Source organism: Gastrolobium bilobum, unplaced genomic scaffold (assembly GCF_033153095.1).
Source record: "Gastrolobium bilobum isolate Gb01-03AN ecotype WA unplaced genomic scaffold, APGP_CSIRO_Gbil_v1 utg64140, whole genome shotgun sequence".
NCBI lineage: Eukaryota > Viridiplantae > Streptophyta > Magnoliopsida > Fabales > Fabaceae > Gastrolobium > Gastrolobium bilobum.
The window spans coordinates 50,788-122,876 of record NW_026899894.1 but is presented as its reverse complement, the minus strand read 5'-3'; the positions used below and the strand labels follow the sequence as shown (position 1 = coordinate 122,876).

The 72,089-nt window shown below is 33.4% G+C and overlaps 4 protein-coding genes across 4 annotated transcripts; 2 read left to right on the top strand and 2 right to left on the bottom strand.

Annotated features, from left to right (window-relative positions):
• Nucleotides 1–5,475: 5,475 nt before the first annotated feature.
• On the top strand, nucleotides 5,476–7,067 carry LOC133294114 (ribosomal lysine N-methyltransferase 3-like). Its single transcript, XM_061492771.1, has 2 exons — nucleotides 5,476–6,114; nucleotides 6,735–7,067. The coding sequence occupies exons 1-2, from the start codon at nucleotides 5,476–5,478 to the stop codon at nucleotides 6,933–6,935; spliced, it is 840 nt and encodes a 279-aa protein (XP_061348755.1). The 3' UTR covers nucleotides 6,936–7,067.
• Nucleotides 7,068–18,086: 11,019 nt separating this feature from the next.
• Nucleotides 18,087–18,698, top strand: LOC133294113 (zinc-finger homeodomain protein 3-like). Its single transcript, XM_061492770.1, has one exon. The coding sequence runs from the start codon at nucleotides 18,087–18,089 to the stop codon at nucleotides 18,696–18,698; it is 612 nt and encodes a 203-aa protein (XP_061348754.1).
• A 4,748-nt stretch (nucleotides 18,699–23,446) lies between these two features.
• Nucleotides 23,447–27,750, bottom strand: LOC133294111 (peroxidase 47-like). The gene is made up of 4 exons (XM_061492768.1): nucleotides 27,502–27,750; nucleotides 25,309–25,497; nucleotides 25,021–25,183; nucleotides 23,447–23,971 (listed from the first exon to the last, which is right to left on the bottom strand). Exons 1-4 carry the CDS (start codon nucleotides 27,748–27,750, stop codon nucleotides 23,592–23,594), a joined length of 981 nt encoding a protein of 326 aa, XP_061348752.1. The 3' UTR covers nucleotides 23,447–23,591.
• A 13,499-nt stretch (nucleotides 27,751–41,249) lies between these two features.
• On the bottom strand, nucleotides 41,250–45,813 carry LOC133294112 (two-component response regulator ORR24-like). The gene is made up of 5 exons (XM_061492769.1): nucleotides 45,681–45,813; nucleotides 43,300–43,452; nucleotides 42,649–43,050; nucleotides 42,436–42,512; nucleotides 41,250–42,140 (listed from the first exon to the last, which is right to left on the bottom strand). The coding sequence occupies exons 1-5, from the start codon at nucleotides 45,811–45,813 to the stop codon at nucleotides 41,250–41,252; spliced, it is 1,656 nt and encodes a 551-aa protein (XP_061348753.1).
• Between the last annotated feature and the right edge of the window lie 26,276 nt (nucleotides 45,814–72,089).

Genomic DNA, 72,089 nt, shown 5'->3' with positions numbered 1-72,089 from the left:
TTCTCCCAGCTGTTTACACATGAATTCTCTTGGTAATGATTTTGAGAGAGCATCATCCAAGAAGACATCTTTAAGCATGGTACAAACATATGGTCCAATCTCTAAAGAGAAATCTTCTCAGTCCATAGAAGACAAAAAACAAAAAAAACAAAAAAATAAAAAAGAGGATGAAAGATAAGCCTGTTAGGTTGAAAACCCGCAAGGGCTACCTAAGCAAAAGTTAAGGCAATAGAAAAAATAGGATGAAAGATAAGCCTGTTAGGTTGAAAACCCAGAAGGGCTGCCTAAGCAAAATTTAAGGCAAGAGAAAAAAATAAAAGGAAAAATAGACCCGTTAGGTTGAAAACCTACAAGGGCAGCCTAGGCAAAATTTAGGGCAAGTCAAAGGGACGCAATTTGGTAAAAGGAAATTCACACTTGGCTTTCTACCAAAATGTCATTTTGATGACTTATTCATTCAAGAGAAAGTCAACCGGATCAAGAAAAGCAAATACTGGCGCAGCGCCATAATATCATCAAATGAAGAGCCTTTACATATATAATGTCCACTTGTTCATAGGAATCTCTCAAAAAGAGAATAAAGGAATCTAGACTGGGGCAAACACTTAACCCTCCATGATCCTCCATTTGTATCATCATCTACTACCTTTCACGCAAATACCCACATTCTCTTTGAGATCTCAAGTTTTTCAATCATTTTCAACCTTTCAAAGTTATGCATGTTAGTTGAATAATGTTTCAAAGTAAGAGAACATAAGTACAATAACATGATTTAATAATTTGGTGACAATCTCTCAAATTAACAATTTAGGCCAAATGAACTTAATTGGGTTTCAACTTAAGGAAGGCTACAAAAGATTTCTCAATCATTCCTCTTTATCTAGAAGGTTTAACACTCAAGAGCTACAAATGAGCACATGTCTCCAAGTTCAAAAAGGCTCAATGTCTTCCGTCAAGGTTTGAGAACAAATACTTATGAAGGAAACAAGTTAGATATATCCACAAATGAAAGAGTACAAATCAAACACTAATGTGAGAATTGGATGACATGTCAATGAATTTGAGATGGCATGATTTTGACTTTAAACATTTGTTGAAGGATTGAAGTTTTCAAGGAAAACAACATGGTCAAAATATTTCTCATACTCCAGTGAATTTTCACACGAAGGCTTGCCAAAAAGTAAAAAATCTCAAAGTTTGAAAAAATTCTGCATGCATTGTATATGACATCATCTTTGCATATCCTAAAAAGTAAAAAATCTCAAAGTTTGAAAATTTCAAAAAATTTCTGCATGCATCGTATATCACATCATCTGTGCATATCATAAAAAAAATCTCAGTGTGAAAATTTCAGGATTTTCTGCAAGCATTTCATATCATAATAAAAAGCGGATCCACTCTTCCGCGCCTTTATTTTTCTGCAAAGCGGGTCCACTCTTCCGCGGCTTTAGTTTTCTGCAAAAAGCGGGTCAAGTCCGCCACCTTTAAATTTCTGCAAAGCGGGTCAAGTCCGCCACGGGTCAAATCCGCCACCTTTAAATTTTCTGTCAAGCCGGGTTCAAGTCCGCACCTTTAAATTTCTGTCAAGCGGGTCAAGTCCGCCACCTTTAAATTTCTGTCAAAGCCGGGTTCAAGTCCGCACCTTTAAATTTCTGTCAAGCCATTCTGCCGCACCTTTAAATTTCTGTCAAGCCGGGTTCAAGTCCGCACCTTTAAATTCCTGTCAAAACGGGTCAAGTCCGCCACCTTTAAATTTCTGCAAAGCGGGTCAAGTCCGCCACCTTTAAATTTCTGTCAAAGCGGGTCAAGTCCGCCACCTTTAAATTTCTGTCAAAGCGGGTCAAATCCGCCACCTTTAAATTTTTGTCAAAGCGGGTCAAATCTGCCACCTTTAAATTTTCTGTCAAGCCGGGTTCAAGTCCGCACCTTTAAATTTCTGTCAAGCGGGTCAAGTCCGCCACCTTTAAATTTCTGTCAAAGCCGGGTTCAAGTCCGCACCTTTAAATTTCTGTCAAGCCGGGTTCAAGTCCGCACCTTTAATTTTCTGTCAAGCCGGATTCAAGTCCGCACCTTTAAATTTCTGTCAAAGTCGGGTCAAGTCCGCACCTTTAAATTTCTGTCAAAGTCGGGTCAAGTCCGCACCTTTAAATTTCTGTCAAGCCGGGTTCACGTCCGCACCTTTAAATTTCTGTCAAGCCGGGTTCACGTCCGCACCTTTAAATTTCTGTCCAAGCCGGGTCCACTCTCCCGCGCCTTTAAATTTATGCCAAGGCGGGTCCATTCTCCCGCACCTTTAATTTTTCTAACAAGACGGGTCCGCTCTCCCGCGCCTGTAAATTTCTGTTAAGACGAGTCCATTCTGCCGCACCACTTATTTTTAGCTCAATTCAGGTCCATTTTCCCGAACCATTTTATTTTTAAGTTAAATTTAGGCCCCTGCGCCCTCACCGTTTAGCTATTGAGCTCCTACGCTCGTCATTTCTGTCCTTCACTCATTAAAGCTGAGTCCTCTGTCCCACAACTGAGATTAATTTAGCCGTGACGGCTTGTTAATCTTATAATATAATTTTGGGTTATTTTAACTGTGACAGTTTGATAACCCGAAATCAACAGCTTACCTAGAGCATACTTATTTTTCCTATTTAAGTCGGGATCTCAATTCCGCATATATTTACCTTTTAGGCCCCCGCGTCATCAATGTTTACCTTTTGAACTTATACGCGCATCATTGTATATATTTATACCTTAATATCCACACTTCATATGTTTCCCGGACAAAAATGAGAGTTCACGTCTTTACTTATTCTTTAATATGATAATATGAAAATTACAATTCATATTTTCTAATAAAGATAAGTAAAGAGGGGCAGCTGTAATCACTCAATTTTGTCCTTACACATAATAAATAATAAAAAATAAAAATAAATCATGAACCATTCATTTTGGAACATATTTGTTATTATTACTATTTTGTTTTATATTAAAAAATAAAATAAAAGAAAAGTAAAAAAGAAGAATAAAAAATTTAATTAAAATAGGATTCTTAATGAAAAAGAAACCTTCAGGGGATGTCGGTTCTCAAAACCATATACCCATCACTCATTATCACATCGTTAATGGATCCCACGTGCTGTCCATGTTGAGCAACGCATAGCTATGCCATTTTTTGAAGAAAGATATCGTAGGGGAAGCATAAAAGCAGAGATAGAGTAGGGTGAGTTGCAGGGTTTATCCAAAAAAAAATATTTTATTGAAGAGCAGAAAAAATTTACACCGCCAAACCCATGGTATAAAAAGGTTTCATACTAAGAGAGTAAAAAAAAAAGAGAGAAAATTCTAGAGGAAAGCTGTGAAAAATTCTCTGAGATAGAAAATAGAAAAGGAGAACAAATACAACGAAGAGAGGGGTTAAGAGGTTCAGAAATTATTTTATTTCTAAAAAGAAGGAGGTGAAACCAATAAGAGATATCAATATGTCATCTTCATCACAGTAAAAGATTCAAGAACCTTCTCCTTTATTTTCCATTCCTGATCACCTATGTTTGCCATTACCACTGCTGACTGAAGCAACCTCCAAGAGTTACACATTTCAATCAAGATGTTACGAGGAGTATCTTGCTCAGTTTCTCTCCACCATAGATTCTAAACTCAAGGTCAGTTTTAATATTTTGGTTAAAAGAAATTTATATGCATTAGTCATTCAATATGTGTATACGTTGCTAAAGAATGCGTGTGCACGTTTCATTTCAAAGGGTTCCTTTTGTGTCTTTGTATTTGCTATTTATTATAATATTAAATGGTGTCATAAGGGCATAAATATTAGAAACAAATGTGGAAAACAAGAAAAAGGTGGTTCAGGAACCACATTCTAAGTTATAAGATATATATGAAATGAATAGCAAATTTCAGCTTTCTTGATCTAGGCACGTACGCCATCATGAGGAATGCTGTCATGTTGCATGTTTTAATATTTAATATTTCATTGTATCTTTTGATTCTTGTTAAAGAGTTGTTTTAATGGATCATCAAACTTAAGCTCCATGGCATGCACACTCACGAAGCAATATGCCATTTGTTTGACTCATTCCAATTTCTTTGCTTTATACTAACAATGGTAACAATACTTTGTCGTGTTATAAAACAATTTGAATATTTTTTTTTTGATAACAAACAATTTGAATATTTTAATAATATAAATTTGCAAACATCATTGTTTTTGGTCCATGTACCTGCGCATTCACAGCGTTGCCTTTTGAAGGTAACATAATAACTTTGTTTTTTTGTTGTTTATTATAACATGTTGCAATTTCTCAAATAATATTTTTTTACATTATACTAACGATGACCTAAAATCCAGTTAGATTTTATCAATAATTCTAAATAAAAATTATCATATTAGATTTACATGGGTAATTTAACCGTGACGGTTTGTTAATCCCATAGATTTTGTTTTGGATCATTTTGGTCGAGACGACTTGGTGATTCAAATTTTATTTAAGTTTATCATAAAATAACATGAAATATATGTTAAAAGGATTAGCTGAGTTGTGACAGCTTGTTAATTCCTTTATTCTTTAGAATCATTTCGACTGTGACAGTCCGATGATTTTAGACCATTTAGTAATAATAAACAAACAAACAAACAAAAAATCAAGGTTTTATTTAAAACTATTTAATTTTGGGTTAATTAAAACATAAGGAATAAAAAATTAGTTTGATATCAATTGAAATGGGAGTCAGCTAAGCCGTGACGGCTTGTTAACCCCACACATTTTATTTTTGACTCATTTTTGCCAAGACGGCTTGGTGATTCAAAATTAAATCAAATTTATCATAAAATTTACGATAACAAAAAATAATAATATGAATATTATTATTCTTCTAAAAAAGGATTAGCTGAGTTGAGATAGCTTGTTAATCCTGCAATTATCATTTCGGATTATTTTAACTGCGACAGTTTGATATTCCGAAACCATCAAATCCAAAATTTTCAAATTAAAACTACTTTCAAAAAAAATAAAATCAATCAACACACAAATATTTTCTACAGAACGACGTAGCTTTGAGTTCCCTATTGTACCGAGGGATACGTCGGAGCGGGACCATCCCGTCAAGCACAAAAATAAAATTTCAAAATTAGTTTTCTTTTCCAACGATCAATTTTATTTAGGGTGAAATAAATATTTAAAATATTATCAATAATTTGCACAATTAATATAAGGTAACCGTTTTTTAACGGACGGTGTAGGGTGCTAATACCTTCCCTACTCGTAATCGACTCCCGAATCCATTTCTTTTGTATTCAAAGACCAGTTGTCTTTAAAAAAGGTTTTTTCCAATGTTTTCCTAAATAAACTTTGGTGGCGACTCCATTGTTTTAACCATTCAATATTCTTTCGCCGTCACGTCGCGATACGGTTGCGACATCCTCCTTTTGGTAGTGAGGATATCTGTATGGTCTAATATTTGGAATGGATGCATCTTCTTTCAGCAAGATTCGATGGTCACAATGCCTCTGAGGTGGTATTCCTGCGGAAAATCGAGGCTTTCACGCCCTCACCCATTAAAGTTGTTAACTTTCTGTCATTGTTAAACAATACCAAGGCAAAACATGAGTGGTTCTTGATTTACCTATTTGCTATACATGCTGCAATTCAAATTTTTTACTTTTTCAGCCAAACAGAGCACGTGTTTGTGTTTTTGCCTCTGAACAACTTGCTCTCTTTGTTTTTTCTGCTTAGGCGTATGAGGGCATTCAAGCGGTGGATGAAGTCTCAGGGATTCGAATGGAGCGATGCATTGGAGTTTGTGGACACCCCAGAAGAGGGAATAGCTGTGAGAGCTTTGTGCCAATTGAAGGAAGGTGATGTTGTGGCCAAGATGCCAAAGGAAGCTTGCCTTACCATCAAGACCAGTGGGGCACGTGAGATCATTGAAGATGCTGGTTTGGATGGTCATTTGGGGTTAGCATTTGCCATCATGTATGAGAGAAGCTTGGGTGGTGACTCCCCCTGGGCTGGGTACCTTCAGCTTTTGCCTCACCAAGAGTGCTTGCCATTGGTTTGGACCCTCAATGAAGTAAACGCCCTTTTGTGTGGTACTGAGCTTCACCAGGTATACCTTATGTTATAGAGCTAAAGTAATCATTAGGGATGGATTAAAGTTGACCATACAGAAATATGACAATGTATGTTCGTGTTTGTTGATTGCTTTTTCGTCTTTGCTCTAGTATACTTGTTTGAAAATGGCTAGAGTATAGTGTTTGTTTCTTGATATAATTTTTACTTTTTAGTCTGTCTTTTAAGTATAGTTTATGAATCCCTTGTTTTTCTTTTGACATATGCATACGAGAATAGCATTGGAACCTTCATAATATGAATGATGTCAAGGAATTTTCCAGTTTACTTTCTGTTCTTTATTTGCTGTGGCTGGGGTTCAATTAATGTATATTAGATTTCACAGTTATGTCCTTTGAAAGGTAGTTTGAACGTTAGAGAAGAATAAGGGTACATATTAATAAGTTTATAATGCTGATTGCTGAGTGGACCCTGCACTTATAAGGGAAGTAAAATGAAAGAATATCTGAGTACTTGTGATCGGCACTGCATTTAAAATTTCCAAGATATTTTTATGACTGTTCTTTTAGTCCTTGGCATCAAACTAGTGTTTTGAAATACAAAACTATGTGCTTTGCCGTTCATGAAAATTTTCTGATCTCTTACAACTGTAGGCAGGCAGTGCAAGAAGAAAAAGCTCTTATGTATGAGGACTGGAAAGAGGATATTCTGCCCCTATTGGATTTGGCACCTTCAAAGCTTAAACCAAAATTCTTTGGTATAGAACAATACTTTGCAGCAAAAAGTCTAATTTCTTCGCGATCGTTCTCGATTGATGATTACCATGGTTTTGGCATGGTTCCCTTGGCAGATCTGTAAGTAAAGCCTCTGGTGATTACCATGGTTTTCTTTACTAGTCTCGGATTACCCCTTTAACTGCTATTTATTATCATTTAACTTTGCCTTACCCTTGTAAATACTCAAATCCATAGATGAATTAAAATCTTTAAGATGGTCATTTTATTCAATTTGACTCCAATACCTCAAATATTCACCAAGACTCTTCAATCTAGTTGGTATTCCAATATCGTATCAGAATACCATTTAGATTCCCCTGCTAGTGAGAAGCAAGCATTCCTGGATAAATGATATGTATGCTGTGCTGTAAGTCAAAGTTGTATTAGTTTGTACGTGTTTCATTTAGTATTTTTGTGGTTCTAATGTACCTGGAGAAAAAACCCTGGTGTTATCAAGTGAAAAACATTTATATGGTTCTCAAAACCATATACCCATCACTCATTATCACATCGTTAATGGATCCCACGTGCTGTCCATGTTGAGCAACGCATAGCTATGCCATTTTTTGAAGAAAGATATCGTAGGGGAAGCATAAAAGCAGAGATAGAGTAGGGTGAGTTGCAGGGTTTATCCAAAAAAAAATATTTTATTGAAGAGCAGAAAAAATTTACACCGCCAAACCCATGGTATAAAAAGGTTTCATACTAAGAGAGTAAAAAAAAAAGAGAGAAAATTCTAGAGGAAAGCTGTGAAAAATTCTCTGAGATAGAAAATAGAAAAGGAGAACAAATACAACGAAGAGAGGGGTTAAGAGGTTCAGAAATTATTTTATTTCTAAAAAGAAGGAGGTGAAACCAATAAGAGATATCAATATGTCATCTTCATCACAGTAAAAGATTCAAGAACCTTCTCCTTTATTTTCCATTCCTGATCACCTATGTTTGCCATTACCACTGCTGACTGAAGCAACCTCCAAGAGTTACACATTTCAATCAAGATGTTACGAGGAGTATCTTGCTCAGTTTCTCTCCACCATAGATTCTAAACTCAAGGTCAGTTTTAATATTTTGGTTAAAAGAAATTTATATGCATTAGTCATTCAATATGTGTATACGTTGCTAAAGAATGCGTGTGCACGTTTCATTTCAAAGGGTTCCTTTTGTGTCTTTGTATTTGCTATTTATTATAATATTAAATGGTGTCATAAGGGCATAAATATTAGAAACAAATGTGGAAAACAAGAAAAAGGTGGTTCAGGAACCACATTCTAAGTTATAAGATATATATGAAATGAATAGCAAATTTCAGCTTTCTTGATCTAGGCACGTACGCCATCATGAGGAATGCTGTCATGTTGCATGTTTTAATATTTAATATTTCATTGTATCTTTTGATTCTTGTTAAAGAGTTGTTTTAATGGATCATCAAACTTAAGCTCCATGGCATGCACACTCACGAAGCAATATGCCATTTGTTTGACTCATTCCAATTTCTTTGCTTTATACTAACAATGGTAACAATACTTTGTCGTGTTATAAAACAATTTGAATATTTTTTTTTTGATAACAAACAATTTGAATATTTTAATAATATAAATTTGCAAACATCATTGTTTTTGGTCCATGTACCTGCGCATTCACAGCGTTGCCTTTTGAAGGTAACATAATAACTTTGTTTTTTTGTTGTTTATTATAACATGTTGCAATTTCTCAAATAATATTTTTTTACATTATACTAACGATGACCTAAAATCCAGTTAGATTTTATCAATAATTCTAAATAAAAATTATCATATTAGATTTACATGGGTAATTTAACCGTGACGGTTTGTTAATCCCATAGATTTTGTTTTGGATCATTTTGGTCGAGACGACTTGGTGATTCAAATTTTATTTAAGTTTATCATAAAATAACATGAAATATATGTTAAAAGGATTAGCTGAGTTGTGACAGCTTGTTAATTCCTTTATTCTTTAGAATCATTTCGACTGTGACAGTCCGATGATTTTAGACCATTTAGTAATAATAAACAAACAAACAAACAAAAAATCAAGGTTTTATTTAAAACTATTTAATTTTGGGTTAATTAAAACATAAGGAATAAAAAATTAGTTTGATATCAATTGAAATGGGAGTCAGCTAAGCCGTGACGGCTTGTTAACCCCACACATTTTATTTTTGACTCATTTTTGCCAAGACGGCTTGGTGATTCAAAATTAAATCAAATTTATCATAAAATTTACGATAACAAAAAATAATAATATGAATATTATTATTCTTCTAAAAAAGGATTAGCTGAGTTGAGATAGCTTGTTAATCCTGCAATTATCATTTCGGATTATTTTAATTGCGACAGTTTGATATTCCGAAACCATCAAATCCAAAATTTTCAAATTAAAACTACTTTCAAAAAAAATAAAATCAATCAACACACAAATATTTTCTACAGAACGACGTAGCTTTGAGTTCCCTATTGTACCGAGGGATACGTCGGAGCGGGACCATCCCGTCAAGCACAAAAATAAAATTTCAAAATTAGTTTTCTTTTCCAACGATCAATTTATTTAGGGTGAAATAAATATTTAAAATATTATCAATAATTTGCACAATTAATATAAGGTAACCGTTTTTTAACGGACGGTGTAGGGTGCTAATACCTTCCCTACTCGTAATCGACTCCCGAATCCATTTCTTTTGTATTCAAAGACCAGTTGTCTTTAAAAAAGGTTTTTTCCAATGTTTTCCTAAATAAACTTTGGTGGCGACTCCATTGTTTTAACCATTCAATATTCTTTCGCCGTCACGTCGCGATACGGTTGCGACATCCTCCTTTTGGTAGTGAGGATATCTGTATGGTCTAATATTTGGAATGGATGCATCTTCTTTCAGCAAGATTCGATGGTCACAATGCCTCTGAGGTGGTATTCCTGTGGGAAGCTTGAATACTTCTTGAAATTCTTTTAATAGCTCTTCAATTTCAGGAGGTAGCCCATCTTCACTTTCTTCTTTTTTTGATAACAGATGCAGTTCAACGTAGTAACTCTCTGCTCCTTTTCTTACTGTCTTCCCAAGCTTCTTAAAGGATACCCTCTCTCTGGATAACAAGGGATCCCCCCTCAATTCTCTCGTCTGCCCTTCCCATTGAACCCGTAATAGGGACTGCCTGAAATTACTTGAACCTCCCCAAGTCCTTCCAACCATGAAAACCCCAAAATCACATCTACCCCTCCCAAATTAAACAGAAAAAAATCTTGCACCACTGGCATACCTGAGAAAGTACGCAGCATCCCCTTACATATACCCTGGCTTCGGGCTTTGTGGCCGTCTCCCATTTCCACTGCGTGTCGCACAGCTGGTTCGACCTCCAACTTCAATCCCTCTGCTACTTGGCAAGCTAAAAAATTATGTGAAGCCCCCGTGTCGATTAACACGGTGACCCGTCTTCCCTTGATATCCCCCCATAGCCTCAGTGAGTGGTTTGACGTCAGGCCTACTAAGCTATGCATGCTTAGCTTTAAGTCCTCACCCGCGCCTCTGTCAGTGCCGTCGCACATCGCCTCCAAGACCTCATTCTCTGGCTCCAAATTGCCCATACCAACTAGCATAACATGCAAGCTAGCGTTTTGGCACACGTGGTCAGGAGTATATGGAGCATCACAACGGAAACATAGATTCCTTCTTCGTTTGTCGTTCCATTCCTCTGGTGACAACCTCCGGAAACGTGCACCACGAGCTCCATTTAACAAATTAGGGTTTCCCCCACTCCCCACCGATTCGATCCCTCCCTTTCTTTCACTATTTGCCACCTGGTTTCCACTAAACCCACTACTCCTCGTCTGTTGGGTTGAATTACGTGACCCACTTACGTTCTGCCCATTATTTGCCTCTGGTTTCCTGTTATTGGGCCTATGGTCTGCTTGGTTTGAGGCCCGATTTGTCAAGGCCAGGCGCAAATGCAGCCCACTTCCATGCCCTCCCCCACTGCTGTTTCCTTTCACCGTGACTCCCATCCTTTCTCTCACCGTCTCTTTTTCCTCAATGCGTTGTGCAAGCGTCATCATCTTCCCCAACTCGGTCAGATCATGAAGTCTGATCTCCGCTCGAATATCCTCCCTTAACCCATTCAAAAATGCAGCTCTAATCATCTTCTTATCTGCATGTCTTAGTGGTGTTGATAATAATTCAAATTGTTCACGGTATTCAGCGATGGTTCCTTCTTGATGGAGGCTCATAATTGCTTCATATAGGTTTCCAGAAGATGAGAAATGAAATCTCTCAAGCACTGCTAATCGGAAAACATCCCACGTGATAGTGGGGTTTCGGCTTTCCCACCATTGAAACCAATTTAATGCCCTTCCTTCTAAACAAATGGCGGCCGTCTCCACATGTTCTTCTGTTGGAATATGATTGATCCTGAAATAATGTTCAACTCTGTACAACCACCCATAGGAGTCTTCGCCATTAAAATATGGAAGCTCTACTCTCCGTGCTCGTTCTTCATCTCGGGTATGATTGACCCTGTCTCTTTCCCTTTCTTCTCTATTCAGCTCGGTGTGTGGGCTTCGCTCTCTGTTTCCACTCCTACTCCTTGTCCCTCTATCCTCCATTCTTAATACGTTTACACTATCAACAAGTTCCACTACTGTTGCACTGAGCTGATGAATGGAGTCCTCGATTCCTCCTAGACGTTCGTCTACTCGAATGCTACCTCTTTCCAGATTCTCAATTCGTGATTCCATTCTGGTTAGAACCATATACATTTTTTTTTTTTTAAATTTTTAGGATCAATAGAGCTTTGATACCAATTTGATGGTACCCTGGCAAGCTATCTAAGGATCACTTTTTTCTGAATCATTGTAAAATCGGCAGGAAAGCAGTAATGATAAACAACAGCAAATTTACTGAAATACCTCAGTGACTCTTTTTATATATTCAGATGAACTCATCATTCACCATTATCTAATTACAGAAAAGGAAACCAACATGCTACTCTTCACCATCGTGACAGAGAGACTTATTACACATTGAAGTAACAACTACAGACACTACTACTATCACTGCTACATTGCAGCAATTTACATAACTAATTAACTAGAAAAGATAATAACAGAATGAGGACACCTTCTTGATATTTCTCCAATTCCCCAGCTTCCTCTACAAAACAACGCCCGTTTGCAGAGTAGCCATCTCCCCTCTCCTTGAGCAGATAAAAATCTTCACCCCTTTTTCACGCTCTCACCTCCAATATTTAACTTCATTCACGTTGTTTTTGCTTCCAATTTCCCAAGAGCCATTCAACATATGCCATCTGTCCCATATGTGCATAACTAACTTTGTGCTTCTATCATCCTCCTGGCCCACTCTACTTTTCTGATAGTCATCAGCATTTGGAACTCGTTGCATCAGTACTCTCATATTGGCAGTCCTATCTCGAGCTCGGTCTGCTTGGTTATTTGCTTGGGCTGGGCTTGACACTTCCTCATCTGACTGATGCTCTTCATGTGTTGGGCTGGGCTCTTTTCTATTCTCTTCCTTGTGTACACTTTGGGAAATAGCTTCAGTGGCCCATTAGGCTGCTGGTGAAAACTCAAAGGCCAAAGTTATTCATGATAGTTGGGATGGTGGTTCTATTTTCTTATGCCTCTTTTGGTTTTACTGCAGCCGGTTGATACATGGTATAGCTTCTCTGTTCTGCTGTAGTTCATGTATTCAAATAAAATTAGTGTTGTTATGATCTACTAATTTTTATTGTAAATTTCTCTTTTTTTTGTGATTCATAGTTGGTGACTTGGTACTATTTGTGGGCTCAAATTGACACTGGATAGTGAAGATTGAAATCTGAAACCTAAACCGCTCTGACAAAAAAATTCTGATACTGAATTACTGTCGAAGCATCAAGCCACCAATACAACTACAATCCCAAAAGCTTAAGTGAAAATTTGAAAATAATTTATAAATCTTATACAATAAAAATTCTTTTCGACTAATAAAACCATATATTTTACAATTTATATAAATCTATGGGAATAAAGTTCTACCTACACATATTAGATGATAACTTAATCGTTTAATTAATGCAACTTGTGTTTAACGTTGTTTATGAAGTACCAGCCTAAGCTAGGTGAGCACCCACCGTTAACCCTCCCAAATAGGTCATTTCAAAGAAATTTCACTTATTTGTCCAAAAAAGTAACTTGTTTTATCTGAATTTCATAGTAATTTAAATTTTATTAATTCTTGTCATACCTTGCAATGAAGTCTACCCATATTGATACTTTGTTTGTTATTGTGGCCTATAGCAATATAAAGTGCAATCTTTTTCTCATGGAACTTGATAAGTAGTTTCATTGTAATACAGGCACCTATAATCATTGCGTTTTGCCAAATACAATAATTGTTGATCCCTTATCCTTCAGTATCACATCACCATTGAAGTATTAACTTTGTTTTCAATTTTTATTGCATGCTTTGTTTCGCTGTTGTGGCCCATTGGAACAATTGTGCTTGATGTGAACCGGTTAAACCAAGCCTTTATAACAGGAAGACTATTTTAGAGAAATTATTGGATAGCTAGCAAGTCATAACTTAATTATTTTAGTCTTTAAATTAACAGTTGATATATGTAAGGATATTTAATTTTAACATGAGCCGTACAACATCTTAGTGATTCGTCCCAAAATTTACTATCTTTTCCATTCTTATTTTCTCACTCCATATATTATTATTTTGACATTAAATTAAAAATTGGTATTATTATTTTGATATTAAATCAGTTTAATTAAATTTAAAAATTTAAATAATTGTAATTTGTTTATTGCATTTTTTTGAAATCTTTACGAACTCAAAAATAATTTGTCAAAATAAAAGATGCTGATATATAAATGATTATTTTGATTATGTGACATGTGGGAGTTTTTCCCCCCCGAATAATGTCTATTTAGAAAATATATATATTATGCTGTTTATTGTTTAAAAGAAATATTTAAAAAATATATTTCATTTTTAATCCTTAATAGAAATATTTTTGTAATCAATATTATAACGTATTGAAATTAGAGTGAGAAATAACATAAACATGTTAATGAATAAAATACTTTTTTTTTGGTTGAAAAATAAAATAATTTATTTATAAGTATATATTCAAAACATTTATATATATATTTTAATTAATTAATTGGATCCAAGATATTTTTGATTTTAGAACAACTTTTTTTTTTTTTTTTATAAATAAAAGGCATAAGCCACAAAACAAAAAAAGAACATAAAACAACTTAACTATTGCAACTCAAAGCACGAGGTCTCCCAACAGCTGAGAGATTAGCAAGCAAGAGTAATTAGATGCTAGGAGGAGTTTCTAGTTATATTAGAACAACTTATAATATAATCAAAGGGAAATATTACTCTCCTTTTACATGGGGTAACTTATCTCATTTTCTCTCACTTCGATTTTCGCACCTCACTTTTTTTTTCTTTTTCTTTTTTCTTGTAATTGTGGGACCCACCCAGTTTCTCTCTACAACATAAGATACCCATCTTATGCAAAAAGAGATTAATAAAACCCATAATCAAAATGATGAAAAAACATCATTCTTGTTTGCTGAAAGTACTACAATGGAAGTGCCCAATAATATTTTTAATTATAATTTTTTTATCATCTTTTCGTAATTTTTAAAACATAATTTGTAAAATATGATAACAAATATTCATTATATCTGATGAATTTTTTTGAACGAATAAAGAAAGGAAAAAAATCAATAGTAAAATTGTTGTTATTAACCGTAAATATGACGTTTTAAATTTATAGGAATTCCAAAAGACCATATTAAATAATTGAAAATTATTCACGGTATTGATTATTATTTAAATTGATAAATTTAATATTATTTTATATAAAGTCAAAGGATACATAAAAAATGGAGTGAAATTTATAAGGCGACCCGTAGTCTCCCTTGGATGAATTAATACTGATTATTTTGATAAATAATTTCCACGAAGAATTAATTCAATAATTTTTAAAAAAAAAATTTGGTAAAGAAAAGCCTATATATTAATATTCATTGACTTCTTCTACGTTCAATTAGTGGCAATGCATATGCCCATATCATGAACCCTATAATGGGGTCAGTATCCTATTGTTAGCATTGAATCATTGATAACAATAAAAGAAAAACATAGTTAATGTTGAGTGGTGTTTCTCCTAATTATAAATGTAATACGTTGGACCACTCAGGGCCTTGACAAATCAAAAGCTTTTTATCGCTTCTTTTTTTTTTTTTTTTTTTTTTTTTTTGTAATAAGCTTTTTATCGCTTTTACTGACCTGGAGAACTGCACGTAATTCTAACCACTCTTTACCTTGGCATCACACATCCACACCAAAAAATACCCATTCTATTACTTCCAATGCCAGGTCAAGTTTACAAGATATTTCTCTTTGCAATTAATGAGATTAATTTTATGTACAGATAAAAGAAATTTTATACTTTTATCCAATAGATAGATATAATGGAGAGTCAAAAATTGACATCAATAGTTATAAGGGCTTATTATTAAACTCTAATATTATATATCTCGATCTATACAATTGTAAAAATAACATATCAATGCCAATAAAGCAATTAGTAAATAGTTTGATTTCTTAAACATGTTTGGATTCTATATCTGTCCATGTGTATAGAAAATACTTTATTGAAAGAAGTTTATTAACTTCATATTATCTCCTACCTCAAAAGAATTAATTCCTGTCTCGAAAAGATTAATCTTCAACTGTCAACAAGAAAATACCTTAATCAACCAAAAAAAAAAACATGCACATTGGCTATGATTATTTCAGGTGTTGCATCAATCGGCGGTATAGAGTGGTCTTATTATAGGTTGCCACTTGTGCTTAGGGCTTAATAATTGGTTGCAATAAGCCAATAACATGGTAGATGACAATTCGCAGCTTCTTCTTGCTCAGTGATTATTGTTATTCAAAAGCTATATATTAATTAATAGTAAATATGCAGGACTTAATATAATTATTATAACTACTATTACTGGTTTACTTTTCAAAGGATAAGACACGACTTGAATGATCGAGGCACTCTTTTATGATAATGAATTCTCTGTGCACTTAGGAAGTGTTAGGAGTGAATATACATAATATTGTACTAATTAACCTTATGGTTTATTTCCTCCAAACCTTTTTGGTTATTTTTCCTTTGAAATTAGTTTCGTTTTATAGTCTTAATACGGACATCACCATTTACTTGTAGAAAGTGAAGAATATTAACTTCTTACTTTACTTTTTGAGGATATATAATAATATTAACCCGACTGAGGTCAAACTAAACGGCAATATTTGTTGATGCGCGTAGTTCACAAAAAAGATGTCTTAATATTCTGTGCTATGACCTCTGCCATCATTTGATGTTTGGATAAAACAAAAATAGTACGCTATATATCTACTTTGTGTAAATAAAATGTTGATTTTCTATTTCTATATCTCTGTTATGATTAATTTTTCTTACATCATTTAGCTTTTATTGAATTTTTTTACATTTAACATCCGACGTACGTATTTTCGAGACTCACACACTAAAGTATTGTTTCTTTTACAAATTAAATAGGACCAATATCTTTATTGAAAAAAAACTGAAAGTAGTTTAAAAATAATGTGAAAAAAGTTTATGTTAAAAAATCAAGACTTTTCTATTAAGCTTGTTTGGACATAGAAACTGAAAATGATCTCTACCTTTTTATACTAAATTATACCTTTATAGAACGTTGGTATACCAAAGCAGAGTGGGGACAACAAACCAAATCTAGGACAGTCCAACCCTCTTTAATTAAAGTAATGCACTTGTTGCGAAGCAATGGATCTCCACAAATATTCTCCTTCGGCTTCCTGTTTAATTTTTCTTCTTTTCTTATTTTTGGTTGGTAATCCTTTTATTAATTTAAGCTTAATACTTTTAAAAGGACAACACTTTCTAATTGCCTAAGATTGGCGTCTAACAGTGTATGCTAAGCAAAGCAACAACATGCACTCTCAACTTTTTAATTGTCTCTAATGACATTTGTGCTTTCTTTATTCCGTTGTAATTAAGACCCCCCCCTCCTCTCTATCTCTCTCATACACTTAGTCACTTACAGAGACAAGACAACATATATCTATGAACCGTTAACTTTCTGATCTACTTTTCTAGCAAAAGTAATTAATAAAATAATATTTTGAGAATAATTGTCTTCAAAATGAATTTGTCTTAAAAAATGTAAAACTAGGATATATTCATCATTAGTTTAACACAAAGTACATAATAATTTTAAAATTTATCACAGAATAGGTTGAAGTTTTTTTTTTGGGTGGGTTATTTGGGGTTTTATTAAAAAAAAAATTAATATATTATTACAATTATTAATTACTATATTAATAATTCATGATCAATACTAAGAATTAATTAATCATTAATACAAATTTTATGTATAATGTGTTAATAAGTGCTTAGTATTTATGGATAATTCGCCAGGCAAGAGTTGTGTAAATCCATTAATAAAAATATTATGTGAATAGCTTACCAAAAATAAAATAAAATTATGTGAATTCAATAATTGATTATAAATGATTTACAAAATATTTTAATTATTAATTACAAATCACCAATTACTACAATTAATAATTAGAAATTATGGATTACTAAAATTAAAAGTCAATAATTAAATTAAAAATCATTAATTTATAATATAATTAATGATTAGTAATTTAATTATTGGATTTTAATTTTAGTAATTAGTGAATTGTAGTTATTAATTGTAATAATTAATAATTAGTATTAATTGATAATTAATAATTCACAATTATTATAATTATTGATTCACAATTGTAGTATTAATTGAGTGAATAAATATAAAAGATTTTTTTTCTTTTTGAATACAACAAATATAGCAGATGGGATATTCACATAAAATTTCTTCCAATTCAACGCAAAAGAGTCAATCAGCCAACAAACTCATTTTAGTGGTATATGGTAAACGTCCATTACATACACCTCCTCCTCAATAATATTATATATATATACTATACAATTCCTTTTGTTGCTTCACTTGCAAAATTCACAATCAAGACCTCCTCAATATATATAACATATTTCTTCTCATTTGCTTCAATCTATCTTCCTAATCATAGAATGAAGGTTTTCCTTTGTTCATTCTCTTATCAATAGTCATTCATTTGTAGAAGTTTCTAAAGAACATGGAGTCTAACAATTTTCATGTTGACAAGAAGCCAGAGAAAAAGGTAATAAGATACAAGGAATGTCTCAAGAACCATGCAGCTGCAATTGGTGGCAATGCAACTGATGGGTGTGGTGAGTTCTTGCCTGTTGGTGAAGAAGGAACCCTTGAGGCTCTCAAGTGTTCAGCTTGCATTTGTCACAGAAACTTTCACAGAAAAGAGATAGATTCTGATTCTAATTGCCCTTCTCAGCATTATGTTCTTTCACTGATTCCTGATACTACTACTCAGACAAATCCCATTTTGGCTCATTTATTTCCCAACAAAAGTGGGTCAATTAGTCCTTCTGATCATTCTGATGAGAAGGACTATGAAGATGGGATTAAGAAGGATGAAAATTCAACTGAGAAGGGGAAGAAGAGAATCAGAACCAAGTTCACACAAGAACAGAAGGAGAAGTTGCTGTGTTTTGCAGAAAAGGCAGGGTGGAGGATACAGAAGCTAGATGAATCTGTAGTGCAGAAGTTTTGCAAAGAGATTGGAATCAAGAGAAGAGTCCTCAAAGTGTGGATGCAAAATAACAAGAACACTTTTGCCAAGAGAAATCTCTCTACTAGCTTGCTAGGATGAGGCAATTTCTTTTCTTTAAGTTGTTATTGTTTAAGGTTGGTTTAGTTTTCTCCTTTGTTTTACTAAACTATCTTTCCTATTTTGTTTCGTTTATTTAACTTTCAGAGTATTTGTATATTTTAATATTTTTGGGTCATGTGTCCTTGATCCTTCTTTGTTTAATTTCGTGAGAATGATGTAATGTGGTTTAGTTTGGGTGCAAAAGAGTTGGCTATGTTCACATCAATCTACAGATTTAGTTGTCTTGTGTCAATTTCTTGATTGTTATTAATCGACTGAGGAAAATTTATTTGCTGTACAGCATTCGCTAATGTTGAGATGCAGCATACATGGCTTGTTGAGGAGGGTCTTGCAGAACACGTACATGTTAGAATGGTGACTAAAACCCCTTTCTTTCAAGAAAATATGTAACCATAACCATTGTTGTGAAACCGGCCCCATCTGAAACCTGACGTCAAGCATTGGACTGATCATGCATCGGATTCGGTCAAATTCATTCAAAACTCAGCTAAATTCGGTTAAAACCGGTGACCTGGTCGGGTCATGCATTTATATATATAAAAAAAAATCCAAAAATTAAAATTGTTTCATCTTGTCAGAAAAAAAATATAAAACTTTTTTTAATTTTTTTTGTAATTTTATTTACTAATATACTCTTATACAACAACATCAAATTTTAGCTTCCAAATACTGAAGCAATTTGCGGAACAATAAATTAAGAGACTATGACATATGTTAATGTAAATGAATTTGAAAAATATGAGTTCAATGTCATTGAGAGGAATGCATATGGAAATTCTGAGTTGCAATTTAAATTGACACAGTAATAACGTACATTTTCATTTATTTGTACTTCATGAACTTGTAAAAGTTGTTTGATTGGGTAATTTTTTAGCTTATTTAGTGAATCTTGTTTAACTCATTTTAGATATGAGAATATACATAGTGAATCTTGTTTAACTCATTTTAGATATGAAATATATATATGAAAAAAATATTTCTCATTTTAAATGACATAAAGTTATGTCATTTTAAGAGAGAGATAGATACATAATAATAATTTTTATTTAAAATTTAAATTTAAAAAAAAATCAACCACTTTCTCTCTCATGATTTTCATTTCTTGTGTCTATCTCTCTCCTAAAATGACATAACTTGTGTCATTTTAAATGACAAACATCAAACCCATATATATACATACACAGGTCAATCGATCTAATCAATGATCCAGAGATACCCGAGATACCTGAGTTGGTACCCGGGTCGGGTTCAATAACACTGCTCAGAACAGAATAGAAGGGAGCATTATTTTCTGTTATTTATTCCTTAATATAAGTTTTGATTGAAGACTGTAGAATATGAATTTTCTAACGTTGAAATAACAGGGGACAACCAACTATGATGCACGGACACGGGACACGGGACACAACACGGACACGGGACACAACACGACACGACGACACGTTAATTCTAAAAAATGTCATATTTCGACACGTTGGGACATATTTTGATATTAAATAAATTTTTTAATATATATAATATAATTTATATTTAATACATATAAGAGTCCATAATAAGTCATATAACCAATCAAATATTTAAATTTCATAACATAAATATAAATATAAATAATTTTTCGTATTTTGTTAATTTCTCGTGTCAAATTTTATAACAGAAAAAAATTAATTTATAAATTATTTCTCTTATATTTAGCTAACAAAATAAAATTAGAATTTTAAAAAAAAAACGTGTCCGAGCGTTGATCGCGTGTCAGAAAAAGTTGACTGCGTGTCAGAAAAATGTGTCAGAACGTGTCAGAGAGTTGACTGCGTGTCCTCAAATATTGACCCCATGTCGGATGTGTGTCCGAGCATGTCCGTGTCGGACACGTGTCCGACACGCAAATTTTCCAATTTGGAGCGTGTCCGTGCTTTCCGGAGAGCCAGTGTTATATAATTCATACCTCGTATTTGTTGTTATATCAAATTATATAGCTCTTTAAGGGACATGTTATATTTATAAATTTTTTTGTTTATAAATTCTTACAAACTACACTATGGTCTCCCGCGAAAACACTGGTTACACGATGTTCTCCCGAAAAAACATAGTGTAATTTGTAAAAATTTTCAAAAAAAATTTGTAAACGGATCCATCCCCTTCTTTAAAATAGAATAGTTTAAGTATTGTTATTTTGTTTCAAAGGTTGCAAAGGCCAAAGGGTTTATTTTACCAAAAAACTTGAGTAGCAGACTAGAACTGATAAAAATAAAATAATAGATGGTACTGGGAAGGTGAGTAGTCTTTATGCGTTTGGATAGTTTTATTTTATTTTATTTTAGAAAAGATATTTTTTTTTAAAAATTCTTTTGAGTAATTTTATACATCTCGATAATAATTTTTTAAAAAGAATATTTTTTTTTTAAAAAATTTGAAATATTACTTATTTATAAAAATCAGGATTCCTTATTTAAAAAAAAAAAACAGAAGTTAACCTCAATCCCACTCGATCCACCCCACTAATCCACTATCAATAGTTATAACTATTATCACATATCCTTTTTAATAATTATATATATTAAAATTATCCCGTATAATTTTGGTATATAATTTTTTTATTTTGGTAAACATTTTTGCATATAATTTGAAAAAAGGCTGTACTGTCCTCTTAATTCCTCATCTCTTATATATTAGATTTTTTTTTATATAAATTATCTAAACCTCTCAATACTATATCAATATTAGTTACTTTATATATTAAATTTCAAAAAATAGAAAGAAAAAAAACTTTGCATAAACAAAAACTAGATAGTGAATTTGTGAAATTTACTCAATTATTTTTAGAAAAAAAGATGTACTCATGTTTAGGATCGTTTCTCTTACGGTCCCCGAACATGTTGCTCCTTCCTAAAAATAGAAAACAAAAGGGATTAAATGAGAAATATAAGAAAAGGGAAGGGTTTAAGGGTACCTTTTTTTATCAAAAAAGGAAAAGGACCACAAACAAATTTGATAGTCTCGGACTATTTTAAAAATTTCCCATGTTTAGATACGTAAACAACCACGTGTCATATATTGACACATAGGCGGCAACATCTGTATTTAATATTAAAAATGGAGAGAGAATCATTCCGTGAAGAGATTAAAAGCTTTAATAGTGATTAAGTTCTATCTCGGAATTAATTTCATAATTGATTGAAAGAGTTAAAATTTATGAGAATACTGAGAAAAAAATTTAAATTTTTTTGCATCTAGTTCTCTCTCTTTGGAAAAATATTTGTCATTTTAAGAATACAACTTTGTGTCATTTTTAATTAAACTACGTCGTTTTAATGTGTATTGAAGAGAGAAAATATAAAAAGTCACCAAATACATATCAAAACGACATAATTTTATTAAAAATGGCACAAAATTGTGTATTTTAAAAGGGAAAAGTATTTCTCCAGTCACCGGAGATAAAATTATCTCCAGTGAGGTCAGAACGACGTCGTTTTGTGTTATAAGATTAAAATTTTTTAAAGACAAAGACTAATATAACTCCGAAATATATTATAATTACAAAAAATCTTGATTTCCGTCCCAAAACGACGTCGTTTTGAGCTCACTAGAGATAATTTTATCTCTGGTGACTAGAGAAATCTTTTACTCATTTTAAAATGACAAATAATTTTATCTTTTTTTCCTCTCTTTTTTATGAATTATCTAGGTGTGGGGCTTCCAGTATAACAATTTTAAAATTTTATTGTGTTTAGAAGAGAGAAAAGGTAACAATTGTTTCTTTTATTTAATTTTTTGGTGTTTAAAATCATTAATTTAAATCTAATTGAATAGCGAAAAAAAATTAAAATAATAGGCAATATAACTGTCCCCTACAGTAAAAACGTAGATAAATATTGTACCAAAAAAAACGTAGATAAATAGTGTCCTCGTTGAAGGTTTCGGCTGCCAATAGATAGGGATAAAAGTGGTTTTATTTATGAAACTGCGCAACAATAAGGTCATACAATACTTAGGTTTTAGTTACATTTCATTGATTCGTAGTTCAAGGTGTGATGAAAAAATTGCTAGATCTTGCTGAGTGGAAAAACAATATTGGTCGGGCGCACGCGCAGAAAGAAATTAACTTTTGTAATTTGATGAGCCCTATAATAGAATGCAGATCTCCACCGGTAAGATTAATGTTAAGCTTAGAGCTTAGGATACCAATTGTAAAAAGAGGGATTAAAATACAATTAGGTTTTAATTATGATTATCTTAGGTACTAATTGATGTTTCCATGATCATTGTATGGCGTAGAAAAGCACACAGCAATTGATACCTAGCTAGTATGTTCATTATTATAATAAAAGGGTGACTGGTGGATTTTATTGGCGGCTAATCTTGGTTTCTTCCTTTATTTTCGGCATACGATGATATGATTAATGTTACCAATTACTCGCTGATTATTAAAACAGATTATAATAAGATTCTCATCAATGCAATTATATATAAGGACAACCAAATTATTTGGTTAAGTCAAAGCCCAAATCTCTTTCAAAGTCTTAAATGTTATAAATTTTCAAGCCCAATAATGTGAAAAGGCCAACAATGACAACTCTTGTCTGTTATTCCCTATGTCCATTTACATCTTTATTGTCATCAACATCAATTGTATTATTGTATTTTATCAATGTGAACATCAGAATAAAATCTTAAATGTAACACCTAGATAACACAGAAATATAGAGTAGATATATTGATATTGTACTGTAAATATAAATACACCCGACGAAAACAATTTAAAGCAAACCATACACATTAATTTATATAATATGCATATAATGTACGTTTAAACTATAACGGCAAGCTTTGAGAGTTTGCCATAAAAGATAAAACAATAACAAGCCCGCAATTCATTCAGTTTATTTTGCGGCAATTTTCTCGTACTTCACCCTTGGAATCTTCTTTGACATCAAGAAGGCCCATCTTCACCATTGCTTGTTGGAAATCAAAGAAGAACATGGCTTGGTTGAATGCATAAGCATTCACAGTGTTCCTGGTTTTGGGGCTAGTGTACAGTGTTTGGTCTGAAGTAAGAACCCCATTCTTCCTCATCAAAGCATTGAAATAAAGGTTATCAAAATCGTTCCTCGTGGCATCGAATGGCTGCTCTGCGTTGTCGCCAGAACTGCATGTTTTGGACAGTGTCTTGCCAAAATCTGTATCCAAAGTTGGATCAACTTGGCTCAATCGGTTCTTGAAAGAAGCACACCTTGCCACTCCTAGTGTATGAGCCCCTGCATATATAATCCAAGTGCCCAACATCATATTTGTACACTTTTGGTTTATTTGTATGCATCTTGGATATGAAAGTTTGGCAAAACATATATATTTTTTTTTTTTGAATACATTGAGAATGGAACACATCACCAACTATCCACTATTCACCTCCCTCACCACTAGACTAGTGACTTATTTTACCTTTAAGATGTACACATTTTTTTGAGTAAATACTCTTTTCGGTCCTCAGCAAATTTTACGATGTTCGTTTTAGTCCCTGACAAATAAAAAGGCTATTCGTGATCCCTGAGAAATTCAAAGTGGACCTATTTTAGTCTTTTTGAGGGATTAATGTGGGTCTTTTTTGAATTTGTTAGGGACCACGATTTCAAATAAATTGGTCCGTTTTGAATTTTTCAGAGACTACGAATAGTCTTTTTATTTGCTAGGGATTAAAGCGGATTTCGTGAAATTTGCTAAGGACCAAAAAGAATATTCACTCTAATTTTTTTGGGTACAATGATGTACACATATTTTACATCAATAACAAATGAGGTGGTATAAGTTGAAAGCTTGTAAGTGATCTCTATATTAATTGTTTTATAATAGGCTTTTCTAATACACCCATATACATAAGGGTACATCGGACTTAAAAAGTTTCACAATTAAATACTTATTATAAGAATGGAGGGATGAATATTAAACTCATGACTATTTAATCACAAATTCTTTATACCATGTATTATGGTCAATTTAACCAAACAACTTAATTAAGCCTATAAGTGATGTTTATATTAATAATTTTATATTAAAATTCTCTAACAATATGTTAATACAATTATATGAGTATCTTAGATTATGCTCAAGTAAATTTATACTATTCAAAGCAATTACTAAGGAAATTCTATAAAACGTGTATGTTAAACTAGGAAAAGAATCAAACTATAAAGTTAACCAAATCGATCGGGTATTGAATTCTTATTAATTTAGAAATATGTTTACTATGAATTTATACAACAGAAAAAGGTAGCATAACACTTATAATTGTAGGCATGTGCTTACGTACCAGAGAGAGCCACCATCTCTTGTGCAGAAAAGCCATGTTTCCCGAACAAATTAATGAGCTCAGAAGCATTGAAGGTAGGGAATGGCAAATTGATAGTGTCCTCAATTTTAGACCTTCTTCCATCTTTTCTTCCTTTAGGTATGTCATACACTGGACCTCCAGCCTGTTCAGAATATTATCAATTTCAAGCAAACTTACATCAATAATCACTAATTCGTTACACCAGAAAAAAGAAGGGAGAATGAGTTATATTTATATACATAGAAAACAATAGCCTCAATATCTTACAAAGAAAACTGCATCTCTGGCAGCCATAGCAAGAATATCAGCGCATGAAACCATGCCAGGGCATTGTCTTTCAAGCTCTTCTTTGATGTCATCTATGATTTTGAAGCCTCTGAGGCTCAAATTTGCTGGTGAATCCTTTTCTGCTGTATTATCCTTAGTGGAGTCAATCAGAACTGACCCATCACATCCCTAGTGGACAAAAATAAACAATTTTGATGTACCAGGTACTGTGTATAGTGCTATATAATTTAGAAAATGCATGCAACTATTTAGGTGAGTCTGTCCTTGTTGAAAGATCTTCACAACATCTTTCGGTGGTGAACATTTTAGCGACAAGAAATAGTTGAGTGACCACTTTCACGTATTGGCGACTCACGTTCTAAGAAATAATAATATATTACTGAATACAGTTGAAAGAATAAACATATCTGCACTTTATCTTTACTAATTTTATGACAGACTCATTTGAGAAAAGTTACAGTGAAACTAATGTGTAATTTAACGGCTCAAGTTAAACTTTATGAAGAATTTGTGATAATAAAATTTGTGTAAATATTACTATTATAATTGAAAGTATGAGGGTGGAACAGTGGAAGGCAAATTAAAGGTTATGTTTCAAACAAATATTATAATATCTTATATGTAACTATAAATAAAAACATAACATTTCTTATAAGTCATAAGTCATAACCAATCAGGAACTACATATGATATATTGCAAATACAATTAAAAATAATACAATCATATTTCTAAACGGAGTAGGTGAACTATCATCAATAAGCTAAGCTAACCCAACCGTAATAAATGAGTCTAACGTCTCAACCCAATAATAAAATATATTACGAATACAATAAAATCATATTTTCCTTATTTCAGGGGAGCCCATATGGACTAAGCTATACCAATTATAGAAAGTGGGCTTAATACCATATTTCAACTTAACACTTTAAGATTTTGGGTTCATGAATTTCCCTATTTATATCAAGTACTTCACTTAGTCTATTAATAATGTGAGATTTCATCACACTTGAATATCTCAATAATTTTCAGCTCAAGTGCGTGTGAATGACTATGCAAAGTATATATATATATATATATATGAGAGAGTTATATTTACAAATTTTTTGTTTACAAACTCTTACAAACTACACTATGTACTTTCGGGAATACATAGTGTAATTTGCAAAAATTTATAAAAAAAGTTTGTAAAGGGATCTTCCCCATATTTATATATGGGAAATATGTGTATTCTTTTAAAGGACATACACTTAGATCATTTTATAAGAGAGGTAGACACAAAGAGATGAGATCTACATTTTTATTTTATTTGTCTTTATATTTTTTTAGTGGAACTCACACCTCTTGTGTCTACCTCTCTCCTAAAATGATCTAAGTGTGTATCTTTTAAAAGGACACACCACACTTTTCCATATAAATATATATATATATATATATATATGGGGCAGGATCATCTTACACCGGTGTAAGAATGATAAGTCTTACACCAAATCATAACCATTGATTTTGTGTATCTAACGGTTAAGATTTATTATGTCTCTCTCATTAATTAATTTTTAATTCCCAATAAATCTCAACCATTGGATGCACGAAAATCAATGGTTAAAATTTGGTGTAAGATTTATTATTTTTACACCGGTGTAAGTTGATCCTATCCCTATATATATATATATATATATATATATATATATATATATATATATATATATATATATATATATATGGGCTTTCGATTCATCATGCAACATGATTATATATATTTTTCCTACAAAGAAAAGACAAGTTAAATAATAATAAAAAAAAGTTGAAAAGGCACACTATTCAATGGCTTTACGTTGTCTTTAGTAGTTGCATGACACCAATTTTGTACATGCAATATGATTCTTATTTATCCCTATATATATATATATATATATATATATATATATATATATATATATATATATATATATATAATTGTTATGTTGTAGGAAGTTGTTTATATCATGTCATAGATAGATCGAAACTCGTGCCTCAAACTTTTTTATTTTTTAAAAATGATTGGACCCACCTTTGATGTCTCTACAGGAAAACACAAATTTTTCCTGTCACATGATATCCATAATCCCCTATATATATATATATATATATATATATATATATATATATTTTTGAGAGAGAGAGAGAGAGAGAACCTCTATGAAGCAGTCATGGAAGTGCATTCTAAGAAGGCCAGCTGCTAGGGTGGGATCATCCTGCAAAGCTCTGTTGACAATGTTCTTAACAACAGGTTCAAGAAAAGGGCAACTCATCAAGTAGTAGTTCATGTTTAAACCATCTGCTCCGTATCTGAAACCGCATGCCATCACCTCGATTAGCAAAAACACTGTCAGCAAAGTAGCCATGACCATCTTCAATGGCTTCACAGGTGATTTGTACACCATCTTTACCAAGCACAGGTAATCGTATATATATGTGCTGTACTGTACTTAGAGTGAGGAATGAAGTTGGTTTGTGATATGATATGAGGCCCAAAATTTAACAACTTTATATAGTGGAGAAAAGTTGGCAAACTGCAAAGTGGGGTGACGGCAATATATACATAGGGATAATTTTATATCAGTATGAATTATATTTTCAATATTGTTTATTAATCTACTTCATATCTATCTAATTGCTCTAGTTTTTTAATTACGTGAATCAATGAATATAAGTAAATTAATGATATAAGAATGAGTGTATCGGTATAAAAATAATCTATATATATATATATATAAAGATGCAAATGATTGAAAAATGAGTTGGCCAAAAATTAAATAAGAAAATTCAAAAGGAAAAATAAAGTTGAAGGTAGTGGTATATACTTTATCGTTTAGCCCTGCACCATATATATATATGTTTTCTCGAATCCTACCTAATCGCAATGGTCAACATATATGGATTAATAAAACTAAATATTCATATTGATTGCATGTAAGTTGACACATAAGGAATTTCACATTTGGTGACTGTCGAATGTGTATTAGCCAGATCAAGATATACACACACAACCAATGTAGAATTCTGTAAAATGATGAAAACCTTTGAAAGACGTTGAAACTCAGAATCAACACAAGATGAGGTGGAAAAAAGGGACGAGTAGAAAACTGATAAGAGTCCTCACCGAATAAAAGGAAGGAAATATGGGATAAAAATATGTTTAATCTAGTTTTTGGAGAACCGAGAATGCACATAATTCAACTTAATATTAAAAAAGAAATCGAAACTGACCGAACTCCAGACAAGTTCATCATATATATAGAAGTTTTCATATCATTTAATGATAAATTAGATTTTTAGATATTTAAAGTATAATTCTTAAAGGACTAAAATTGATGGAAGGTATATCTTTATAAAATTTAAAAATGATTTTACTCAATTATTCTTATACTTTTAACTTATTTGAGTTTTAATCCCTATTATTTATTTTTTATTGTTTAATTTCTTGTATTTTTACTTGTTTCTGTTTTGCTTTTTTAAGGATAAATATCTTAATAAGTGGATATTATAAGGTTCTACCAAAAATAAAAAGTAGAAATAATATAAGGAAACAATTCTTCATGGGAGATAAAAAGGTGATACCTTAATGAGTAAAAATTATAAGGATTTAAACCTAAAAAATGGAAAATATAAGATTAATACTTTAATTATATAATAACAAGAACTAAGATTATGAATTTAAATGGATGAATATACCAAAAATAAAAATTATAAATTATAATGACCAAATGAATATCAAAATTTTATCTATACCCTCAATTTTATACCACAGCCAAAGTGGTTAGGAACGTGTATTGTAATGAAAGCTAAAGAGGTCAACAATTCAAAACTTAAATACTAAAATTTAAATTGTCAAATAAGTTGTGTTTTGACGTGGAAAGCAATAACTAGATTAATTATAAGTAATTAAGCACGTGGTAATTAAAATGTCTAAATGCTATAGTTAATGGAATCAAAGCACTAGCATAACCATTAACCCTTTCAATAAATATCACCTTTTTTTTATATTACAATGTTTCATTATACTTTTCAGGTATTGGATTAATCATTTCTAATTGTAGCTACGCTCTATCTCTTGCTTAATTCCCTCAAATTCTTATACTTATCACCTAAATCATTCTATCACTCCCTTTGGCCTCATAAAATAATATTCCATCGCCTAATTTGTCAAATCTTATACTGTCAACTTCAAAAATTAAAGTGGGAATTAGAATGGAAATTGAATGCTTTGAATCAAATGATCATTTGTTCCAGGGTGTTTGCTTAGTAATATAATTAATCAATTTTATTATATTTCATTGTACTTTTATATTTGATAAGAAACTAAATGGAATGAAATTATAATTATGCAATGAGAATATATTTAAGAAAATAAACAAGTATCAATTCATTCGATTTAATAAGAAATAACTATTCTCATTTCTTTATAAAAGAATGGTGAATTCTGCTCTTGTGAAATCAAAGTATAGAATGGAACAGTCATTTTATAACTTAGTTAAATTAAATGAAGAAATGCTCATTCCGAAAAATAGAAGCAATACTAAAATTATGTATTTAACTTCGATAGCTATGTTAGAGATATATAAAACTATTAATATAGCCTCACCAAACATCTTAAGTATTTGGGTTGAATTTATTTTTTACATAGTATCAAAGTCTCGGTGTCACGATTTCGATCACCACCACCAAGGTAGTTAAAAATGAAATTTTACGTAAAAATGAAAGGAGAATAAAAAATCGTAAAACGTAAAATTATAACGTAAAAAATCCTAACAAATCGTAAAAACTTAAAAGCGCTTCGAATATGTTAAAACCATTTTGGTGGAAAAAAAAACAAAAAGTTGTAGTGATAAATCGAGATTTTAACTACCATGCTCACCACTCCCGTTTAATTATTAATTAATTAATCTTGTGAAGTTTCTTAACACAGGTAGGCTGCCGCTGGTGTATTATCCACCATTCATGCCCAATTGATTCTCGTGTGGGAGGTAAGTTAGAGATATATAAAATCATTAATGTAGTCTTACTCAACAACTTAACCTTTTGAGTACAGGTGGCAAAACGGGTTGGCTCGCCCCGCCTCTTGAATATGGGTTGAAAAGTCCAACCCGCCCTTTTTTATGATGGATTGGCGGGTCAACTCTCCTAAAAAATAAAATAAAAAATAAAAAAATTATATTTTATGAATTTTGTAATATTATTTATTTTCATTTCACACTCCCCTTAGTTTTTTCCCAATCTTAAGTCTTAATGTATGCTAATTCTGTCAGACATTATTTAGAAATTTATTTTTGCCCTCCATATATGGATAACATTTGTCATAAATAAAACTTTTTTCCTACAGGAGTACTAACATAAAAAAATGAATATCACAAAAGTTTAGTGAAAAATAATAATAGTACCTAAAAGTATAAAAAAGAAAAAGAAAAATTGACCTGGTGGATCAACCTACCGCCAACATATTTTGACCCGCAACCCAGCGGGGCGGGTTGGTGGGTTGAGATATGTAACCCAACCCGTCCCGTTTTGACGGGTTGGCGAGTTGAACCGTGAATTCAACTCATATTGCCACCTCTACTTTTGGGTTGAATTGATTCTTTATACCCTAGTAATTGTAAATATCTTTTTACAATAATTTAATCGCATATATCATATTACCTGTCCTTCTTTAGCTATACGATAATGATATTTTGAAGCCAACAATTTTGTCCGTCGATAATAGTTCCTCTCACAATCTTAAGAATATATTTCCACATCACATGATACTTTTAAATAAATAAATTAATTCAACATCCGAACATTTATAGCTAAGACATCCAAACAGTATGAAATATTGAAGTCAATTTTTTTTTAAAAAAAAAAAAAAAACTTGACAAGCATAAATAGTTAATACAAAAAGTAAAATCACATTACTGGTGAAGTATATAAAGTTAAACCTATAAGACATACTCATGATCTAATAAATTCGAGCAATAGCTAGGAAGTGTTTTGACATCACAAGGCCAATAGAGTAGCTTATCGACCCATTGAACTTTCAGAACTTAATCTAAATTTTATGCTTTAAGTTGACTCATGTATTGTCCTCTGATTATATCTCCATTATGTGATAGCTGGAATTGAACCTAATGTAAGTCAAAACTTACTAAGTGGGGGTCGTTATAGAAGTGCATGCAGCTAGCTGGTTGCCATTTAGACTTCTGAGAGGAAAGAACAAAATTTGAGTGCCATCCTAACCTTTATGTGAAAGTGGGACGAAACTTAATAATGAAAAAGATAGGAATCTAGCAATGAAGCATGAATTTTCTACACCCATGTTTTTGCAAGTGCTCTAGACGCGTTTAAGTTATATGCAACATATAGGTAGTGGTCTTTTCTTTGGTGGATACATGTAGATAGTGGTCTTATAAATTATTTATGCAATTTTTTTATATATATTTTATTATACTTTTAATTATTTTTAAATATATTATTTTTATTTAAGTTTGATAATATTCGTGATAATAATAAATTTATATGTTTTTGGACATATTTATTCAAGATCATATATATTATTCTTATTTTCTATTTGACAATGACTGTATATGAATATGACCAATGATCCAATAATTAATTTGGGTTAGACACACAAGCATTCCGCAACTATGCACACGAACATGCATGTATGGTGCTTTATAGATACGGAAATTAAATAAAACAAAATGAACTATAAATAATCGCAAGACATTTACTAACCACGGCACTAGACTCGTAGCATTTACAAATCACACAACAAAATGAAGAGGCCAGCGCTGCCTTTACTTTATAATATTCATTATAACTTTATAATATAGGGAAAATGTGTGCCATTTTAAATAACACACCTTACATCCTTTTACTCTCATAAAGAGGTAAAATTCACATCTTTAAAACCTTTTCCCTGGACTCTTTCTTCTATAATTTATCTCTTTTTCTCACTTAAAATGACATGTCCTTTAAAATTATACACATTTTCCCCTTATAATATATATAAAGGCCTGGATGTTCTCATTGTTTGGCATAATTTTTCCTTGATATATTGATGATTAAGAAAAGAATGAAAGAGGAATGATCCTATCTGTGAGGTGACCTTGGAACCATCAATACTATTTAAACATTTGTTGGAATGATGGGATGAGCTCAACACAAATAACATCATAAGACAATTGGATACATGACTTGAATGTAATTGAATGTTTTTTTAGCTGATGTTGGTACTAGAAATTCATGGACGTGTAATTCCATCAAATGTGTTGTCATGTGTAACTCTTTCTTTGTAAACTGAATATGTGCAGGTTCTTAAAGTCAAAGGGAATTCTAATTACTTTGCCTACCATTCCATAGAAACAGTTTGGAGTTCTTTGGAATTATTGAGAATCTACCTCACCCCATGATGGGGCTGTTTTGCATATTCCAGCCGAAGGGAAAAAATAATTCAGATGAAGGTAGATGAAAATTTTCTTTTGTGGTGAATGAAAGATTATCTTCCAAAAGTGTGTGTCGTTCTTGCTTGGAGGCTTCCGGTAACACAAGTGTGCTTGTGTGTTTCTTGGTTGGATGCTTTTGTGCTGCTGTGTAATTTTAGTAGCATGTTATAGTGTTTCATTTTTTTTATCTGATTGTATAAATTGGGGCTTTGGGAATTTTTCTTTGGGGTTTTGATTATTAAGTCTGTATTTGAATATTGTATCCTTTTTTTTTTTTTTTTTCTATTTTTCATAGTGCAAGTGCTAGGGAGTGGACTCTCTGATTGATCTTTGTCGTAGGAAAACTTGGTAAAACAAGTTTCTGAACAAGTAAAAATCATGTGTGTTTTTTTCTCTCTTTTCTTTTTTCTGCCAAAAAGAAATATGCATTCTTCCACTGAATTTCAACAATTGGTATCTAGAGCTTAGGTTACATGCCTCTTTTTGCCTGTATCTGTGCTCTGTAATTGCTGATACATGTTGATTAATTTCTTTCTTTCAATTCTTTATTGCATGCTTTATTTTGTTTCTGCAATTACTGCTGTTTTTTGAGTTTTTTATATCAAGAATATTATCTGTTATTTTTTCCGCGCTTCCTCTCCCCTTCTTTCTTGTATCGCGTCTGTTCTTGTTGCTGTCTTGGTTGCTGGAATTCATCAAGATGGGCACTGCACGCGTGGAGGTGGAGAAATACGATGGCAAAGGAGACTTCAATATGTGGAGGAAGAAAATGAAGGCTGTATTGGTTCACCAAAAGTGTTCCAAGACCTTAGGTGGTGCTAGGGATTTGCCTACCACCATGAGTGCAGAGGATAAGGAGGAAATGCTGGAAACTGCATTCAGTTTGCTGATTTTGCACTTGACTGACAATGTACTTAGACAAGTTGATGATAAAACCACTGCTGCCGGGGTTTGGTTAAAGCTGGAATCCCTTTTCATGACTAAGTCCTTATCAAACAAAATTTATCTTAAGGAAAAACTGTTTGGATTTAAAATGGACTCTAATAAATCATTAGATGAGAACTTAGATAAATTTAAGAGGATAACCATAATCTTGGCTAATATGGATGAGAAGATCTCTGATGAAAACCAAGCCATTATACTCCTAAATGCCTTGGTTGATGCTTTCGAGGATGTGAAAGCTGCAATTAAGTATGGTAGGGAGTCTTTGTCCCTTTAGGATGTGTTGGTAGCCCTTAGGTCTAAGGAATTGGAGATGAACTCCAATAAAAAGGCTCATGTAGAGGGGCTGAATGTCAAATGGAAACTTAAAAAGAAATCCCAGTTTAACAAGAATAAGTGAAATAAAAATAATCATAAAAAAACAAATAATCATAATAAAAACAAGACCAAGAGAAGGGAAAGCAACAAGTTGCCCCTTCTAATAACCACAAGACAGATTATGGAAATGTGTTGAGTGGTTATGAGAGTGCTGAGCTGCTGGTCATGTCTGATAACTCCACTAATTTGGAGTGGGTGTTGGATTCTGGGTGTACACTTCACATGACACCCAAGAGAGAGTGGTTAAGTGGTTTTAAACCATTTGAGGGAGATAAAGTGTTAATGGAAAATGATGATACTTGTCAAGTAACAGGTATTGGGTCTGTCAATTTCAAGATGGGTGATGGGACTGTCAAATTCCTAAGGGATGTGAGACTTGTCCCCACCTTAAGGAGAAATCTAATATCCTCGAGGATGTTAGACATGAATGGATACACCTTTAAGAGTGAAAAAGGAACTCTAAAGGTTGTTATGGGGTCTAGGGTGGCTGTGGTGGGTAAGCTAGTGAATGAGTTGTACATTTTAGATGATGAGGCCGTAGGACTGGAATCCTGAGTGGCCTTGAAGAGTTCCGATCTGCCCTTTCTTTGGCATAAAAGATTTGGGCATATTAGCAACCAAGGATTGCAAAAGCTATGTAAACAAGGGATCCTTTCTTTACAGAAATTTTCTCCTCTTGACTTCTGCGAGAGCTGCATCCTAGGGAAGTCCCATAGGCAAAGCTTCATAGCAACCAAGAATCAAACAAATGGAACCCTTGATTACATTCACTCTGATCTTTAGGGTTCTCCCAACATTCCTAGTTTCCTTTCGGGTTGCCAATACTTCCTCTCCCTTATAAACTCCTAAAGGAGGGTGTGGACCTATTTCATAAAGCAAAAGGATAAGGCTTTTGATTGCTTTAAAGAATGGAAGGTTGCTGTTGAAACTGGGAAAGACATGAAGGTTAAGGTACTTAAGACTGATAATGGTCTTGAATTTTACAATAGTCAATCTTTTGATTATTGTAAGGAACATGACATTGCTAGATATAGAACATGTGTTGAAACACCTCAACAAAATAGAATAGCTGAGAGGATGAATAGAACAATTTTAAATAAAGTTAGATGCATGTTATCTGAATCTGGCTTGGGTAAAATCTTTTGGGCTGAGGCTGTTTCAACAGCATGCCATGTGATAAACATATCTCCCTCATCTGTTTTAGCCTTTAAAACTCCCATGGAGCTTTGGAATAATAAAATTCCTAATCTGAACTACTTGAAACCTTTTGGGTGCTTGGCCTATGTACATTTTAAGCAAGATAAGCTTGGGCCAAGGGCATTAAAAGCTGTTTTTATTGATTACCCTAAAGGCACAAAGGGTCTCAAGTTGTGGCTGATTAGTGAAAAGAAATATATAATTAGTAGGGATGTTACTTTTGATGAGCTAAATTTCTACAAAGATATTTTGCAGGTTAAGGAGCAAAATAACCACCCCAATAAGGTATAGTTGGAGGTGGATCAGTCTGTCCATACAAGGAAGAATGCTAATATTTTTGATCTGGAAGAGGATCATGAAGATTCTTTTGAAAATGAACAAGAAAATACTTCGGATGTCCCTAGGGAACTAGAGACTGGAAATAATTAGCAAGGACAAGTTCCTACTGATTATTTGTTGTCCAGGGATAGAGCCAGGAGGCAAATAAGACCTCCTAGCAGATTTGCACATGCTGATATTATTGCTTTTGCTTTGCAGGTTGGAGAATTGATGGAACAAGAGGAACCAACAACCTACATGGAGGCAGTGAAGACAAGTACTTGGAAGGAATGACATGCAACAATGGAGGATGAAATGGATTTACTAATAAAGAACCAGACGTGACTCTTAGTGGACAAACCTCAACATAAACGGGCAATTGGATGTAAGTGGGTTTTCAAAAGAAAACCTGTTGTCCCTGGTGTAGAAGGATCAAGGTATAAAGCTAGGGTGGTAGCCAAAGGCTATGCCCAAATGGAGGGAGTAGATTATAATGATATTTTCTCTCCTGTAGTTAAACACACTTTTATTAGGCTTCTGTTATCTGTTGTAGCTATTTTCAATTTAGAATTAGAACAGCTAGATGTTAAAACTTCCTTTTTGCATGGTAATTTAGAGGAGCAAATTTTTATGGAGCAGCCTGATGCCTTCATAAAGAAAGGCTCCGAAGACAAAGTCTGCCTTCTTAGGAAATCCTTGTACGGCCTGAAACAATCACCTAGGCAATGGTACAAGAGATTTGATGACTTTGTGATATCACAAGGTTTCAATAGGTGTAGTTATGATAATTGTATGTATTATTTGAATGCTGATGATGATAGCTATGTTTACTTGCTTATCTATGTTGATGATATGCTCATTGTTTCTAATAACATAGATAATATTAATAAGCTAAAGGAAATGTTGAAAAGGGAATTTGATATGAAAATCTTAGGCCCTGCCAGAAGAATTTTAGGTATGGAAATTTTTAGAGATAGAGATGCAAGAGTGTTGTCTTTATCTCAATCACATTATGTGAAAAAGATTTTAAAACTATTTGCTATGCATTTGCCCAAGCCTGTGAACACTCCTTTAGATGCCCATTTTCATTTGAAACCTGCGTGTGGTGAATTAGATGAAACTGAATCTGTTTACATGCAAAAAGTGCCTTATTCGAATGTTATAGGAAGCCTAATGTATGCTATGATAGGCACTAGGCCTGATATTGCTCATGGAGTGAGTGTAGTGAGCAGATTTATGTCTAAACCAAATAGAGAACATTGGAATGCAGTACAAGGATTTTCAGATACTTAAATGGATCTTGTGATAATTGTTTAAATTCTACTGTTGATGATTCTAATCTGTTTGGTGTTAGAGGATATTGTGATGCAGACTATGCAACTGATCTAGATAAGAGAAGATAAGTGACTGGCTATGTCTTCACGGTTGGAGGGAACGTGGTTAGCTGGAAATCAAATCTCCAGCATGTGATGGCCCTCTCAACAACTGAATCAGAATATATTGCATTGACTGAGGCAATAAAAGAAGCCTTATGGCTTAAAGGCATTGTATTAGAATTGGGACTTGGTAAGGATGTTCCCAAGGTTTTTTGTGACTCACAAAGTGCTATTCACTTGTCCGAAAATAGTGTCTTTCATGAAAGGACCAAACACATAGATGTTAGGTTGCACTTCATTAGAGATATTATCTCTAATGAGCAGGTTGAGGTGGAGAAGGTCTCCACTTCATGGAACCCTGTTGACATTTTCACCAAATCCGTTCCTGTAAACAAGTTTAAGGATGCCTTAAGTTTGTTGAAGGTTCTGGGTCAATCTTGTTGAGAATATATGGTCAGGGAGGCGATATCCAATTACTGGTACTTGCATACTACCTTATGAAAATAAGGTGGATTTTTTATATGTATATGTGTGTATTTTCATTAGTATCTTATTACACTGTCAACTTTACTTGTTTAAGGGTAATTTAGACTTTACGCTTATTTTTATTAAAACATTGAGTTTCATCATTCATATAGGTTAATATACATGTTCTGCATCATTCAATTCAGATTTGCAAATTCTCTCTCTTCGATATTCAGTAACTAAAATTCCTTTGTTTGCTCTGATAGGGTTTCACTCAAAAATCCAAAAATCTGACCTTAGTTCGCTGTTATTGTTGCTTCTTCTCTGTTGTTCATCTTCTGCATGTTTTGCAGGTCACCAACCGGAAGTCTATTGGTGGGTCTTGGAGAAGTGATGCAACGGTGGTGAATAATGAAGATTCTCAAGGGTACAAGATCTGTCGTTCTTGCTTGGAGGCTTCCGGTAACACAAGTGTGCTTGTGTGTTTCTTGGTTGGATGCTTTTGTGCTGCTGTGTAATTTTAGTAGCATGTTATAGTGTTTAAGTTTTTTTTATCTGATTGTATAAATTGGGGCTTTGGGGATTTTTCTTTGGGGCTTTGATTATTAAGTCTGTGTCTGAATATTGTATCCTTTTTCTTTCTATTTTCATAGTGCAAGTGTCAGGGAGTGGACTCCTTGATTGATCCTTGACGTAGGAAACTTGGTAAAACAAGTTTCTGAACAAGTAAAAATCCTGTGTGTTTTTCCTCTTTTTTTTTTTTTTGCCAAAAAGAAATCTGCATTCTTCCACTGAATTTTAACAGGATGTTTTGTTTTCTTTGTAGTGTCTGCCTTGTTCAAAGCAACTTTGTGGTGCGACCCGACCCTGTTCTATTTTGATGTGTATTGGTATGTGTAGAGAATTGAAATATTGTGACGGCTGGAAATTTCAGTAATGTTTTGGACAGACTGTGCTGAAATGTTGATGTAAAAGTTATGTCATGTTAATGAGTATTCACTATGCTTGTGTTATTGGATCTTAATGTTTACTCTTCAAAAAAATAAAAATAAAAATTGTTTCAATGAAGTGAATTTTTTTTTTTGATAACAACAATGAAGTGAATTAGATCATGGAAGCCATTACTAGAAAGAATTTACTTGAATCTAGAAATATCATATTGATTTTCCTATTAAAGTGATGTGCCTATAGATTGCAGTTTAAACTTTGCACGGCTGCACGACTAAGCTTCACTAATAATAAACCTAAATGTTGAAGGGCTCCTAACATATAACTTTTATCACAACATCCCAAAAATTTATAACCAATTAATGTATTTTAATACCCCATTTATTGTTAATTAACTGGCTTATAACATCATTTTTAGGTTCAAATAGACGGCTTCTTTGAAGTAAAAATAAAGAGACAAGGGTAAAGATTTGTAATGGAAAAGTTTTTTTTTTTTTTAAGGATGAATAATATTAATTACTTGAATATTATAAATGTTAACTAAATGAAGACATTTTAATCTCCAAAAATAAAAAACAAATACAGTTAACTCATATCATATTCACTAAAGAAATAGGAATTACATCATAGAATTTACTCCCAGAAAAAACTACAAGATAGGGGTAACTTTCACAACAGTTAAAAAATAAAGAGCAAGGGTAAAGATGTGTGATGTAGAAGTTTATATATTTATTTATTTATTTGTTGATGCCTTATGAAGGCAGTTAACTCATACAATGTCCATTAAAAAAATATGAGTTACATCAAAGAATTTACTCCAAAAAAAGACTCCAGGATAGGTTTAACTTCCAAGATTTTTATATTTCTAGATTCTTGGTGAATCAAAAGGAATTAAATGAATGATCCAAAAGTTAAGCATCAAATCTCATTGCTCCATCCACCAATATCTTCTCATTATAAGCCTGCATCATAAACCACTTTCAAGAAATGATGCGAATAAAATAAATGTTAAGTGCTTTCATTTTAGACTAAGTGGGGTGTATTCGATTAGGATTTTAAAAGACTTTCTTGAGATAAAAAAATCTTATAGATTTTAAAAGACTATTAAGAATTGGAGAGACTTTAAAGACTTTTTTTAAAGATTTTTTTACAATCAAGATTTCATAAGATTGGATTTTAATATAATTTATAAGATTTGAAAGGACAATACGGATTTATAAGTTTTTAAAAAAATGTATGAATTTTTAACAAACATTCAAAATTACTAAGCAACAGTTATTCACAAATCTAAAGTTATACTAGTCTTCCACTCATTAGTATTTTCTCGTTCCTGCTGTTGGAATTGACCAATTGGTTGAAAATTATCTTTTTTATTTGGTATCAAAGCTATGCATATATGATTGTAAGACCTAATTTTTTAATTATTAAAATAATTTTATATTTGCAAATAGAACCTAAAGTTCATGATAAAATTTCGTTTGGGGGTTTTTGTTCTACATAATGAGAGTTTTCTAACCATATATCATATGCGTATTTTCATTGAATATTCTAAGAAAATTTTGAATATGAATTTTTGGGTTTTATTACGTGAAAGTTTAGAAAAAATTTCAAATTTTTTTCAATCGATACATTGAAATCTTAAATTGCTTTGGGGATTTTGAAAAATAACTTTTTAGTTATCTATTAACACAAAAATTATTTGAAATCGTTTCCTATAGTGAAGGAATTTCGTTCATGAATATATTGTTACAAAATATAGGGTTCATATTATGAAAGTATCAATCTTTCTTTAAATTGATATTGTTTCATTTATGTAAAATGAAAATTGGTTTGAGCATTTTAGTTCCCATGTTATATTCTCACTATTTTATGTTATTTTTAATACAAAAATCACCCATTTTTGTGCCAAGAAAAACAGCAACCCATAACTTGAAAAATTATTTTTTAAACTTCCAAAATTTCTCAAAAATGGCTAAAAAATATGCTATTTTGAGATAGATAATGTTAAAATCTTGTTGATTTGTTGTTTCTGAATTATTTTGTGATGAAAATCAGCTCAAAAATATGCTATTTTAAGTTTTGACGAAGCTCTTATGGCGAAACATGATTTCGAGCGGGTCAACCTGCCAAAGGATGAAGAAAACACTGCAATCGAGAAATCTCAAGAAATCTTAGGGGTTAGGGTGAGATTGTGAGAGAAACATTCTATTTATATTTCTTACTAAAGTCTCACTAAATCCACACCAATAGAAAATCCATTAAAATCGTTAGATTTTTGAATACCACAAGATTGTTTTTCCATTGTTTAAAATCTTGATAAAATACCAATAGATTTGGACGAACTCTAAAATAATCTTTTAAAATCCTAATCGAATACCACATGACTTTTTTCAATCCATTAAAGTTCTAATTGAATACCAATGATTTTTTGTCCAAAAATAATCCATTAAAATCTTTTGAAATCTCAATCCAATACACCTCCCTAAAGCTAGAACCTAATTATAGCACATTATAAGCATAACCCTTTACAGTCACACACACAAACCATAATAAGATACACATGATCATATATAACCAAAACTCTTATATCTTGTCCTCATTTTGCAATATTTGGTTGACTTTTAAAGTCAAACATCCATGAACACCTAAAAGTAATAATCATAAAATTGAAAAAAAAAAAACAATGTAACTCTAAGCATTAAAAGTAATTTATATCATGGTTTGAATTAGGTTAGGCAATGCTAATGGTATCAGAAAAAAATTTTAAAGCATGAAAAAAATGAAAGTGTTAATTTCTCTTAAAAAATGAACAAATACAAGAATATTGAACCATACCTTTTAGATCCTACCATTATTTATATCATCCAAAGACCCAAAAATATCCTCCTCAACAGGTTCTTCTTGGGGCATTGTTCGCTGCGAAATGTAGGCATCATTTGACATTATTCTTTCCTCAAAATAGAATTTCTCAACTTCTGCAGAATGAGTGATTAATGGAGTAGCCTCATTCGATTGGACAACCAATGATGCATTAATTCTCTTGCTGCAAACTGTATTATTTTGGTCTAAACTATGCCCCAATGAACTAGGGTCCTCATTCAATTGGCAATGCAGCTTCCTTCTTTTAGCATCCTCCAAAGGAATTGCAACATCACTTGTGGAAGAAAAATCAACTAGATTGTTGTCTGTATGATAAGCCGAGGAGGAAAAATTCAAGCTATTATGAGGTTGTTTATCATTGTATAAAACCTCACCAGAAGGAGAAGAGTTGTCATGAAAGTCAGATGAACCCATAAATTCACTTAACCCACTAATTGGATTAAATTGCCTAATACTAGTTGTACAGTTGCACTGCTTGAATTGGTTAAGCTCATTTGATTTCGGAATGCCATGTGATAAACTTGAGCTTTGATTTGTAGAAAACTTGGGCAACTGGATGTTTCCAAGTGTTTTGATGGAGCTATTTATATTTTGTGACTGAACAGGCTGGATTAGCGTAGAGGAACTAATTTCTCTCCAGTTCAAGCCAGATGGGGAGTTCAGGTTACAGAAATTTCCACCCAATGCATTTAAAGGTTGTGTAGTGTTTAAGATTCTTCCTGATACAGACGATGTGCTAAAATCTCCATATGTATCTATTGAACTCATCTGCATGTGAGGATTACTACGACCAAATGCAAGAATTGTGCTAGCTTGTTGAGTTTCCTTCTTAAGGGCAAGTCTATATTTCTGCAATACAAAATGAAAGGGAGCTTATGCATAATTATCAAAGAGTTGTACATCTTTCATGGACACCTATATTTTCATAAATTAACATTGTTCAAAATTTTAATGAATTATTAAATCTAGATGATTATTAAACCATCATTTATTAAAAGTTAAAATGTAGATTATCCCCCTCAACTTTGATCTTGTGCTAAAATTGAAACCAAAGGGTTCTATATGCCAAAAGGTGAGGATAATTTGCATTTTAACTATAAATAATCCAAAAATTAATGATAAATGATAAATTTAAAATTCATACCTGTAGATGGCTTGCAATATTTTCTCTTGTAAGACCTTCAACATTCATCAAGTGAAGTATTTTCTTAGGAACAGCTTCTGCAATAGTAGTTGGAGAAAGTTCATATTAGAAATGATAATATCCATGTTGAGGTATCAAGTAGTCACATTTAATTTACATATATTCTCATGTAAAATAAAAAAAAAGTAAATATCCATTATTATAAAAACTTACTATTAACGCCCAATTGATTAACTGCAACAAGAAATTTTGTATGCAAATTAGTATTCCAATTTAAACGAGGCCTCTTTTTAGTTGAAGCTTCTACAGTCTCTTTTTCATTATCTTCTTCATCTTCTTCTTCTTCCTCACTTGGTTCCTTCCTTTTTTGACCCAATATTTTATCATGGTCAACATTATTTTCTAATGAAATGCCTTGACTGCCTTCCCTGTCTATATTGCAGGATTTCTCCTCATTTGGGGACTTATTCTGATCCTTGCAATTAATCTTTCTTCGCACCACATGTTGCCATATGTTCTGCAGCACTTCAATTCGAGGAGGTTTAATTAAATAGTCACATGCGCCATGTATAACACCTTTCTTCACTTGCTCTTTGTCACTGTATTCTGACAACACTATATCACAAAAAATAATAAAAAAGCAACAACTCAAGTTAATTGGTGAATTCATTCCATTATTTTGAGAGAACACATGTTTATCATTCTAGATTTATCTCCAACTATAGGAAGAACAAATAAAAAATTAAAATAAACTAAATTTAGAAATTGGAAATTTTTCACCAGTTAAATACCAATATTAATCTCAAAATAAGAAAAATTAAATATCAAGTCAAATAATGTTAAGACAAGAGTGTTTGAGCTTACAGATGACTGGTATGTCCATTTCAAGTCCCACTATCTCAAGGAGCTTAAATCCATCCATGTGTGGCATATTTACGTTAGTAATAATAAGGTCAAATTTATTTCTATTTTCCCTCAACATTTCTAGCGCCTCAGTTGATTGAGTAGTTGTAGTAACTGCAGCAAAAGTAAATTATATGTGAAATTTGCTCAAAATTGTACAAGGAAAAGACCCTATATTGGATCAAGGTATATCAATTCATCTAATAACAAATGCTTACTCAGAATAAGAGGATTTATAGTTCTAACAGTAACGTTGCAAAAACAAGAATTTTTTTTATAAATGTTCAAATTTCAAAAGAAATTTTAATCTTAGGAGATTTAAGAAAATGCCCGTCTTGCGAAAAAAAATAAAAAATTTAAGTTAAAAATAAAGGAAAGGGAAAACTTTATAAATGCCTATCTCTTAGAATAAAAAATGTCAACTTTTTTTTAATCTTAAAACCCTTCCCCTTCGCTAATTTCAAATAACACTATTAAATATTATCATATTGTGATTATTTTGTCATTCAATTATTAAAAATACAAGAATATAATTGGTAAATAATTGTTGAAATTGAATTATTTTGATAAATCAGCCCCATATTATATGAAATTCACTTTAAACTTTGATGGTCAAATAATCTAATCATTTACCACTGTTAATATAATTAAATTTTAATACTCAGAACTTTATTAGTATTTAGTTTTTTAAAATTAAAATATTAAAATTTTCACATTGTGATTATTTTGATAAATCAACCCAATATTATACGAAACTCACTTTTAAACTTTGATGACCAAATAAATGTAATCATTTAGGACTATTAATTTAATTAACTTTTTACCCTTGAAATATTTTAATATTTAATTGCTTTATTAAAAAATCTATTATTTCCATTCAATAAAATAATTCAACTTCTATTAAAAATTTTAAAACTAAACAAAATTTATGTCAGCGTGTATTATATAATAAAACTTGTAATCTTATATTTATATAAAAATTTAATGCATAATAATATTCACTTACATAAAATTAGAATATATTATCAATAAAAATACAAAAAATAAATAAGTATTATATGAATATCTTCTTCATTAAAACTTATATGAATATGATTGAAGGATAATAGAATTTATAAATAAAGCAAAACACAATACTTAATGGGTATTATATTGATATATTATACATTTTCTAATTTATTAAAAAATTAATATACTTTTGATTTCTATTAGTTTAAAAATTTAGAAAAATAATTATAAAAAAAATCAAATTTAAAAGTTGATAATATGAAAAAAAAATTACAAATCAATAAAAAAATTGTTAATTAAAAATAAAAAAAACGTTACGTAAGAACGTTTATATCATATATTGATCTTTTTTAAGAATTGGAGTTATATGAATAAATATAATATGTAAATATCAGTATATGCTTAATTAATAGTAACGTTCATTCAATTTACTAATGTTATGATTCGGAAAGTGAGTTTTGTATAATATTGGGCTGATTTATTAAAATAATTTAATTTTAAGAATTATTCATCGATGTAAGATAGAAATCAACCTATGTAATTTTGAACTTTTAGACAATTAAAGAGTAAAATAAGCATAATTTGATAAAATTCAAATGTGTTATTTGAAATTAAGAGAGGGGTATAAATGCTTTATATATCAGGGGCCATTATTAATTAAAAAAATATTAGGGACATTATTTTATTAATATAATTAGGGGCATTTATAAATTTTTCCAAAAAAATTGTCAAATGATGTATTTGACGACTACGAGGGACTAGGCACTTTGCATAAATAATTTTTCTTTGCAATCTTTACCCTCAATATTAAAGACATGCTATAATTGCAAATTCAGCTATAAATTTTTTTAAATCAATATAAGTAATTTTTTTCTTATAAAACTACTTGTTTGAATGTTCCAATTCACGTATGTGGAATTTTAAATATTAACTTTGATCATCAATTAATTAATATAATTTTCATACATGAAATTCTTATATTGAAGTTATATATATCATTATCCTCCTAATTTTTAGTCCACCTTATTTGTTCAATTACAAATTACTCGTACGAGAGGAAGATGCTGAAATTACACAACAAAATATAGAAAGAATCAATAAAAATCAATAGAAATCACAACGATTTTTCTAATTTATAATCAAAACATAACTTCTAAATCAAAAGACAAAGACGATTAAAAGTGAAAACTTAATATAGTTTTATGCAATAAAAGTATTGGGGTTATAATTCAATTTGTTAAAACCTCAATCAAATTATATAGGGATGATGGATAGGTAGACTCAAATCAATGCAGACTTATATTGACTGAATGAAAACAAAGAAAATCACGTACCACGATACTCGCATTTGCGAAGCATGTTCTCCAACACTTTAAGACAAAACTGATCATCGTCAACAACTAGAACATGCATACCCATGGGAAAAGGGTATATTGTCCTATTTTCATCCATCAAATGATTCTCCATAATCATCTCCAATCAGAACCAAATACCTACATGAGAAATTAAGGAATGATAAGATATCACAAATTACAGGAAAAAAAACTCCAAATTACAACAGAAAAATCTTATTTTCAATTTACTAAACAGAAATTAGGACCTTTTTCATCCTATAGACAAAACAACTCACGACAAGAACTAAGGGGGCGTTTGGTAGAGGAGAAATTTTTTTTTATCCGAGAATCTCAATTTTCAAAAATATAATTTTTACATTCAGTTTACGATAATATCCGAAAATATAAAATTTAAAGAAATTCAATTTTTCAAAAATACTATAAAATTTAGCGTACCAAACGCCCCCTAAAAAGAACATGAAAAGACTCAAACAGTGATGGTGACTAACATATAATAGTGAAGGAATTCAATTGGTTCAATTGAATTGAACCGAACAAATGCAAAACATAAATTACCTCAGTTAAAGTCTCTTCCTCTTTTTCTAGTATTTGTATTTGTCGTTAACTTTTTATCGCAGCACAACAGAAAAGTTTAGTGTTTTTTTATCTTCTTTGAATACCAATACAATGAAGCTCTTACCCTTTTTTATAGTCTGCCACCAAATCGTGACCTTGACCCTTAATCATTCTAGAAGATTAATTGATACGGTATCGCTCGATTGTATATCTGGGATTTGATGGACTTTATTTTTCCAAATTTATATTAATTTACTTAATCTGTTGACATTATTTATATTAATGTAATTTGTTTCCAAATTTATATTAATAATACATACTTTTCATATTTAGGTTCTCAGATTTATATTAAAAAATTTGGCCAACGTAATTTCCCCAAAAATATTTTCTTTCCTTAAATTAAGCCCATGATTCTAGGTATTATTACTATATTGACAATGTTTATATTAACATACTTTCCAAATTTGGGTTTCATATCAAGATTTAAAGGGATTGATTGAATGATAGGTATCGTTCCTTTGTCAACCAAAGGGTTAAATATCCAAAAAAAAGATAGGCTCATAATATCAAATAATAAATGCAAAATTTTATTTTATTTAACGTAATTAAAATTTATAAAATTTTCACAACAAAAGTAATTATGTTGACCTCGTTTGTATTAATACACTTTCCATATTTAGGTATTGTCGACAAAATAACCCCCCCCCCCCCCCCACCCAAAGCAATGATTCTAGTTATTTTTTTATTTTTGGTATTTTTTTGTAATTTTAATTTATTACAAGATTATAATAATTTTTATCATTAAATTTTTTTATCTTTTAACCCCAAATGCCGTCGTTTCAGGGAACGTTATACTTACTTTTCATTAAGGTTGTTGAATCACAATATGTATCGTGTATCGTTTGGCCGATTTCTTATATCGTGAATTATATCGAATTGTAAGATACAAAAATATAATAAAAAATAATAAAAATATATTAAAATATTTATTTAATTACTTCCTTTATTAATATAGATTATTCAGATTAATTTTTGTGTTTAAATCACAAATCAAATCTTTATTTTTTATATTTAAAATTATAATCTTTGATTTAATTTTCCTATGCTATGATTCACAATATGTATCGTACGATATAAAATCCTTTCTTATACATCCCACGACATGTATTGCTATACTTACAAATTGTATCGTATATCGTACGATAGTAGCTAATAACTATGCTTTTCATATTCAGGTTCTCAAATTTATATTAACAATTTTGGCGAACATAATTTCCCCAGATTTATGTTGACAATGTTTGTATTTACATTCTTTCCCCAAAGGATTTTCTTTCCTTAAAGCCCATCATTCTATAGGTATTATATATTATTATGTTGACAATGTTTGTATTTACATACTTTCCATATTTATGTTCCCAGATCCAGATTTGGGGAGATTGATTGATAGGCATCGCTCCTTTGTCAACCAAAGGGTTAAAATCGTCTCATAATAATAAATACAAAATTTTATTCTATTTAACGGACTTAAATTTCTAAAATTTTCACAACAAAAGTAATTCCGTTGACCTCGTTTATATTAATGCACTTTCCTTATATTGGATTTATTTTCAAAAAATTTGACAAAATAATTTCCCAAAAAGGATTTTTTCCCCCATAAAAACCATGATTCTAGTTATTATTAAGGCTGCCAGTTTTCTTAGTAAATATCATTAAAATCTAAAAAGGCAATTTTGTCAGCTATATATAAGGTGTTGTTTCCGTTGAAATTAGAAAGTGTCTAATCACAAGTTTATTCGAATTTCCAATTATATATATATATATATATATAATATATGTGACAATGTAAATTGTAACAGTCCGTTGTACACCAATATTGTTAATATTAATTATGATATTAAACGCAGTTACAATCACAACAATTCATTATAAAAATGCGAGTAAACTTTTTTCGTTTATTACGCGAATATTTAAAACAATAAAAGCGTAATAATTAAAAGTTGTGACCGTAACTGTAAACTCTTGCGGAATACTTATTTAGACTACTTTTATAACTTATTTTACTTACTACAAGTCACTAAGGGGTTCCCATAAACCCACTTAGCATAATTTTCACTTTTACGTTTTCTACCCTTCCGAATATGGTCCGGTCTATAATTTTCTGCGGATATACCGAATTCTACAATGCTCCCATCTTTTGATATGTTATTTCAAACTCAATTACCTTTCTAGGAAGCTATCACACGAGTTATTTAGAGTTCGTTTGCTCCAGATATCGCCGTTTGAAGTTGGACAAGCAAAACTGCCAACCAACCCAAAAACAGCTCCAAACATCCTTCACTCCACGAATTACTGCAGAAAATCCACTCAACTAATTTTCCTAAAATTTTTATACAACAAACTACACACCTCAAGATTCAATTTGATATATCATAAACCTAATTTGACCAAGTAACGAAGCGGAAATAAATTTCTCAAAACCGATCTAGAACTGCCACATGTGCAGTGAGCAAATGGGCAGTCTGCACTCTCTGCCTTCTACAGGTCTACGTTCAACTCAGAAGTTTACCAAATTTTACCAAAAGATAGAGTACATATCAAGCTTCAAAATGGCGTATGACACGTCCCTATCGGACCTCTGTGGAGGGAGATATGCTTTTCCGAAGTTCAGATAAATTATGCCAATTTCTAAAAATTTCACCAGAGTTTCCTTTGTTTTTACCAAAAATCCCTAAGTTTGCTAATATATTCTAGGACCTCAAATGTACCTAATAATCATTGGGTGGCACACACAAGGACCAACAATGGCTTGGGGCACTTACAACCCATCACACTTTATTTTACTTATATAATATGTATCACATTGCTTACTTTATTAATACTCAATACGTTTCAATCATCAAAGTCCATTTGCATGCATTTACTAGTCATACAAATAATCACAATCCTAAAATAGGCATATTGCCCTTTCATCATATTACACATGCTTCAATTACACAAGATCCAAATTACAATACTTACAATTATCCAAATTACAACATAATTCATAATCTCCAAATGCCATAAACTACATGTACCTAGACTTAGGAAAAAAATAGCATGAACAAATATGACATACAACTCATCCTAACAACATATACAATGATCATGCTCTAAGTCTAGCCTAGGCTCAATGGCCATCAAAATGCAAAATATATAAAGTCCTCCAACGACTCATCCTACAGGCTTCTTGTCCGCAGCTCCCGTACCACTACTACCTCTTGAAATAAAGCCCCCAAGTCTGGGTGAGATATACGAATATATCTCAGTAACCCAGAGGTTCCAGAGTAAACTCCGCCCAATGGCTCACTTCAATGAAAATAAATAATATAAAACAACATCTTGAAAAACGGGATATAGCAAGGGATTTAGAGAAACTGGGGAACATAGGGATACAAAATACGACGAGACTGGAACGATAGCCACCAATACCACGCAACGTCCTGCCTAATGGCTCGGCATATAAGCCTACAGGTCTAACCAAGGCGGGTTCCTAGAACATCCAACCAAGGCACCCCTCCCGTCCATATACACCCGAGACTTCATAGTGTGCTCCTATCCGGATCACACACCACGACTCTAGGTCAACTGGGACTCCCTCTCGGAGACCTATCCAGTGGAAGTCCGAAACGCCTGAAGGCAAAACTGTCTACTGGCCAGAGACTTGGTACCTATGTACCAACATACATACTAAATGCATTATCATGTTGCTCTACATTACTTACATAGATTTCCTACCATCACCCTCAACGGGCATGATGGAACACACAAGGGGATCAAGCCCCAGTACCAAGAGGTTACCTTAATAAGCCTCTCCACTTAGCTCCAAAGCAGTATATTTTCCAAGCTCGTTACTCAATATAAATGTCTACACAGAGGACATTCCCAATTACTTAAAACTCATACGAACACATGCAAGTTACTAATTATACAAGAATTATTCCAATCACTTACCTCAATCCCACTTGGTCCAAGACCAAGGGCAATCCACCGACTCACGGTTCGGGGTTCAAATCAACGTACGACAACCTACAACAACCATGTACGAATCATCAGTACACAGCAATTCTATCAGAATACGAAAAACGTCAAAACCACCCCTACACCCTTGTAGGTTCGGCCAAACATGTGCAAATTTGCATTTTATTTTTCTAAATTTTCTTTCTCATTTTATTAGGCATCCTTAGGTTGCCGAAAGGCCATATCAAGTGCCGTTTTTCATCTTACGTCTTTTAAACGTCTTTTTGCTTAATATTTTGCTCTATGTCCAATTAAACACTCAACACTACCAACTATTTTTCCATTGGTTTTCCAATCTTCTAACCACCACACAACCCATCTAATTACCATTTAACACATAGTGCATCACTCAAATAATTTCCAACAACATTCATTCCCTAATTTCCTTTAAAGGCCGAATTGTACCTCAATGCCACACCAAGGAATTTCAATCAATTTTAACCACTCCACACCTCATACAATCCCATTATATCATCATACAATCATGCCACAATCCCATCATTCAATCCTTACAACAATTTTCCAACTCAAAGTCATGACATCCTAAAAATTTTCTATGTTAAAAATTCACATTTTTCATCAGTAATTTTTATTGCATTTATGGCTACTACACATCATTCTAAGGAGAATATGCAAAGGGCTCAGGCGAGACAGAAAAGTTACTATGACAATCGTCATAAACCCCTATCTTTTGAAGTGGGAGACCACGTGTTTCTGAGAATTACACCCACATCTGGACTCGGCAGGAGAATGGGAACAAAGAAGTTGAGTCCGCGGTACTTGGGGCCATACCTTATCTTGGACAGGATTGGAGAATCAGCTTATCGATTGGCGTTACCGCCTAATTTGTCCGAAATCCATAACGTCTTCCACGTGTCCCAGTTGAGAAGATATCTCTCTGATACATCCCATGTACTACAGCCAGAAGAAGTGGAGTTAGAGAAAAATCTGACGTACCCTGTTCAACCAATCCAAATTCTTGAGAGGTCAGTCAAACAACTTCGTTCCAAGGAGATACCGTTGGTGAAAGTGCTCTGGAACAATAAATCCGCATATGAAGCCACTTGGGAGCGTGAAGACGACATTCAGAATCGGTATCCAGAACTCTTTAATTAAGTACGTAAGTCTAATTTTGCGGACAAAATTCTATTTTGGTGGGGAGAGTGTAACATTCCACGAAATTAGGAAGTTATATGAATTTTAGTTAGGAACATGGAAGCATATCTTGAATTCGAATTATATATATATAATTTAGGGTGTCATAACCGCGGTATTTTGACCCGGTAAAACACTATTCACTGAATTTTCTGAAACTTGACTAACCACTTAATTTTTCGTTCTGAATCCATTTCCAGGGTTATTTTTATCATCTGACACCTTCTACTCAATTTTTATCTTCCTAGGGTTGCGTGTTAGCTAATTACCGTTTTGCCATTTCTTTGTATTTTGGCCTAATCTTCAGGATTTTCACTAATCCTTCACTTAATTACTCATTTAATATTTTAATACTTAATTTAGAATTGTGAGGTGTTATACTAAACATAATAAAACCGAGCTTCCTACCTCTTCACAAGGGACGCCTAGCTTGCTCCTTTGTGGTGTTTGAATTGGTGGCTTTTCAAGAAGAGTTCTTGCGTCTTGACAAAGGGTGGTGTTAATCAACATTAGAGGGTTTGAACCTTCAAGCCTAACACTGATCACCTTCGAGTTTTGATTTACGAACAAGGTATCTCTCTATCCTAGAGTATGTATCTTGATTGGTATGTGTGTTTCCGCTTTGAAAATTTTTTGTTTTCATCCTCACATGCCTACGGCCATCAAGGTTCTTTCTTTCATTAAGCCCAGTGGGCTCCTATGTAAGGGGACATGTTAGAGAATAATAAAACCATTAATGTAGCCTCACCCAATAGTTTAAGCTTTTGGGTTGAATTGGTTCTTTACAATATATTAAGAGCAAACTTACTTTAAGATAATGAGTTATACATTTAAAATGAAAATATGTTGTATAAATTTCAGAAAGCATTAATACATTGTAATAAAGCTAGATAATTTTTATAATGAGGATGTGTTGTTTTGGAGAGCTTTTTCACACTATTTACTTTTGCTGAAGTTTGGTGTGTTTGAATCTACGTAAGTTTAAGGGAAGGTGCAAATAGACCTGCAAGTAGTCTTGAATCTCTTTATTTTGTTATGATAAGACTATACTAAAGAGGAAAGAATTTAGAAGCTTGTCTGAGTTAAATTTTCTGAGAAAGCTATTGGTGAAAATAACTTATGCCTTTTGTTGTGTTTAATGTCTTTTGTGGAATGATGGCAAAGAGAAAGAGATAGTGGATTGGAGAGAGAATGTGTGGTTGAATGGGTAACAAAAAATAATTTTTTGCATCCCCTAATTAATAATCCTGACTTCGCCACTAACCATAATTAACTTGATTGAGGCCTTGTTTTTTATATTATAAACTACATCCCAATTCTTATAGCAAAACCCGATTTTCCTATCTTAAGTTGAACATCCACCTTACTCCACTGCACCAATACAAGCTGCTTAGGAGGATTATAGACGAAGTCATGCCTTCTCCAATTTGACCTCCAATGCCCTTCATATGTCTAAGATTTTTACTCCATTTCTAACTGATATAGTATACTTAAAACTTTGATAAGGACTAAATTTAGTGTAACTATCCCCGGCAACGGCGCCAAAAACTTGTTGGGCGTGAACTAGTTGGTTGTTTAAAATATTATGATGAAGGATGTTTCCCCATTTTAGTTCATCAAGAGAAAACACTTTCGTTCTCTTGACTTCAACCCAAGTGCGCAAGTGCACGCATCAAGTAATAAAGGAGACTATTAGTGCCCAGATTATCGTTTCCACGAGGATAGTACTCTAATTAATGCCTTAACCTATTTTAAAAAGAATGAAAATGAAAAGGAAAGTTAGTAATTGACTTGTTTGGTCAAACATTCCCTACTGTCTTGACAACGGTCCTCAAGAACAGTAGGTTCAATCTGACATCAAACAGCTCTGCGCTTCGTTATGTATGATATCCTTCTTGTTGAGAGAAGGAACAACAGTATTCACGAGAGAATGATTGATACAAGATTGAACAAAGAAAAATACTAAAACTAATGATAACAATAATTAAGAGACAACAATATGGAGTGATGAAAATAGTTTTTAACATAAGGTCTTTTCACTGCCAACTCTGATTCCTCAGCTCATGGACTAAATGGCTCACAAGTTTCCATATTCTTATGGCTCCCTTGACTCCAACAGTTACTTAGCATGTGACCTTTAGTGAACGAGGTGGTCCCTTATTCCTAAGGCAACCAGCAGTGTTGTTTCCACAACACTGCCTTCCCCTTCTAGTTAAGCTGTCTGAAATCCCTTCCTTATGGAAGTTCCTTTCCCAGTATGTTTTCAATTTCCACTTATACACAATGAATATAGCTCACTTAACCAGAGAAATACAAAAGCTCCAGCACAAAAGTTTCTAAAATAGTTCTTTAAGAACTTCACAATTTCTCTGTTCCACAGATAGTTTAGCCCATGGCTACTACTTTAAACATAATTATTCCAAACTGAAATCCCATAGACTCGAGATTCAGTTCAGAGATAATGAGTGGAAAGGAAGAGAAATAACACATATATTTAACTGGGAACAAATTAGATTACAACAAAGTAAAAAGATGGAGAAATATAGTTGTTGCTCGTGAGGAGTCTCAAGTGGTAATACAGAATATAGAAGAAGTTGTTGTCACTTAACTAATGCTAAAACTATAGAACTGAAATGTAAAAACTACAAAATAAACTAAGTGATCTCTTCTTAAGGAATTCGATGATCTTCTTCGTGCTAGAACGTCTTATTTATAGGTAGAAGAATGGATGGCAAAGCTTGTAATTTCTCTGGAGTTATTTTCTTGACTGCAAGAACGGGGAGGTGCGAACAATGTTCAGAAGGTTGCAAGTTGCTGGATGAGACACTTATTGTTGAGATGTGCCGTTTTTTCTGCAGTCCCCCATGTCCTGCTTTCCTCTTAGCCAATGGGAACTCTTTATTCCCTGCTATATATGTTTCTTTGTGCTTGATTGTTGTACCACTTATGCTTTATGGAAATTTCTTTTCAACATTTTCTACAAAGTGGTCAGAGAGATTGAGTGAATGGAGCAAGTGTATTTAATGTTCCCAATCTGTTCCCCTTTTATACTTTTCTCAAATGATTACATCATCATCTGTTCCCCCACTATGTTTTTGTTATAAAGATATAAAACAAGTGTTTTTAGTGCTAAAGTTGGTCATCAGGTGAGGGAACAGATGGTATTTTGCCATCAAAATGGGCTTAGATGGGAACAAATTTTGTCCCATCACTCCTCACAATCACAAGTTAAATCACTACATATTTTACAATATTATTATGATTGTAAATTATAGTATATGAATTAAGAACAAATTTTTTATTTGGAGATTGATTTAAAATTTTGGATAAATTATATAAAACCATAATGTACTTAGGTGTATTTTTAAAATGCCATTTATTATTTTTAATGGAATCATTTAACCTCCTTATACTTTTATACTATAACAATTAGACATGTAGGTCAATCTTAAGACAAAATACCCTCATTTAGATCCCACCACAGTAACCCTTGTAGCTGGTCACCGGTAATCTCTGTTTGTCATAATCACTGCCACCAATCACCATTCATGCAGTCAAACGCTGATTGCCCCTTGCCAAAGAAATGCTTGAAAATTTCGCTCTACTAGAAGTTTTCCATTTCCCATGTTTACATGTTCATATCAAATAAAATTATTGAAATCTTTCCCATCACTACTATTAAAACATCATGTTTATAGAATATCTTCCATTTTGTTAACTTAGAAATAACAACCATGTGCTATTGGTGTAAGATTCCAACCCCAAATGCATTGTCTCTAGCCCGACTTAAAGGTTCTGGTTGGAAATACTGCAATAACCATTCTGCAAGTGGCACTTCAAGATGGTGGCTTCATCTAACCCTACTTCTTAACTACCTTGTTTCTTCAACAATTTGGACTAAATATGTTGAATTGAATAGAAATTCAGATATTTTACTAGGTTTGTCCTTGTTGGAAGTCAAAATAGTTAATATTTTATTTTGGGGAAAATTTTTCATGTTATAGGATATTTCTTTCTCCTACTAGTGATACATCGAAATGTGTGCAACAACTTTTTTTTTTTTTTTTAATGCGAGGTGGGACCCATCATATCTTGTATCTATAGTAGGAGAAATTTTTTTCCTACAACATGAAAAAAGAGGGACCCTTTATTTTTTTCATCTTTTAAGTGCAAATTGATTTTATTTATTTATTCTTTTTGTTTATGTTGCAATTTTAGATCTGTTATGTTTCTGTTAGTTACGAAGAAAGTAAAATAAGGAGCTAAATATTCACCTTTACTAAATTGATCGAAAAGTACAATAAGGCTGAGTATATATATGTGTATATATATATATCAACCTGAAGAAAAATAGAAAGAAGGAAAAAAATGACTAATGTAAAATAGCACACACATGTGCTCTAACAGAATGTGCTAAAGCCTAACAGAAAAATAAGTAGCGATAGTGAATAACAACATAACAAACTTGACAGCTCAGCAGGGAAAAATAAACGTATACGCTAATAGCCCCCCTCAAGATGGAGAGTAAATGTTCAAAACTCCCATCTTGGACAATAAAACAGAAAACTGAGATGACAACAGAGGCTTGGTGTGAAGATCAGCAAGTTGCTTGGAAGAAGGAACTGGAAATGTCTTCAAATAACCTTTAAGGATGTGTTCACGAACAAGGTGACAATCAATCTCTATGTGCTTTATGTGTTCATGGAAAACAGGGTTTGTTGCGATATGAAGAGCAGATAAATTATCATAGAAAAGATGAGCAGGACCTGGATGCAAAACATGAAGATCCTGAAACAAAGCAAACAACCATAACAATTCACATGTAACATTAGCCATGGAATAATATTCAGCCTCATTAGAAGATCTGGACACAGTGTGCTGTTTTTTGGATTTCCAGGAAATTAGGGAATCACCAATAATAACGCAAAAACCAGTAATGGAACGATGACTCTCAGGAAAAGTAGCCCAGTCGAATCACATAAAGCATTGAGTTGAATAGATGAAGAGCTAGAGAAAAATAAACCTTGTCCAAATGTATGCTTGACATAACCTGTAACAGCCCGTTCTACATCGGTATTGTTAACATTAATTATGATATTAAGCGCAGTTACAATCACAGCAGTTCATTTATAAAAATGCGAATAAACTTTTTCTGATTATTACGCGAGCATTTAAAACATAAAAAGACGTAATAATTAAAAGCTGTGACCGTAACCGTAAACTCTTGCGGAAGACTTATTTAAACTATTTTTATAACTCACATTACTTATTATAAGTTACTAAGGAGTTCCCATAAACTCACTTAGCCAATTTCCAAACTTTACGTTTTTACCAATTCGGACATGTTTCACTCTAAATTTTTCTGCGACCAAACCGTTCGCAACCAAACTTTCTTCTTGGATTAGATATTTGTCTTACTTAATTCCCTTTTTAACAAGCTATTGTACGCTCAATTCGGAGCTCATTTGCTCCGGTTAACGCCGTTTGAAGTTGGATCAGCGAATAGCCAAACAACCACAAAAACAGCTCCAAACCACTCACCTTGCTCGAATTACTGCATTCAAGCCCTTCAACCATTTGCTCTCAAATTTTTATCCTACAAACTAGACATCTCAAAATTCATTTTGATATATCACACGCTTAATTTGACTGAGAAACGAAGCGAGAATTAATTTCCCAAATCCGGTCCAGAATCTGCCTTAGGTGCAGGGGCACATGAGCAGTCCGTGTTTCTCTATTTTTTTCAGGCCGAAGATCAACCTAGAATTTCCTCAAATTTTGACACAAGGTATAGTACATCGCAACCTTCAAAATGGCGTATGGAACGTCCCTATTGGACCGCTATGGAGGGAGATATGCTCTCCCGAAGTTCGCCTAAAATCAGCCAATTCTACAGAAATTTCGCCAGAGTTTCCTTTGTTTTTCCAATAATCCCAAAATTGTAAACGATCATTTAAACCTCAAATGTACCTAATAAACACATGATAATACAGTAATAATCCAATGGGTGGCACACACAAGGACCAACAACGCCTTGGGGCACTTACAACCCAATCCAGTTTATAGTTATTACACAGTTTATACAATAGAGCTCACATTATATTTCTTACTTGTTTCAATAACATAGGTCCCATTCACATGTAGTTTCACAATATAAGCATGTAATCATAACTCTAACATAGGCCTAAAATCCTTCCATCTTGGTACATCATGCCTTTCTTACATTTACAACATACACTTAAATATTACAACTTACGACTTTAACTTCAAATTGCCTTTTACAATATTACAACACCAATTACAAATTTAGACATAAATTTAAATGATACAAACTGCTAGACCTAGGCATGCCAACATGAACAATATGCCAAATACTGAAAATGTTCCTCTATCACCCTGCGGGCATCTTGCCCGCTGCTCCAACGCTACAGGTACATCCTGAAATAAATGCCCCGAGACGGGGTGAGATATACGAATATATCTCAGTAACCAAGAGGTTCTGGAGAAAACTCCACCCAATGGTTCACTTCGATGCATATCAATAGAATAAAACAACCACTTTGAAAACGGGATATAGAAAGGGATTTAGAGAAATGGGGAATATAAAGAAACAAACTACGACGGTACGGGATGGTAACCCCAATTCCACGTACGCCCTGGGCATATATAAGCCTATGAGTATCATCCAAGGTGTGTTCACAGAAACCACAACCATGATGCCCAAACCAACCAAAACGCCAAAGACATTCCTAGTGTGCTCCTACCCGGATCACACACCATTACACGCAGTCAACTGGAACTCCCTCCTGGAGACCTATCCAGCGGAAGTCCGAAAATGCCCGAAGGCTAATAAAACTGTCTACTGGCCAGAGACTCGGTACTGCAGTACCCATAACAATAATGCATGCATGCTCATGTGTTCTATACTATTCATACACACTTCCTACTGTTTCCATCAATTGGCAAGGTGGAACAGAAAAGGGGAAAAAGCCCCAGTACCAAGAGGTTACCTTAAGTAATTTCCTCACTAGCTCCGCAACAGCTTATCCCTCAACTTGGTACACAGCGAAATGCCTACATAGAGGACATTCCCAATCTCTTATAATTCAAACAATACATGCTAATTTATAATTATACATGCCTTGAACTAAATACATACCTCAATCCACTTGGTCCAAGACCAAGGGTAACTCCCAGATTCACGTTTCGGGATTCAAGTCAACGTACGGCAACCTATACAATTATGTACATCCATCTGTACGCGTCAAATATCAACAGAACGCAAAATCACAAAAATCCTCCCCATCCTCCCTTGATGGTTCGACCAATGAAGTGTTATTTTGAGATTTATTTTTCTAAATTTTCTTTCTCATTTTGTTACGTCTAATAAGGTTGTCAATAGGCCAGTTCAAGTGCCGGTTCGTCATTTTCGCGTCGGATTACATCAGAACGCGAAAACCGCAAAATCCCCCCCTTTTCCCTTGGAGGTTCGGCCATATAGGTGTTAATTGGGGATTTATTTTTCTAAATTTTCTTTCTCATTTTATTACACTCCCTTAGGTTGTTTAGAGGCTAGTTCAACCGTCGTTTTTTCCGTTTTACGACATTTACGCATCGTTTTGCGAAATATTACACTTTGGGCTCATTTAGGTCTCTAAACACAATTTAATTTTCTCATTGATTCAAACACTTGCCAATCACAACACAACCCATCTAAGCACTATATAACTACACAAATCATCATCCAATTCATTTTTCAACATCAATTCCTCAATTTTTCCTCAAAGGTTCGAATCTTGCCCTATGACATTCCAAGGGATTTCCATTCAATTTTAATCATTCCAACCCTCATACAACCTATTATATCATCATATTATCATGCCACAATTCATCACACAAGTCTCAACACCAAAATTCACAAGTCCAAAATCATGATCATCAAATTTTTCTAAGTTAAATTCATCAATTTTCACCAATAAATTTCATCGCATTTCTAGCTCTAATACATCATTCTAACACATTATCATCTAATACACATTTTCAAATTGAGTTCTCTAACAACACAAATCATCAAATTCCCCCTTAGGGTTCATGAATTCAATCCAAGAATTAAACCGTTAAAATGGTGAAGAAACTTACTCAAAAGCTTGGCACAAGACTCCTCCAAGCTATCCTAAACCATTGAAGCTCCAAACAACTCCATGAACATCAAAACTCCCACCAAATTCGTGACTGAAAACTGCCCATAACTCACCAATGAGAGGGTTTCAAGGTTAATGGATACCACCAATGTGTTTGGAAGGTTGTTTCAAACAAATTTCAACACAAAAATCGCTTGATTTGGTTAAGAAATGATGGATTTAGAAGGAATTGAAATTTGAATGAAAAATGGGGTTATTTCGGGGGAGGAGCACGGTTTTGGCATGAGAAGGGGAGGGAAGGGTGATGATGAATAGTGGTAGGGTGATGTGGCTTAAGTGGTTTAAGTGAGGTGGGTCCCACCGCCACCTCACGCGATTTCAAACTCATTTGAATTTTCCTCTGATTTCATTAAACGTCCATAAATTCAAAACCTATTTAGAAACTCTAATTTTTAACATTAACCATTGTCCTTTTATTATACTTGATCAGATGAATCCGGAGTTTTTCGGCCGTTCGGAGAAAACACTGTTTTAAGCTGTTGCGTGCGCGACTGGCATGCTTCCCCAAACTGACTTAATTATACCAAATATTATCAGAAATCATATTTCCTAGTTCTATAGACCCTTTATAACTCATATTTGAAACCTAGAGCTCAAAATTCAACTGGCACGTTTTACGGTGCCATCGTAACGCGGTATTTTTACCCGCGAAAAACATTATTCACTGATTTTTCTGAAACTTGTCTGTCAACTCAATTTTTCGTTCTGAATCCATTTCCAGGGTTATTTTTATCATCTGAGACCTTCTACACATTTTTTATCCTCCTAGGGTTGCATGTTGGCTAATTACTGTTTTGCGCTTTCTTTGTATTTTGGCCTAATCTTTAGGATTTTCACTAATCCATCACTTGATTGCTCACTTAATATTTTAATTACTTGATTTAGAATTGTGCGGTGTTATATAAGCAAGGAGACGATGAGCTGCTTGCATGTGAGGCACTCGAGGAGAGGCCATGAACTGAGTAAGAAAATTCACAGCATAGGAAAGATCAGGCCTAATGATTGTTAAATAGAGCAAGCGGCCAATGCGTCTTCTGTACAAAGAAGGATCAGGAAAGAGATCACCCGAAGTAGAAGAAAGTTTTAGGCTAACATCCATGGGAGTGGTTCGAGGCTTGCATCCCATATTTCCAGAATCCTTTAGAATTTCCAAAGCATAATGCCTCTGACAGATCGAGATTCCTTTGATACTACGGGCCACTTCAATACCAAGAAAATACTTCAAGGCACCAAGATTTTTTAATTTAAATTTGTTGTGCAACACCTCTGTAAAAAACTGAACTTCCTGGTTATTGTTAGAGGCAACAATAATATCATCAACGTAAACAAGCACAACAATGAAAGAACTTTTGCATACACGAACAAAAAGGAGTGATCAGATTGAGACTGTGAGAAACCAAGATGCAGTAATGTGGAAGAAAATTTAGCAAACCACTGACAAGAAGCTTGGCGTAGACCATATAATGGTTTGCGAAGATGGCAGACAACATTGGGTGGTAGAGAGGAATCCTGAGAAGAATAACCAGGAGGTAGATGCATGTAGAATTCCTCATTCAGCTCACCATGAAGAAATGCACTATTGACATCAAGTTGAGTAAGTGACCAATTAAGAATGGAAGCTAGAGCTAGAAGAACTCTGACAGTTGTGAGTTTCGCCATAGGAAAAAAAATGTCCAAAAAATCGATCCCTTCTTGTTAAGTAAAGCCCTTAGCAACTAAACGGGCTTTATAACGTTCAAGAGAGACATCTGAGTTGTATTTGACTTTGTATACCCACCTGCAGTCGATGGCTTGCTTGCCTGGAGGAAGAGAGACAACAGACCATGTATATTGAGCTGAAGAGCAGATAGTTCAGCCTGCATAGCGTCCTGCCATTCTGGTAATTGAGAGGCCTATGAATAAGATGCGGGTTCATAATGGGAAGAAATGGAATTGACCAAGGTTTTATAGGAAGAGGATAACTTGTTATATGAGAGGGAATTGGATAAAGGATAAATTGTGGAAGAGGAACAAAGATAGTCAGAAAGATGAGCAGGTGGATGTCTAATTATCTGGGTTTGAGAAGGGATAGAAGCAGGTGAAAAATTAGACTGATTTGTGAAAGAGGGAGGTAGGTGAGAAAGTTCAGACTGGAAATTAGGTGAAGAAGGATTAAGAACAAAAGGAAAAATGTGTTCAAAGAACACAACATCACGAGAAATATATGTCTTATTTGACTCTAAGTCAAGGAGCTTATAGCCTTTATAACTAGTTGGATAACCAAGAAATACAGCAGGTAGGGCGCAGGGAGAGAATTTGTGGCGAGTTTTAGGAAGGGTTGAGCTGTAACAGAAATACCCAAACACACGAAGGTGAGCATAAGATGGTGGTTTATGACAAAGGATTTCGAAAGGGGATTTGGAGGATAAAAGAGGGGAAGGGGTCCTATTAATAAGATAAACAACTGTAGTAACACAGTCTTGCCAATATGGAAGAGGAACTTGGGATTGAAAATGTAGGGCACGAGCAACTTTTAAGAGGTGTTGGTGCTTACGCTCAACAACAGAGTTCTGCTGGGATGATCGACACATGAATGAAAGAGCTAGATTCCATTAGAAGAAAAGAAAGAAGACAATTGGAACTTAGGAGCATTATCACATTGAAGTGATTTGATAGAAACTTGATACTGAGTGTGAACAAGGTTGTAAAAAGTAGGAAAAATAGTAGAAAATTCAGACTTAGTACAAAGAAAGTATGTCCAAGTAAACCTAGTTGAATCATAAACTAAGGTGAGGAAATAGCATGACCCTTCAACAGATGGAGTGTTGAAGGGACCCCAGATATCACAGTGAACCATATCAAGAGGAGAATATGAGAGTTTGGGGTTTAAAATAAACGGAAGGCTTTTTTGCTTAGCCAAAGGACAGATAGAGCAATAATGGTTACTATTCAAGCATTCAGAAAATCCCAAAACACATTTCGTTGAATTTAAAATAGAAATCAAAAGATGACCTAGTCTAGAATGGTAGAGAACTGGATCTTTAATAGAAATTGAAAAACAAAGGAGTTGGGTAACAATGTCTGTGGGAAAAAGATTGGAACTATCTAGAGCGTAAAGATCACCATGACGTCTAGTAATCCCAATCATCCTTGCCGAAGATCAGTCCTGAAGAAGACAAAAAGAAGAAGATAAATTAGCTATGACAAGAGAATCACGAGTCAAAGCACTGATAGAAAGTAGATTAAACAAAAAAGAAGGAACGTAAAGAACTTCAACAAGGAAAATAGAATCAGAAATTGAAACATAACCAACAGAAGGAACGACTTCAGATAAACCATTAGGAAAAGATACCCGAGAATTAGAAGGAGGAGAAGATTTAAAAAGAGTAAGATCAACACAGACATTGGTGCGTAGCACTAGTATCCAAAACCCAAAAAGAAGAGGGGAAAAAAATATGAGGTTTACCACTAAATCTGGCCACCGAGGGAGAAGACTCGACGATGAAAGGCACGACAGAGGGAGATGATGAGGCAGAACTCTGTTGAATGAGCGAGAACAGCTGGTTGTACTGAGTTGGTGTGAAGGCAAGCGGAGCATCAGCAAAGGAAATGTTAGGGTTAGACCGATTGTTGGAATTGGGAGAAAGATTTGGGTTATGAGGGACCCCAAGAATAGAATGGGCTTGGGCTTGGGCTTGGGTAGAAATAATATTGGGCATTGGTATTTTAGGCTTGTACCCAGGAGGATACTCGTGAAGCTTAAAGCACTTGTCACGGGTATGGCCAGATAGGTTACAATAGGTGCAAATAGGCCGCGAACGGCGTTGGGTGAGTGCTGCCACAGACGGTGGAGATGTGATGGTGGTGACAGAGTTTAAAAGGGGAGAATCCAGAATGGCAGGAGCAGGCAAGGAGATTGGTAGTGGGCATTTTCGTTCTTCCTCAAGTATCAGAGAAAAAACCTTGGCAAGCGGTGGTAGCGGATCAAGTAATAAAATCTGAGCTCGTGAAAAAGAAAAAGAATCATTGAGTCCAATGAGGAATTGGAGGACATGATCTTGTTCCCTATGAGCTGTGATGTGACGAAGGGCACCAGATGTACATGGAGGAAGCAGAGTGTAGCCGTGTAGCTCATCCCAAAGAGATTTGAGTTTGGTATAGTAACTATTAACATCAAGAGAACCTTGACAAAGAGAAAGAATCTGATGTTTGAGTTGAAAAATACGAGGACCATTGGCCTGTGATATCGATTCTTCAAATTAGTCCAAACGTCATAAGCGTTGGAAAAATATAAAGGCAGTCAGCAATGTCCTTTGAAACAAAATTTAAAATCCAATAAATGACCATGGAATTACAACGATCCCAAATAGAAAACAATAGATCAGAAGAAGGCGGTCGAGTAATAGATCCATCGACAAAGGCTAATTTATTTTTAGGAGTCAAGGCAAGGAGCATGGCGCAATGCAATGAGTTGAAATTGGAACCTGAAAGAAGATGAGGAACCAAAATCAAACCAGGATGGTCACTGTTGTGTAGAAAATAAGGACTGCTGGAATCTTCAATGGAAGTGGAGTTGCCAGGAGCAGAGGTGCCAGAACTATCAGATGGGGGTGGGCAATTATTGTTGCCACGAGCCATGAAAATGGGCAAAGGCTACAAGGAAACATCTGATACCATGTTAGTAACGAAGAAAGTAAAATAGGGAGCTGAATATTCATCTTTACTCAATTGATCGAAAAGTACAATAAGGTTGAGTGTGTATATATATCAGCTTGAAGAACAATAGAAAGAAGGAAAAAATGACTAATGTAAAATAGCACACACATGTGCTCAAACAGAATGTGCTAAAGCCTAACAGAAAAATAAGTAGCGATAGTGAATAACAGCATAACAAACTTGACAGCTCAGCAAGAAAAAATAAAACGTATATGCTAATAGTTTCAAACTTCAGCTTCCTTTCAATGGAAAATTGATTTGAACGAATATATTTATATCAAAACTAGATTGTTTCTTACCCAATGTAAAATGATTAAATGTCTTCTTCAATCATCCATGAAAACAAAGTCTAGTACGAGTCACTCTTATCATAGGCCAGTGTTGGTATCAGAAGAGAGAAATTCTCATATCTAGACAATTCCCAAGTATTATTATGAATCAATGAATGAATTACAAGAGTCATTAAATGTATATATACAAGCTAGAGTACAAGCTTCACCAAAGAAAGTAGAAGCTAAGAAAGAAGGTAACAAAAACTAAATAACCAAAAAATTGTTATAGCAAACTAACTAACTTATGAACTACACATAATCGAAGTTAGTTATCAGCTATTCTCTTGTGATTGGTGCCGGTGTATATACTAGTGAGGTTTCATATGACGTTACATGTGATGAGTTTGAGACTATTGGAGTTGCTGCATTTGGAATAATGGGCCTTGGACTTTCGTTAGACTTGGGCCTGTGATCATACTTGGGCTAATAATTATCATGTAATTGAGTTACACCCCCCCCCCAAGATTGGCGTAAAATGTTAACAATGCCCAATGTAACAACCCGTTGTACATCGATATTATTAACATTAATTATGATATTAAGTGCAGTTACAATCACAGTAGTTCATTTTAAAAAATGCGAGTAAACTTTTTCTTTTTCATTACGTAAACTTTTAAAACAATAATAAAATGTAATGAGTAAAAAATGTGATCATAACTGAAACTAAATGTGGAATAATTAAAATAATTTCCTAAATATCATATAATATTTCTCTCAAGTCACTAAGGGGTTCTCATAAACCCACTTAGCATAATTCTCACTTTTACGGTTTTTACGTATCTAAACAAGGTTCAGTATTCTATACATTGCGAGAGATCTGCATGCTACGAACCTCCTATATTTTATTATGATATTTTAAACTTAATTATCTTTCCAACAAGATATCATACGCTCTATAAAGTTCTCGTTTTCTTCGGTTATCACCATTTGAAGTTGGACAAGCAAAGCTGTCAGCCAACCTCAAACAGGGCTCCAAATAGCCTCTACTCTTTCAGTGATTCTGGACAAACTACTACACCAATTTCTCTCAAATTTTTATACAGCAAACTACACACCTCAAGATTCAATTTGACATATCATGAGATTAATTTGGCTAAGAATTGAGGGAGAAATAATTTTTCCAAAGCATAGTACCCGACAGCCCCTACAGCAGGGCATTCTGGACAGTCCCTATACAAACGTCTCTAACGGTCTGTATACAAATCCAATGACTGCCAAATTTTGATAAAATATATCTGATATCTCAAGCTTGAAAATGGTGTATGACACGTCCCTGTTGTACCTCTCTGGAGGGAGATATACTCTCCCAAAGTTCACCCAAAATCTACCATTTTATAGAAAATTTGACGGCATCTCCTTTGTTTATTCAACCTATCCCACTTTATTAATAGTGTGTTATTTATCCTCAAATGGTACCTAATAGACATGGGTGGCACTCAAGGACTAGCAATGCCTTGGTGCTCTTACAACCCATTACAATTTACATCAATTTCCTCACTTTACATTTCATTACTTACATTATCCAAAACATAAACTTATTGCAATCACATCATTCTATTGCATGCATTCTTTACATTAAACATAAATCATATCCTCGAATAGGCCTATTTCCCTTTCATCATACATCATGCTTCAAGATTACACAAGGTCCAATAATTACAATTTACATTTCTCCAATGAAAACATAATACAAATAAATCCTTTAAGATACAAGAAAATGAACCTCAAAATAAAACAAGGTAATTTATCAACTAAACTTAGACAAAATATGGCATGAACAAAGATGACAATATGCATAATCCTAAATCAATATACAATGTTCATGCCCTAAGTCTAGCATATGCCACAATGGCCTCAAAATGCAAAAAGTGCACAAGTCTCCAATGTTCATCCTATGGGCCTCTTGCCCACAGCTCCAGCTCCACTGCTACTACCTGAAATAAATGCCCCAACACGGGGTGAGATATATGAATATATCTCAGTAACCCAGAGGTTTTGGAGATCATTCTGCCCAATGGCTCACTCAGATCTAAATCAACAATATATTACAACAACCAAAGAGGGATAAAGCAAGGGATTCAGTGAACTAGGTATGCATAGGGAGTAAAAATACGATGAAGCTGGAATAGTCAATGCCAAATCCATGCAACATCCGGTTTACTGGCCTCGGCATATAGCCTACGGGTTCTCATCCAAGAAAGTGTTCCCAGAACAACAACCAAGGCACCCTCCATCCATATACACCCGAGACATTCCTAGAGTTCTCCTCCACGGATGACACCCCATGACCCCAGGTCAACTGGAACTCCCTCACGGAGACCTATCCAGTGGAAGTCCGTAACGCCCGAAGGCAACAGTCTACTGGCCAGAGACACGGTACATCCTATATACCCACTATACATACATATATGCATGATCATGTTATAACATATTATCAACATACACCTCCAACCACTACCCCCAAGGGGCAAGGTGGAGCATACACAGGGACTAATCCCAGTACCAAGGGATTACCTGATGGAAGCTTCCTTTCTAGGTAGCTCCAAAGCAAAGTACCACCGAGTTTGGTTCAACAAGAAATGCCTACACATAGGTCATTCCCATCTGAACGTAACCAAATAAGAACATATACATGGTTATTCAAGTACTCATGCATTTTTACATAACCACTTACCATAATCCTTTTGGTCAAGGACCAAAGGCAACCCACCAAGCTCATTGTTCCAAGTTCACGTCCGTGGGAGGCAACCTACAATGATCACACTAGGATCATCAAACACAATGGTGCAACCAATCAAAATACAAAGCACCACAATACCCCCCCCCCCACACACATGCATAGGTTTGGCCAAATGGCCTATAAATACCAAACCATATTCTTAATTTTATTTCAAGGTTCCATTAGCTTTTTAAGCTTACCACAACACCAATTCATGTCCTCAATTTCATTCAATCCCATCACAACACCATTTTTTTTAAATTTACCCCATTATAGCCGAAATGCACTCACATTCACATCCCATGATTTTTCTCCCAATTCAACTGCATCACACCAACACGAATCCTATTTAAACTTAGCTCCAAACCTCAAAATACCAATTGCACGAATTTTACATCATACATCCTTATTTCCCCCTCACATGGCCGAATTCAATAAGCATGCATACCAAAGGATTTCTAATTCATTTCAACATTTTCACACTTCATACAATCCTATAATTAACTCATACAAATACTCCATAACTCAATTACACAATCCCACAACATATCCATTTCACAAAGTCTTGAATTCTAACTCAAAATTTGCCCAAGTTATCAACTTTTTCACCAATAAATTTTATGGGCTCAATCACTATAAAACACTATTCTAAGGCACTTTTGTCTAATGCATATTTTCAATTTGAGCTCTCTAACCATATCAATTCATGCACACTAACCCTAGGTTCATAAAATCAAATCCAATGAATCAACCAATGAAATGTGTTGAAACTTACCCACAATCAAGGCTTAGGACTCCTTCGCACAATACCCAAGCATTGATGGATCAATCAACTCCAAGAACATCAAATTTCTTCAACAAAATCGCAGCCATGAGTGTGGGATTTCTCCAAAATTAAGGGGTTTCAAGAGCTACTAATGGGTGGATTGTGTTTGGATGATGATTTACTTAAAGTTTGACGACAAATTTTGTTCAATTTGGTGGCTAAATCATTATGAAAATCAACCAAGAAATCCTCCCCTTCCAAGCATGCTAGCCGCGGGTTTGAGAGAGAGAGAAGGTGACGAAGATGGTGAATAGTGCTATTGCACATGTGTTCTTAACCCACTTAAGTGAGGTGGGTCCCACTGCCACCTCACGCGATTCAAATTAATTCAAATCTCCCACTTAATCCACTTAACATCCAATAATTCTTATACTATTTAGAAACTCCAATTTTTAACATTAACCATTGTCCTTTAATTTTCCTTGGTTAGATGAATCCGGAATTTTCGGTCGTTCGGTGAAATCACAGTTTTAAGCTCTTATGCGCACTGTGGGCACATTTTCCCAAAAACCCTAATTTCAATCGATTTTCATCAGAAATAATAATTCCTAGTCCTATGTATCATTTATAACTTATTTCCAAATCTAGAGCTCAAAATTCATTAGGCACGCTTTACGGTGCAACTGTACCACGATGTTTTTACCCTGTAAAAATACTATTCATCATTTTTCTAAAAACTTGCCTAACCACTCAATTTTTCGTTCTAAGTCCATTTTCAGGGTTAGTTTTCCTATTTGAAACCTTCTAATCAAATTTCCTTTCCTAGGTTTATATAACAACCCTAAATATTGTATCATGATTAATGAAGAATTATGATAATTAATAAACGAGACATTTCAGATGAAATAGTTTATGATTAAGTAAATTAGAAGTATGGGTCCAATGGACCAAAGACATAAGCATTAGGGATCTAATGAATTCATGGATCAAAGTATAACCCAACAAAGGAAGTTTTAATTCCATTTAATGTGGACAAGTCCAAGTGATACAAAGAAAGCTCTATATGATAAAGTAAAGTCCAATAAGGTAAATGAAACCCAAATCAAGTTAAAGCCCAAAGTAAGGCCATGACATAATAAACCTAAAGAAGTACTATATGACTAGGAATTAAATTAGAATTCTTTCCCTACAAGCAAGAAGCCCACGGTTTTACTAGAGAAAACAAGCTCTAAGAAGTCAATTTAAAGTGTCATAAAATCATGGAAAAATAGGCACAAATTAGGTCAGGTTAATAGGTTAAAGGTCCATAATCTTAAGGAATAAATCATTGTCCAAAATTAAAGGAAATCTTTTCCTTCGAAGCATTTAAAATCCGCGGCCTAGGTGTAGGAAATGAATTTGATTTTATTTGATTTTCAAGCCATTAAATGCAAATCGAATTTCCTTAAGTCAAGCCAGTCAAATTCCTTTAAACAAGGAAGTTAGGATTATGATGATTAGTAGTCAATCACTTTCCCTAAATCAAGCAAATTGATGACAAAATGTCAATCAATCAAATAATTATGTTTCTTAAATCAAGGAAGCAACCTTTATGACGATTAGTCACACCTCATCAATCCCTTAAATCAAGGGAGCAACTTTTAATGACGATTAGTCACACATCATCAATTCCTTAAATCAAGCAATCACTAAATTTCCTTAATCAAGGAAATTGACATCATGTTCTTGTCCCTAAATTAAGCAATCTAACCTATGACAACAAATCACCACCTTACTCTCATTTAATGTGATCGAAACCTACCAGCAATCAAGTAATGGCAAGGCTTCTAGGTTGCCTATTTGAACAAGCTTTAGTCTCTCCTTTTTCCCTCTATAGCCGCGGCACTACCAAAGGAAAGAACAAAGAGTTTAGTTCATTTTGTGAAGTCCATGAATGCTTCGAAATGGTGAGTGTGTTAGTGAGAAATACCTAATTGTTCCAAGATCAAATACAAGCCTGGATCTTAGTCCTTCTTCCTAATAATTCCACCAAAGAACCCTTCATCTCTAAGCAAGAAAATCCCTCTTCTCCTCTCTTTAAGCTTGCGGCCTTGTATGTTCAAGGAGGAAGGAAGTTCATTCAAGAAGATTCAAAGTAGTCAAAGGTCAAGAAGTGTTTCCTTAAGTCGTTGATCATCATCAGAGGTAAGCCTATGAACCTTCTTAGTTAGGAATGACATGTAAAAGCATGAAAGTGATATCCTAAGTATATGATCCCTAGAAGGCCGAACCATGTATGATAATTATAAGCATGAAGAGATGTTTAAATGATATGAAAGATGATGAAATGATGATGTTAGATTAGCATGTTTAGTAGCCTAGGTTCTAAATCAATTTTGTATGATCATAACCTTAGTTGGCCGAATATATAAGATGATGTTTTGAATGATGCTCTAGGATTTAAATATGATAAATTATCAATAATGTTAGAAGCATGTTTTAGAAGTAATCCCTTAGGTATTTTAGGGCAATAAGGCCGAATGGTATGTAGCTAAAAGAGGTTTTATTTGATTAATGTTGAAAGGATCTAACCATGTTAAGTTAATAATATAATTGAAAGCATGTTTTAAAAATTATATTCCTAGATGTTTATCTATGGTGGCCGAACCTATACATGCCTAGAATGAAATCTTTAATAATTCTATTAAGTGTTATGATAACCTAATAATGTTCTAAAACCTACACAAGTGGGTAAGTAAGCAAAACAACTCCTCTAGGTAATTAAACCTGCAAAGCCGAGACCTATACATGGATAAAACACAAATGTTGAATGTTATATAAGTTACTAAAAGATGATATGATGATGTTAGGGAGTCAAGGGAGCAAACAAGCAAGTAAAGAGATCAAAAGTTGAAAGTATACAAGTAAAGAACGACAAGTACAGTAAGTGTTTACAGTTGTTGAAGTAATCTCTCTATGTATGCCACCATTATGAAACTATGATAAGTTATGGTCTGACTGCAATATGTTTATAGTGCTTTACATTATGTGATTATGATATTTTTGAAACTTAAAACCATGCTATTAAATGTTGGCCTGTGCACTGATACTCCAGTTGCAACCTGACGAGGACTCTGGGTATCTCCGTAAGTCCGTAAAAGCCGGCAGGAATATGATGATGATGATGATGGCATGATATTTTTATATGATGATGTTAAATGTTCCATTTTGTATTGTTATTATAAACTGTTGCAGGAGAAAGCGTCATAGTTGGAGAATGCTCCAGCTGTGAACCTTACTGAGATTTTCCCCAAAATCTCACCCCCCTTGACCACCCATTTCAGGAAAAGATGAAAGAAAGTAATAAGAAAGTTATGTGGGAAAGAAAGGGTAAGAGACTGGTACGTAAAGAAGAAGAAACTCCACCTACCTGGGAAGAGAAACTAAAGGATCTAACAGATAGAGGCCTATGGACTGAGGCTATGAAATTATTAATAGAAGCTTTACCACATTATGATTTCGATGAAGCACTAAGTACACAATGGCTAGAGGAACCACAACCACATTATGACTGGGCTTATGATGCGGCATAAATTATGTTTTTTATTTATGATTAGTTAAATCTTTTTGGGATTACATTAAATAATGTTTAGTGTTATTTATTTTGTATTGACGTTTTAACGCTTTTAATTTTATATGGAATAAGTATGGTTATGTGTTTCCATTCCGCACTCTGATATTTGCATTCGTAAAGTTTAAATTTAGACTTCCGCGCGTTGAATGCATGATGAAGGTGCACCCTATATGTATTTACATTTGGGGTGTTACATTTACGGTATCAGAGCAAAATTTCGGATTAGGATGGAACACTAACCATTTGCTGTATCTATGTACAGTAAGATGCCTCCACGAAGAACCCCTACGCAAGGT

Coding starts and splice junctions, on each gene's coding strand:
- LOC133294114 (XM_061492771.1), top strand. CDS start 5,476: ATGCATCTTCTTTCAGCAAGATTCGATGGTCACAATGCCTCTGAGGTG. Junction 6,115..6,734: donor GTGGTACTGAGCTTCACCAG/GTATACCTTATG, acceptor AACTGTAGGCAG/GCAGTGCAAGAAGAAAAAGC.
- LOC133294111 (XM_061492768.1), bottom strand. CDS start 27,750: ATGGTGTACAAATCACCTGTGAAGCCATTGAAGATGGTCATGGCTACT. Junction 25,498..27,501: donor TCCATGACTGCTTCATAGAG/GTTCTCTCTCTC, acceptor TTTGTCCACTAG/GGATGTGATGGGTCAGTTCT. Junction 23,972..25,020: donor AGAGATGGTGGCTCTCTCTG/GTACGTAAGCAC, acceptor TTATATATGCAG/GGGCTCATACACTAGGAGTG.
- LOC133294113 (XM_061492770.1), top strand. CDS start 18,087: ATGGAGTCTAACAATTTTCATGTTGACAAGAAGCCAGAGAAAAAGGTA.
- LOC133294112 (XM_061492769.1), bottom strand. CDS start 45,813: ATGGAGAATCATTTGATGGATGAAAATAGGACAATATACCCTTTTCCC. Junction 43,453..45,680: donor TCGCAAATGCGAGTATCGTG/GTACGTGATTTT, acceptor CTTTTGCTGCAG/TTACTACAACTACTCAATCA. Junction 43,051..43,299: donor AATGGACATACCAGTCATCT/GTAAGCTCAAAC, acceptor TTTGTGATATAG/TGTTGTCAGAATACAGTGAC.